Source organism: Pan troglodytes, chromosome 5, assembly GCF_028858775.2.
Source record: "Pan troglodytes isolate AG18354 chromosome 5, NHGRI_mPanTro3-v2.0_pri, whole genome shotgun sequence".
Lineage (NCBI taxonomy): Eukaryota > Metazoa > Chordata > Mammalia > Primates > Hominidae > Pan > Pan troglodytes.
Window position 1 is genome coordinate 39,754,350 of NC_072403.2, and position 58,140 is coordinate 39,812,489.

The 58,140-nt window shown below is 51.0% G+C and overlaps 3 long non-coding RNA genes across 3 annotated transcripts; 2 read left to right on the forward strand and 1 right to left on the reverse strand.

Moving 5' to 3' along the window:
• Positions 1–12,569: 12,569 nt before the first annotated feature.
• Positions 12,570–16,092, reverse strand: LOC100615890 (uncharacterized). Its single transcript, XR_680752.4, has 2 exons — positions 15,766–16,092; positions 12,570–15,509 (listed from the first exon to the last, which is right to left on the reverse strand). It is a non-coding gene; the product is annotated as an uncharacterized LOC100615890 (long non-coding RNA).
• Positions 16,093–16,171: 79 nt separating this feature from the next.
• On the forward strand, positions 16,172–41,314 carry LOC134810293 (uncharacterized). Its single transcript, XR_010157981.1, has 3 exons — positions 16,172–16,459; positions 37,193–37,316; positions 37,562–41,314. It is a non-coding gene; the product is annotated as an uncharacterized LOC134810293 (long non-coding RNA).
• Positions 41,315–43,332: 2,018 nt separating this feature from the next.
• On the forward strand, positions 43,333–49,526 carry LOC134810294 (uncharacterized). Its single transcript, XR_010157982.1, has 4 exons — positions 43,333–43,462; positions 44,033–44,121; positions 47,443–47,552; positions 47,663–49,526. It is a non-coding gene; the product is annotated as an uncharacterized LOC134810294 (long non-coding RNA).
• Positions 49,527–58,140: the final 8,614 nt, after the last annotated feature.

The window sequence follows — 58,140 nt, forward strand, 5'->3', positions numbered from 1 at the left end:
CTGAGGACACTCCAACCCAGCAGGACCCTAATGGAGCAACCCACCTGGTCTTTCACCTGTCAGAGGAAAGCACCTCTTCAAGTACGTGGCCAGGGAGGCTGATGGGGCTGGAAAGCAGGAACCACACACCACCTGGGTCTGTGCCTGGGAAGGTGAGCTCTTCCGCTGACCCTATACCTGCTACAGAGACCCAGACAGCAGGGCCCTCTCCTAAGTGACTTTCAGCTGCAGACACGGCTTCCATCATCATGCACCATTCCCTAATCTGTTCCCTCCAGGGGGGAGGAATCCAGACTGCAAGGCTGAAGGCCACCTTCACGGAGCAGCATGGGTGGGCCAGGACAGACCCCCTCCCCAATCCCCTGCTGGCCACAGCTCAGGGACACATTGAGTCATGTAGTACCCTTCCCTCTTCTGTCCAGAGCCATTCCTCAGAACTGCCTTCAGGAGGCCCTGACCGCTGCATGTACACGCATTCAGTGGAAGCTGCAGTAGGGTAGAGGACAGCTAGGAAGGTCAGGATGGGGCAGTCAGTGAAATTTGGGGACTGCTGGAAAAGGCTTGGGACTGTGCCTTCCTTGCAGAAGCAAAGGAGAGAGAGATATGCTCACTTCCAGAGGTGGAATCCAACTACCAGGACCAGGTTAGGGACCTGCCCATGGGGTCCCGGCTGCTCTCCATGCTGGTGATGGTGGTGTTCCCAGAATGACATCACACAAGTGCTGAAAGTGGGGAGTGGTTGGGAGGAGAGTCGCATAACTTGCTTGCTCTCGTGGGTGTTTCTCAGTCCTACTTCCCTGCCCCACACCAGAGGGTTGCTCTTCCAGCCTCCCCAGCCACCCAGCCCCACCACCCCTGCAGAGCCAGCTTGCCCTCTCTAACCCTCCCTTCTCCTGCCTCTCCCCCAGGTCTGCTGCTACCACCTCTTGGGGGTCCCCACCCTGAGCTCACTGGGCCCCCAGCCCACACCACAGGCTGAGGGAGGCTTGGTTGTCATGGTGACGTCCAGGTACCCAGAATAAAGAAGGGGCTGCTGGGGAGTGGCACAGTCATCTGTACATCAAAAACAGTTGCTGGCTCTGCTCCTTTCCAGCTTTGCACTGACCTCTCTATCCAGGCCTCACTTGGGCCAGAGCCCAGCTTCACGAAGCCTTGCCTGGCCTTGTCAGGCACAATCAATTGTTCCCTCATCTGATCAGCCCTTACACCCGTCCATGGCAGGCTGGCCACTGCACTATGCTAACTTGAGCTGCGTCTGTTCCCTGGCCAGGGTGGGGTGCTCCCCTGCGGTCTACTTTAATGAGTCCACCCCCACCACAGCTCTCTGGGAGGGTTCCTAGGCAGACTGCACCTTGGCTGAGCCAATAAGGGGAACCCACCCCTTCCTATCCACTGCTTTGACCCAGATCAAGCATCAGCTCCCGTGAGCTCTTCTCCCAAGAATTTTAGTCCTGTTCATCTCTGTGATGACACCGTTCATGTCCAATAAGCTTCTCTTGCAGTTGATGGGTGTGGGGTGGGGTGAGGGCAAGAGGGCCCAAATGGGCTGCTGAAGCCAGGCCTGGGAAGGAGGGGCTGGGGAGCAGGGGGGATATGGGAAATGAGGGCAGGCCACGGCATAAGGAAGGGGAAGGCTGGCTTCCTGGCCCCTTGCTGGCCAGACACACTGTCCTGGAGCTCTGAGTAGCTTTAAACCATACCCACCAGGAATTAAGTGTTCAGAGAAAATGAGCCTGCAGGTGCTGGGGTTTGGAACAATGCCATGTGAAGAGGCCTCCTTTCAAGGCTGCTGGATCAGGTGACCTTGAGGACATCTCACACTGAGAGGGTGGGGTACAGCGTGTAAAGGTGTGACCAATGGATGCCAGTGTGTGGAGGAGGGCCCACTCCATCCCAGGAGGCAGATGTTGGTCAGGAGCGTGAATGGGGGACTTAGCTTCTGGTCATAGATATGTGCAGGCGTCAGCTGTAGGACTCTGGTGAACAGGAGAGGCAGGTCCAGGTGTATTTACATTTCTTTCTGACTCTGCCTAATTATTTCTCCCAATTGCTCCCACTTTGAGCCCAGCCCAAGATTGTCCTTTGATCAACACTGCCATGCCTCCCAACGCTAATCTGCCAACCATAAGCGTCCCGAGCTTCTCTCGCCCGGACATTAACCATGAGTCCTCTGGGCTGGCATGTGCAATGGGCCGAGCGGGAGTGGGCCCTGCTGGTTTCCCCTGCTGGGAAACCTGCTCAGGGGGCGAGCTGAGCCTCCTGGGATAATTCTGACTAAATGATTCTTCACGGAGTTGACTTGAAATGTGATGAATGGGTCCCCAGTGCTCTTAAAGCCTCCGACGTCAGAGCCACAGAAAAGACTCTGGGAGTGGCCTTGAGTCCAGCTCTGGAGAAAACCAAAGGTTGGAGTCATGAAGTAACTGCTTATCCACTCAGTGACGGCAGAGTTGAAACTAGGACCCAGGCCTTGCCTCCTTCTTCTTCTCATGCCACAAAGATAAGAACATGCATTTCCTGACATGCAATTTGCTAACCTCTTCCCAGGTTATGTGTGTGAAAGTACCAGGCTACCAGATGGCGTTGAGTCCGAATTAAGGTGGTGTCTCATTGCATTTCACATCATGACCAAGCAATGTCTTACCACCCCACAAAAAGCCAACTGAGGCTTCCTTGGGTGGAAAGACCACAGTGTTGAGGGCAGGGGCTCTGTGAGCAGGTACCTGGAGCTAGAAGTCAAAACAAGGAAATGTTTCGAGGGAGGAAGGCAAGTTAAATGTCAGGCCTCTGAGCCCAAGTTAAGCCATCATCATATGCCCTGTGATTTGCACGTATACATCCAGATGGCCTGAAGCAACTGAAGATCCACAAAAGAAGTGAAAATAGCCTGTTACTGCCTTAACTGATGACATTCCACCACTGTGATTTGTTCCTGCCCCACCCTAACTGATCAATTGACTTTGTGACAATACACCCTCCCCACCCTTGAGAAGGTACTTTGTAATATACTCCCCGACCCTTAGGAAGGTACTTGGTAATATTCTCCCTCACCCTTAAGAAGGTACTTTGTAATATTCTCCCCACCCTTGAGAATGTACTTTGTAAGATCCACCCCCTGCCCACAAAAAATTGCTCCTAACTCCACCACCTATTCCAAACCTAGAAGAACTAATGATAATCCCATCATCCTTTGCTGACTCTTTTCGGACTCAGCCCGCCTGCACCCAGGTGATTAAAAAGCTTTATTGCTCACACAAAGCCTGTTTGGTGGTCTCTTCACAGGGAGGCGCATGACATTAAAGACAAGGAAGCTGCCCTCTTTTGTGTGCCCCTACCCTCTCCTACCCTCTCCCCTACCCTCTCTCCCCTACCCTCTCCCCTACCCTCACTCTCCCCTACCCTCAGCCTGAATCTGCCTTTGGTTAAATGCCTGATGGAATTTTGCAAAAATGAGAGATTTGCTGGGATCACCCCAAATTCCACTGGGTGGAGGATGGGCGGGAGCTCCAGCAGTGAGAGCGTGGCAATGGAACTGCTCTGTCGAGCTGAGACAAGCATGTCTCTTCTGGACAGCAGATGGGCCCTCTTTGTGAGCCTGTCGCTGCCGACCTGTCTGGGTCCCTGTAAAAAGTAAAGTAAAGGTTCCTCTATCAAACACTTTCCTCCCCGTCTAATTAGGAATAAATAGTAACTTCTCTTAGAAGCAAAATTTATTCAAAGACCTGTGCTAACATTCTTAAATATCTGCTAGCCGTAATAAAGAAATCAATATACTTTATGTTCTTAGCTCCCACAATTTAGCCTAAATATTTGTCCTGGGTTGCTTATACTGGTCCAAGCAAGCGTTAGGTCATAGCCTGTTCCTCTTCCTTATTTGAAGGTGTTTTTACCTTTCTCAGCATTACACAAGTTACTTCCTCCTTCCTTTATTCTCCTCTACCTTTGCCTCTTTTAAAAAGTTCTCAGTTGCTAGCCAATCAGGACAAATACAGAACGTGAGGTCCCGTTCCAGCCAGTGGAAACCAGATACAGCAGTAGGGTGGACGCGTCAGGTTATGAATGACCCTGTCTCCTTCGTGGCAAAACTGCTGGCGAGTGTACCCTTCCTGCAGGAAGTAAAAATGGCCTCGCTAAATAAATTTATGTTCAAGTGCGATTTCTTTACAGCACCGGAAAACAAGCATTTCAAACAATTCAGCTGCTAAGGGGAGAACTATGCTCTCAAGATCACAGTCGGCTAAAAACCTCACAGGTCCTCAGGTAGTGACAACAAGGCATTCTAGCTCACATTGATTCCTTTGGCAGTTTACAGGTTTTAATACACATTCCCACGTTATTTTGAGTCTCTTAACCATGGACGAAGAGTAAGGAGAAAAAAGCTTCCCTATGCAGGTGGGAAGACTGATCTGCATCCACTCAAAAGTGAAATGGAGTAAAACGATTCCAGGCCAGTCCGTCTCCATGCCACACGTGGCCCCGTGCCCCAGGGCATCCATGGGAGGCCACAGCTGTTGATCATAGTTCTCTCCTTTGCCCACTTTTGTCTTTACAAGTAATCATTTCTCTGTTTCCCATCAACATCTCTGTCCCAGGCACCCTTTCCCACCCTAGGCCAGACTTGAGGCTGCTGTCCCTGGCACCCCCTGCAGAGCCTGCCCCTCTGGCCCCCCCACTGAGCAAGTGAGTGTGTTCAGCAGAAATGTTCCTCAGCTAGCAGAGATCAATACATCAATAGAAACATCAGCCTGAACATAAACAGAGGGAAGTTGAGGGGAACAGGGGCAGGGGATAAATGCATTCTGCAAAGAGAAAAGCCAGACAGCCCCATCGGGATCCGTGCTCCTGGGAGTGTCTCACCTGCATTGTTAAAGAAGGGAGAGAGACTCATTACTTCAGGCCCTGCTAATTAAGAATCACCATCATGGGAGGCTGAGGCAGGAGAATTGCTTGAACCCAGGAGGCAGAGGTTGCAGTGAGCCGAGATAGCACCACTGCACTCCAGCTAGGGTGACAGAGTGAGACTCCGTCTCAAAGAAAAAAAAAGAACTGCCTTCAGATTGGCCTAGGCTGAATTCTGCCTTCGTTCTAGGACTGGCGAGCTGGCTCGCCTGAAGGCAGCCTTTTCTATCTTGGCCTTACAGGAGCATTGTGGGTGGGATTCCTAGCCATTCCTTTCTTGGGGCTCCATAAGTACTGGGAGTGGGAGCCCCCTGAGACAAGCATGGTGCCTTTGAGCCACAAACACCTGGCAAGTGCAGGAGGAACCGCCGTGGCCGGACTCTGAGCAGCCTAGATATGCAGCAGCCAACTAGCGAAGAAGTGGAAGTGTAACTTGGATTCCAGTGAAGAATGAAAGGTCCCTAAGCAAGGGCAGCAGTCCAACTATCCATGTCGACACAAGTGATGGGAACTAACTCTGGCTTCACTCAGCCTCAGTAAACCTCCAAAGGCATCCGTTCTGGAGGGCCATCAGCCTGGCGCCCACAGCCAGCGTGGGGAGCACCTGGATGAGGTCTCCTTTGCAGAACTTTGGGGAGGAGGGTGGAGAAGAATGCTTAGCAGGATGCCAGCACCCTCTGGCAGGGGCTCCAGGATGCTCAGTTCTGGACTCTGGGCCACAGAAACTTCTATCCTTTCCTTTAGCGAATTTGGGAGAATACGCCCAGACCAAGACCAAGAAGCAGTTTGCAGGTTTTGTTTTGTTTAGTTTAGTTTTGTTTTGTTTTGTTTTGTTTTGTTTGACATGGAGTCTCGCTCTGTAGCCCAGGCTGGAGTGCAATGGCTCAATTTCAGCTCACTGCAACCTCTGCCACCTGGGTTCAAGTGATTCTCCTGCCTCAGCCTCCTGAGTAGCTGGGATTATAGGCATGCGCCACCATGCCCGGCTAATTTTTGTATTTTTAGTAGAGACAGGGTTTCACCATGTTGGCCAGGCTGGTCTGTAACTCCTGACCTCAGGTGATCTGCCCGCCTCGGCCTCCCAAAGTGTTAGGATTACAGGCATGAGCCACCGCACCTGGCCAGCAGTTTGCCAGTTTCTATGGCACAGCTACCCTGAAGAGGTGCAGATCATCAAGTCTGGGTGGATTCTCTGTCACACATTCTTTGATAGTGTTTTTAAAAAGGAATTGGGATTTGAATCGGCGGTGGCTTCTAGTTTGCGGTTCAAGTTTGGCCGCTGCCGGCCAGCGTCCTCCGGCCATGGACACCCCGGAAAATGTCCTTCATATGAATATCAACCACTTTTACTTGCTCTGAGTCAAAGAAAACTGAAAATGGTGGAAGTTTTATTAAAGAAAAACGCAAATGTAAATGCAATTGATTATCTTAGCAGATCAGCCCTCATACTTGCTGTTAATCTTGGAGAAAAAGATAGAGTCGTTCTTCTTCTGCAGCACAATACTGATGTGTTTTCTCGAGATGCATATGGAAAGACTGCAGAAGATTATGCAATTGAGGCTAAGAATAAAATTTTCAAGAAATACAGGATCAACTTACAGCAACTATAAGATGTACTATGGAGACGGAAGGCCATGCACAAAAATACAATGTGAAGCAGCACACAAAATAAGGCTTGAGGTAGAAAATGCCGTGATAAGAAAAACTATTAAAAAGCAAGATGACCAAATTGAGCGGCTTGAGAAAATCCTGCAATGTTCAAGTTTGCTGCAGCAGGTATTGCAAGAAAATGGAACTACAGAAGTAGATGAAGCTTCTTCTGAATTTAAATCTGGATCCTTGCAGGGGTCCCCAGCCTGCAAACCATGGACAGGTCCATGACGTATTAGGAACCAGGCTGCACAGCAGGAGGTGAGTGGCAGGCAAGCGAGTGAAGCTTCGTCTGTATTTCCAGCCACTCCCCGTTGCTCACATTATCACCTGAGCTCTGCCTCCTGTCAGATCAGCAAAGGCATTAGATTCTCATAGGAGTGAAAATCCTATTGTGAAATGCACGTTCAAGGGATCTAGGTCACATGCTCCTTATGAGACTCTAATGCCTCATGATATGTCATTGTCTCCTATCTCTTCATGATGGGACCATCTAGTTGCAGAAAAACAGGCTCAGGACTCCCATTCATTCTACATTATGATGAGTTGTGTAATTATTTCATTATGTATTACAATGTAGTAATAATAGAAATAAAGTGCACAATAGATGTAAAAAAAAAAAAAAAGGAATTGGAAGGAGCAGACAGACCTGCTTAGCATTGTTAGGGTTTGTTCATCATGGCAGGTCTTTTCCAAAGAGGCCACCACGTTGCTGATTTTCATTCCTCTGGGAAGTTCTCCAGAGTCCAAATTCTTGCGTCAATTACTTCAAAACTCAATTTTATACCTGTTACTTCACTTATGTCAAACCACTCAAGGAATAGTGGCGTTGTTGGAGCCAGGAGATGTTGCAGAGCAAGAGAGAGGAAGGAGAAGCAGTTTTTGGGGACTGGCTGGGTGGGGTTGGACACCCAAGAGTTCAGAATTTGGGCATTTGGGGAGCAAGGGAAGGCCATCCCCTAAGATCCTGGTGGTGGCATCCATGCCCCTGAAAAATCACTTTTGAAAATCTGTGCTCTAGCTTAACAAAGAATTCTCCTCTCAAGTATCAAGTGACCCAAGGGGTACTCTGGGTTAAATAAAAGGGAACAGCCAGCAGAAACTGTCCTAAGAAGAACCTGGGGTTCTTGGGGCAGATTAGGAAATTAATACCAAAGAGAGGCTTAGGGCAGCTGCTGCCCAGCCTAGTAACCAGAAGTGGTCTTCTGGGTCTTGAGGTCTTCAGACCTACCGGTAAGTCAGCGTCCGGTGAACAGCCTCAATTAGAGACCATAGCTCTCAGGCCTTCTGCTGAGGATGCCTGAGGTCTTTGCTGACACCTGTTCTTGAAAAGCATGGAGATCAGGACAGTTTGAGCTTCAGGTAGATGAGCAGAGAGCAGAACAGGGCTCTGAGCTGGGTGGCCTCCTCCTTCCTCTGAGGAATCATGGGGAGAGGATGAGTAAAAAGAAAGGATGTCTGTGGGGGTAGGGAGTGGGCTTGGGAATATTCGGGATCAGTGACCCTCGGGTCCTCTACCTTGGCTTGATGTGGAGTTGCATTTGCTTTCCCTGAGTTTCAGGCTTGTACACAGGGAGGAGTATGTGAACATGCAAGCCCTGATGTTCTGAGGACACGATGGCGGTAGCAGGCCTGGGGACTCGCCATAAATAGCCCCAAGATGCATCAGGAATGGGATGGGGCTGTTGGTGACCTCCTTGCTCAGCTAATGATAGTTATAGCACCCTACAACTCAGGGGCACTTGATTTATTTACCAGGTCCTTCCATACCCATTAACTCATGGGAGCTTTCCAAGGGTACAAGTAGAGGTGACTGGGTCTCAAGAGAGGTGACTCACATGATGAGTCAGTGGTAGGACCGGCACTGGACTCCACCCCAGAGCTCTCAGCTCTGGCCCTCTTCCCTCCTACTCCACCATACTACAGAGGGACAGTCCCATAGGAAGACCCCCAGGTCAACCCAAGAAACAGCCACACGAATGTGAGGGTGTCCAGAGCCGCTCTGCTTCCAGGCACCTCCCTCCTCATTCAGACACCTTCTAAACCCAGCTTGGAAGGATGCCCTCTCACCAGTTGCTGCATGCCCTCACTTTTGAACTTTGTAGATTGGGAGCTTGAGGGCACACACCACCCCCTCTGCACAGGACGAGAGGTCGAGAGGTACAGGCAGCTAGGAGCAATTCACACCCACCAGTAAGTGGGGAAGAGGCTGGCTTAGCCCTTTGGGATACCTGGCCAGGCCTTGTGGAGACCCAGCTGGGCTCCTCAGAGCAGGGACAGCCCATGGGCTCCATAAACTTCAGTGACTCATGGGTGACCACCCTGATAGGGCCAGGGAGAGGCAGAGAGGTAGCCTGCCCTAATCACTGCCTGAAGGCTCTGACATCAGAGAGGTTTGCTGGCCTCCCTCTCAAGTTGGCTCACTCCACCTTGAGGCTCTTTAGGCTCTCTGTGGGTGCCCTTTGTCCTGGACCTGGGCTCCAGCCTTTGGGGCTTCGTGTATGGGAGGAGTGTAGAAGTAGGGGGACAGCCTACACTTCATATCTTAAATTTCAAAGTCTTCTGCTCCTAGCAATGCTCATGGGGTAGGTTTGAGAAAGACTTTGATCTTGAAATAGGTTGTTGGGTCGTCCTGAGTCCAGGTCTGGGGTTTGTCAGGTCTTGGGTCTTTGATTTGCTGTGAGTGATTTTCAGTACCCTTATATCTTCATAAAAGGCCCCTCCCAAAATTAGCCAGGTGTGGTGGCACACACCTGTAGTCCCAGCTATTCAGGAGGCTGAGGCAGGGGAATTACTTGAACCTGGGAGGCGGAGGTTGCAGTGAGCCAAGATGGTACCACTGCACTCCAGCCTAACGACAGAGCAAGCCTCCGTCTCTTAAAAAAACAAAATCAGGAAGTCCCCTCCCAGAGTTTCTGTAAGGATCAAATGAGATAATGGGTGGGAATGTGCCTCACCATCTATATGGTGTTGCACAATGGAAATGGATTTTATCGTAAGGGTTTTGGGGCCCTGTGGGCAGGTGCTTTTGCAGAGGAGAACCAGTATACCAAGGGCTATCAAGACAGCCTTACTTTCTCACCTTGATATGGGGGACAGAGGGCTTTCCAAATTTTAGGGGCTGCCAGGCTGGACAGGGAAATGCTCAGCATGGTTAAAGATCCACAGAGTAGAGGGAAATGAACCTTCACTAGCTGCTCAGCGTCCCAGGCCTTTTTACTGCTCATCATAAATTACCATCCTGTTTTATTTTCGTTTTATAGCCTCTTCCAGGCTGTTTCTGGTGATTCACTCTCTGCTCTGGGCCAACTATGTTAGAAATGGTTTCCTGGTCTTTCTTTTTCTCTGTCGACACCTCAGATGGCTGGCGACTGACCCAGCAGTTGGGGAGCTTCCATAAGCACCCGTTGTATGAAGCAACATCAGAGCTGACAGCTGAAAGGTGACAGCAAAGAATCGAGATGCGTAGTGTCTGCCCTCTAGCAGCTTCCACCAGTGGAGGGAGGGATCCGGAAACCTCACATTTGCACAGGCTTGCAGACCCAGCTTCTGAAGAGGAGTCACTACTTCCTGGGACCTGCGTCTCCAATTCGGGCAGCTCTCAGGAGGTGACGACAAGTTCTTCAGCGTAGTTGGCTCTCTCTTGATGTGGTTGGTCCAACCTTTCAGTATTTAGAAGTGTTAGGGAGACCTCCAAGATCCTTTCCATTGTCAATATCTTGTGGTTCTGCCATTGTGAGAAGGAAGGGCCCTGCCTGGGGGTTGGGAGGCTCTCGTTCTAGTCCCAGTTCTACTACCAGTGAGTGGCCCTGGGCAAGTCCCTTTCTCTCACCAGGCATCAGTTTCTTCTTCTGTAAAGTCAAAAGGCCAAAGCAGGTCACCCAAATGCCTTCTGGTTTTGCCATTCTACAAGCGGTTACCTCATCTGCACAAAACATGCAAGTATTTGTTTGCACACTGACAGATTCCCACAACAAATTAACATCCTGTCAAGGGTCTTTAATGAAATGCTTGTTTTTCAAATGAAAGCAATGGGTTAGGGAAGATTTGAATGATGTTTGCGAGCCTTTGATATAACATTTTTATTGAGATTTTTTGTGTGTCCCGATTGAGGAGAAAGCAACATAATGGCAAAGTTGTCTCTCCTGTCATTTTTCTAATAGAAGAGAATTTTCGTTCAACACAATTTTTAGCGTGAATTGTCAATTACCGTTCTCCCAGATCCGTTTGGCAGCATGACCTTGGTTGTGGCCTGTTTTGTGGACACGAGGAGGTAAAAGATAAAGTAGCATGTGCTTAGTTTGTGATGAATAGAAGGACACAGGTGGGGACTGGCCTTACAGCACTCACAGTGGCTGAGTTGGGGGTCTGGAGGGAGGGAAAGGGGTCTGCCTTTGCCATGCCAAATATAAGATTGCAGCAGGCCACTTACCCAAAAATATTGTGAAAAGAGTAATGCAGGATGCGGGGCTAGAAGAGAGACAGGGTGGGCATCATTCACGCTGGAAGGTATTGGGGTGAAGGCAGAAGAGGAGGAGAGGGGATGCAGGATGGGGTAAGGGCAATCCCTTTCTGGGCCTCATGCTCCTGATCTGTAAAATAAGGAGTTTGGACTAGACAGGTTCTCTGCTTCACCTGTCTAGCTGGCTCAGAGTGGAGAACAAGGAAGAGGGGCAAGGGAAGAGGAGACCCAGGATGCATCAGAATGGGAGATCCTGGCTTGGCGGCACCCCGGAGAGCTTGGAGAGCACCCCCAACGATAGGGATTGAGGCACAATCTGCTCTCAAACTTGTTGAGAAACTGATTGATACGGAAACACTGCTCTCTGGGGTTTACTTATAAAAAGTAACTCCCCACCCTGCCCCCCGAGAAAGGTGCAACTTCCAGGGTGAGTCACAGAGCCGGTGAGGATCCTCCACACTCCGGGGTGTGACACCGCAGACAAGCAAATGCCAGTATAATTCTTCTCGGGGCAATGTTAAAAGTCTGTTCAACTACATTCAAATTCCCATTTCAAGTGTAGGCTCCAAAATCACATACCAAAGTGTAACCCTTTATGGCTCCATCCCCCGGAAGAAATACACAAAATTCATAATTGTGCATGCGTGTGCATGTTTAACATCAGCGGACACTAAGAAACAATAGGCTTTTCATTATCTTCCTTTTTTGTGTTTGTTTTTGTTCTTATTCTTTAAAAGGATTATATGCCAGAGAGTGCAATGGCAGAAGGCAGAAGAGGAGATACAGAACAAGAAGATGGTGGGAGACATTTTGCAATTTATCAAGATATGAGTACAGTTCCCTCTTTGTAAATGCCCAAAGCGCCCTACATTGAGCTTCTTAAATTAGGAAGTAATGTTCTTAATGGCTACCCTGAGGCAAGGCTATATCTAGAAGAGCAATTTTTAATCATTAATGTAAAATTATCCTGCTCAGATGATTCCAGTGATTCGAGCCGGGAGTTTGAACGGCCCCAGATGTGCAGCTTCTAGACAGTACATCTGAGGTGGGGTGGCGGGGCCGGGAGAAAAATGGGACTTATGTTTCAGAAGAGGCCTGCCTTGGCAAAGCCTTGCCCCGGGAATATGTCTTTACTCAGCCCCAACTTAGGAGGTGGGTCCCCTGTTGCTGTGCCGAGGGCTGGTTGCCTGAGTGTTGTCCATACGCCACTGCAAACTTATGGAAAAGTCTGATTCTGCTATTTAGACTTCCTCCCCTTTCAGCAACCTACCTCGACTTGGCCCTTCTGGGTTTTGGCAGAGAATAATCTATTATAATCAAAAACACTGTATGATGAATAATACCATCTTTCATTTGTGTAGCACCTCATCCATTCCCAAAGTGCATATATATTTTATTAGACACAGTTAATTCTAGATAAAATAAGTAGCTCACTAAGTCAGTAAGTCCCATTTCCTGACAATTCTGGAAGAAAAGTTTGGTTCTCTTAGCTAGTGGAGGGTCTGAGAGAATCCCTTTAAAATGACTAGATAAAAGAATAAACTGAGGTCTGGAAGAATGAACTTGCAAATATACCATTTAATGTAAATGAAATGTTTAAAATAAAATTCAACGTAGTGTGTCAGGCACTGAGCCTGCTATAAGGAATAGAAAATAAAAGAGTCCCAGCTCCTGAGGGGCACATGGTTTAGTTGGGGTAGGGGGGTGGTGGTTGGACTATACTCAAATTCACTCAACACAAATCAGAGATTAAACTAAACCAAGGTTCCACTGGTCCAGATCCACTAATTCTTTCCCTGTACCTCACAGCACCAGACCTCTGTGTGAAACCCCCTGGTTCCTGAGCTTCCCTGTTGCACATGGCTTGCCCCCCATGAAATCCACGGGGCCTTGTACTTAAAGTCCCAGACCACCCTAGTCTCTGCCTACCCTCCTCCAACCCACCACTCCTTTGTACGGCAGGCCTCAAGGATTCAGTCTTTCTCCTTTTCTTTGGGAGAGATCTGGGCTCCCCTCCTGTCCCCTGCTTCCTTGCTGTTTTAAGGCTTTTAACTGCAGAAAAATTAAAGAGTCAACCAAAGTAGAAACATCTAGAAATGACAAGATGCTGTTTTTCATATGAAGAGGATGGCTGGCCAAAAAAGCAAGCCTGCCCCTATGGGGAAGACTTCCTGCCCACCTTCCCTGCAGGAGGCTGGCCCAGGGCTTTGAGGGGAATCATGGTGAACTACAAGTGCTCCCTGCTTTCTGATGCCCTCCTGGTGGGGCCAAGGCCCTCCCTGCTCTTGGGGCCTTGACACCCCTACTCTCCCAAGCCTGGTGATCCAGTACTGATGCTTGGTGAGCCCTCCAACAGCGCTGCTGCCCCTTCCCTTGAGGACTAAGCTCCGATTTTTTATCTTGCCCAGATTCCTATCTAAGGGGTCTGGGGAGTCATGCCCTACCAACCATACATTCTCATCAGACGGGTTTTATCTGACCCTGTATATCATGACTGACTTTCCAATCTGACTGTGGCATAACAAGGAAGAAAATCAAAATGTTTTACCCCAAAATAAATCTCCTTGCCATATCTCGAAATTGTCCTGCAAAGTCTCTTGTGGGAAAAATCCATATTCTATAGGAAATATTTCCTTTCCCCTTTGTTTTCCTTCCTTCCTTCCCAGATCCAGGAGATAATCAACTAAGAGCCAGGTACCCTTTTAGGTCCGATAAGAAACATTTTACAACCTGCTCTCTCTCTCTCTGAAGTCTGCTATCTGAGAGATTCCTCTGCACAATAAAACTTGGTTCCCACAGTTCTGTATCTTAACATGAACCTTCCTTTCCATTAATCCCAGGTCTCCAGATAAACCCAACCAATTGTCAATCAGAAAATGTTTAAATTTACCTGTAGCCTGGAAGCCCCCACTTTGAGTTGTCTCACCTTTCTGAACCAAACCAATGTATTTTTTAAATGTCTTTGATTGGGTCTCATGCCTTCCTAAAACATATAAAACCAAGCTGTACCCCGACCACCTTGAACACATGTTCTCAGGGTCTCCTGAGGGCTGTGTCATGGGCCACGGTCACTTATATTTGGCTCAGAATAAATCTCTTCAAATATTTTACAGAGTTTGACTCTTTTAGTCAGCACCCTTTAATCACCAAGGCTTCCAAGCACACCCCCATTTGGGAACCATGCTGTAATGGGGCCCAGACCCTGTCTTCAGGTGATCTGAATTGGCGCTTCTGAGAAAGCAATTTGGGAGAATGATTTCCCCCCTCGAACCCAAGCCTTCCTTCTCTGGCTCCCTGGCTGAGGCCAAAGTATGGCCCAGACCTGCTTCCAGATCTATCCTCCTCCTGCAGTCACTCCAGCCACTCCACCACTCCGCCAGGGCCAAACTGCACTTCTTCCAGCCTGATACCCTCTTTCCTGCTGGGCTCTACCGGTCTGTCTTCTGCGGTGAGCAACCCTCACCTAACTGTCACAGGCCAAGGGCATAGTTCACCACCTTGTTTTCTCTGTCAACAGCTCTTCCTTCAGACGATCACAATGCACATCTGTGTTTTAAACCTAAGGCCCTCTAATTTTTGCTCTATTTCCAACCACTAATTAAAAATGGACTCCTCCTCTCTTCTTCCCTCTTTCTTAGTATATTCCCTTACAGTTTATCATGACGATCTGTGAGAATAATTGTCATAGAGGGCTTTGGAGGGACCATTTCTGCATGTAGATGGACTGGGGCTGTCAGTGAAACCTGGATGGTTATAAGCTTTCTATTTTAATGAATTTATACAAGTACAAATATATCGCTTCAGAGCCACCTTTTGTTTGCCTCAAGAAATAGCCAATTCATGTTACATTTTTAAAAAGGTCTTCCACTATTAATTAAAAGGAATGATTTGGGGTGGCGGAGGGTGCGAGTGTGGCAGAGATTGGTTGTGACCACCTTCAGCTTATTAACTTCCACTTCCAGCAGGTTCCTAGGGGGGCCACCTGTTAAAGACTGAGAGGACATTGCTTTTCCAAACCTCCTCTCTTTTTACTGCTCTGCTCATCTCCTCAGCTTGGGACCTCAGCGGGCAAGGGCAGAGTAGGAGGGAGGGCCCCGAGGGGTGGCGGACAGGCTGGTAGTCCAAGACGGTCTGGAATGGAATAGAATATGAAGAGAAATGCAGCCCACCCACTCCTTCGGGGAGAGGAGAGTGCTGGTGGAGAAACTCGGGGCCTGAATTTTTCTTGAGGAATCTAAGAAGATCCTTTGGCTTCAAGGCAGATGGAACCTGGATGGTTTAGGGGAGGAATGGGACTTGACAGCGGCGCTCAAAGCTTCTGGGCAGGGCTTTGATCTAATTGACAGAAGTGAAAATAGTGGACCTTGGCTCCTCTCTGCTCCCATCTCTCTCCTGCTCAAAGTCCTTGGTCAGGCACTGTTCGTTCCTTCCAGCCCAAAGACTTGGGAAAGTAATTTCTGCAGGCCCCTCCAGAGCTGTTTCTGACCCCACAGACAATCTGGTGGGTGAAGAAACCTGAATTAGCGGAGACTTTCCACAATAGCCCCCAATCACTTCTCTTCAGCTCAGTTCCAGACCCTTTACAAAGTGCGTGAAGGCACCATTCCCCAAAGCGCAGAAAGAAGGCGCAGCCTGCCAGCAGGACAGGACATGTGAAATCAGGGACGTCTGGGGAAACCCTCTAAGGTGATCCTCGCCCCTGGCCTAGAAGTCTAGGGAGGCGGAGGTCCCCATACACCCACCCCGGGGGGTACCTCAGGAACAGAGTAACCGTCCCGCGGGGCCGGCTGGTGGAGTGGGGCCGTTCCTAACGGCTGCCTCCGTCCTGCCTCGCGGTCTAGGGAAGGGGTCTTGGCCACCTCCTCCCGCAGCCTTCCAAATCAAGATGGACTCGCAGGAGACTACACCCTGCGTCTGCAGAACCTCAGAATACAGAACCACCAGGGGTTCCTGGCCCATGGCCCTGGGAGGATTGCTGTTGGGGAGATGGGAAGGAATCTAGGGAGGCCGAGGCCCGCAACAACCATCCCCGAGGACCTCAGAGCACAGTCTTCCCCCCTCGGGGTTGGCAGGGGCAGCCTGGCGCGGGGTGGGGAGAGGGGCCGGGGCGGGGCCGGGGCGGGGCCGGGGCGAGGGGGCGGGGCCGGGGCGTAGAGGGCCACCAGGTCCCTCCCCACACGCCCGCTGTCCACGCGCTGCGGCCTTGGAGTAACTGCTGTTCTTAAAGGCTGCCTCCGTCCTGCCGCACGGCCTTTAGAGGGTTGGAGCTGGCAGAACCGTAACTCCCTCTCTGAGGGTGAATACGGGCCTTGATTGCCAGAAGGGCCCTCGGACGGGGACGCGGGATGATGCGGGGCCGGGAGATGCTTTCCTGGAGGCTGGGAAACCTGGAGGGAGACCCCCAAAACTTCTCAGTTCGCCGACCCCTTGGTCCCAGAGGGAGAGGAGGTGGGCTGTGCCTCAGCAGGGTCGCAGGCATTGCAGGGGCATCACGTTAGTCAGAGCATGTTGGCATGGAGGCCACTCAGCCCAGGGAGGCAGGACTCACGCCCCAAATGGAAGGCACGCAGTCGTGCCTGCCTAGAGGCGTTAATATTGTGCCACACTTTGGGGGTGAGGATCTGGCAACTTTATACCTTTTTGAGTTGTCTTTTCAAGTCTGTAGGATCAGCCCACAGCTTGGTTCCTGTGAAGTGAGCTTGCTGTGACTGCTTCTTCAGGGACAACTGTGGTCATCTTGGGGAGATGCCTTGGGGTCTGTGGCGAGAGGCAAAAAGGAGAATGTGTGATACTCAGAATGCATTAAAGCGTGCTCTTACAGAGCAGAAGTCAGCGGCTGCTCACCAGAGAGGGGCCTGGGGGTTGAGAAAAGCAAAAAAATGGATGGGCTTCTATCAGATTTCAACACTGATGAACTCCAGTTGGGGGGCAGGTGCCAGCCAGGGCTATTAAATAATAATAGGAGGGGCTGCCATAGGATGACAGGATGGGGGAGGGTGGGGAGGGGAAGAGGAAGGGGACGTGCTCCCAGAAGCCACCCAGCACCAGTGGTCTCATTAGCTTTTTGCTATCAGTCCTCAACTACATTTGGGGGACAGTTCCTGACCAGGCAATCTGTCAGCAAAGGGGTGCTGCAATCTGTCAGCAAAGGGAAGAGGGGAAGTTTGGGGTCTTAACTGGCTCTCTACTAAGATACCCAGAGGAATGCCTTCATTTGCATAACAAACCAGAGGAAAATTTGAGTCTGCCCCTGAGTTCCAAAAGTTCTGGGTACCAGGGCTTGAATCCAGCAGTGTGACTATTCGTGCCTCAGTTTTTTCATCCTGAAATTTGGAAAGTCGTTCTTTCCATTGTGATATTCTCTAGCTAGAACCCAGAGAGGATAAGAAACTGCCTCATGGTAGCCTCCCAGGGGAGAAGGTGCTAGTAGGAGATGGCCTCAGAGCAGGGACTTCCAGCCTCCCATCCTCTGGTGGTCTGGGAGGATCACAGGATGTCAAGGCCTTGCTCCTGTGGCCTTGATTCAGATTAGCTGTGGTTCAAGACTGCCTGTGTGGCACATGTGGATACGTGCAAGGTCGCTGAGGCAGTGCTGTGCCCTTAAAGTTTACCTGCTTTCCCAACCCAAAGGCAGACTCCCTAAAGGGTAGGGAATGCCTCATTACCCACTGGGCCCTCCTGCAGCTCCTGGCATGGAACTGACACATAGTTGGCACTGGCAATGCACATACTTACTAGATGTTAAAGAAGTCCAGAACCAGAACCAGAGGCACATAAATAGGATCTGTATCAGCAGTGGGTTAGAGAAAGGGTGGGAAACTAAGTGAAATCTTAGAATGCATCCAAGGAAGTAGATCAATTTGAGCTTTAACTACTGGAGAATGGCCCCTGAGCAGGCCCCATTTGTTCACACTTATAGCTAATTGTATATACCTTTGAGGAATGCAAGAGCCGGCAGGAAATTCCCCTCCTCCTGAACCACAAAGGATTTCTGGGTGGGCATCGATTGTCTATGGGCCATGGCGTAAGACCCCCACCCCCCGACCCCCCGGCAACAAAAGTATCTTCTTGCTCCCTAAAAAAAAATGTATGGAGACTACATATCCTTGCCTGTCTAGTCAGCCTTGGTTAATTTCATAAAGTAAAGGGGCCCTGAGCCTGCCTGCCCTGCCGAGTTTAGAGTTGAAAGGGAAACGTCTTTGAGGTGGAAACCAATTGCATGGATCAAATGGTCCTGATGGTGCATAGAGCCTTAGGTTTGGAAAGAAGTGAAGGGCCTTGCCGCCTTGCTGGGGACTTGAGCCTCTCAGCCATTGGTGCTCTCTGGAGCTGCCCGCCCACCAGGGGCAATGGCCCTTGTTGGCCTCCAGGCCCCCTCCTTCCCTGGATGCTGTGCTGTTCTCCTCTTGGTCTTGTTTCATTGGCTGTGGCAGAAACTTTGGTCCCAACAAGGCCCAGGAAACAGACCCTAGCAAAGACCTGAGGCAACTGGGTGCCCCAGGACCACAGGAACTCATGTGTGCTGTGAGGGCTTTAAGAGCTTTGAAGTGGGGAGTCTCTGATGTGGATCAGGGCTATGGGTGCTGATGCTGTCAATAAGCCACACGCAAAGGTTGGGTCAATATGACTGCTTCTCAGACCCTTTTCGGAGGCAGACTCTCCCTCACCTGCCTGGCCAAATTCCCTCTGGGCAGAAGGACCCTAGGGAGCTTTTCCTGGCCCATGTGGCAGAGGCCCAGGCTCCCACTCAGACAATGACCCCTTGCTTTGCCCACTGAAAGAAGTCCCCAAAAGATGAGCTCTGTTACAAGCAGAACAGAAAAGAAACAGTGGGATTAGGGCTCCAAAAACCCTCCAGAACTATCAGAGAATTCTGGACAGTGGTCCCTGATGGCATCTGTGTTAGGGGCTGGGAACAAGAACCCCTCTCACAGGCACCTCTGCAGTTGGGGTTAAGACTCTCAAATACTGGCCGAGGCCAAGGGAGACTCTGTCATGTCTGAGGCCATAGGCATGTTTTCTTCTGGACTTCAGCGAGAGGCAGAGCCCCCAGCCCCATGCAGTCACCTCAGCTCTGCCTGGGAAGAAGCGAGGGAAGCCCATTCCTCCCCATCAGTTGGCCTCTGGGGAGGCAAAGTCAAGTATGTGATGGTTCCCTACCTGTGCAGGGAAAATGGAACGTGGGAGTCAGCTGTCTGAAGGCATCACTCCTTGTATGACTCTTGCAAGCCCAAGCTACCTGTTCCTGTACAGAAACCCTCCCTGGCCTCATCCTGTGGGTGGCAAACCCACATATTCAGTTATTGCTGTTTTCTTCCTTCCTTGGATACTTGTCTCCAATAAATATTTACAGTGGGACCCACAGACGAACCTTAGCCCCAAACATAAGATAGCTATGTCAAAGGGGGTCCTGGGACAGTGAAACCCCAGGGGAGTCAGGCAAAAACAGAAGCAAGCCTCTTGGCCACCTCCTCCCTTAGCCTTCTGCGTAAAGATGGACTTGCAGGAGGAGACCACACCCTGCAACTACAGAACCTCATGGTACGGAACCACCAGGGGATCCTCGCCCACGGCCCTGGGTGGAATTGATGTTGGGAAGATAGATTAGTAGTGAGGCGCATCACCCCACTATGACTCACCTTCTTCTGCCCCCACGCCTGTCCTTCAGACCATCTCCCTGCTGTGGCAGAGCCACTGAGTTCAGGGAGCAACTGCGGGCAGATGAAATTGGGCTGTGGTGGGTGTGGGAATCCCTGTGGACTTCCAAAAGCACTTCGGTTTCTGCCCTGCTTGGCGTGGTTCCAGAACCCAGGGTGGTGGCGAGGTGGGAGCTGGCAGAGCGCAGGGAAGAAGTTCCAGGATCAGAGCTCACCTTTCTGTTCTTCACCCTGATCTGTTCTTCCCTGATCAGTCCTCCCAGACTGCACTGGAGAGTGAGGCCTTTGCCTGTTCGGATTTGCTGCCTCGTGTGTTTCAAGCTGCCCACACTTCACAGGCTGCTTCGAAGCCCTCCCTACCCACCCAGTGAGAAACGCCCCTGGGGAGAGGCAGAGATGGGTCTTTTAGTCTTGCAGCCCTTGTTTGTTTAAAATGTCAGGCTGACTTCTTCTCAATCCCAGAAATATTTTACTGGCATGGCTTCAGCAAACATGACTCAAAGCCTAGAAGGACATGGCCAGATCTCACTGAGTGACCATTTAGTCCAACCTGAGGACTGATGTTAGAAGGAAAAATTCTTTCTCCAGGTCAAATTAGACTTCTGCAGATCAAATAGAATACCAAGAGAAGGAGGCACTTTGGCCAGGATGGGGAGGGGCTAAAGAGCAGGAAACAAGCTTGGGGCGAGCTGGAAATATGTGTAACACAGGCTTGTAGGAGCACAGGCTTCCAGTGGCGGGGAAATCTCCAATTGGGTGTGTAGCAAAGACTTAAACCTGTTAAAATAAATTGATTAGCCAAAAATCTCTGCTCAGTGCTCTTTAAACTCTAACATCTGTTCCCAGTAAATAATTCACATAGCAGATATTAACTAGGAGGCTTAAAAGGAGGAGATGGCAGCTTAAAACATGCACTGAGATGCCTCTTTGCCTAAGAAATGCACACCCAAACCCACACCCAGGTGTTAAGGAAAAAGTGCTGATGGTGCTGCTTCCTCCTTCTGTCCCTTGTTCCAGGCTGCACACCTGGTCCTACCCCTGTCCCTAGTAGGCTGGCATCTTCACAGCTCCTTCCTCCCACCCCAGGACAAGTGTCCCTGGAACACTGGCCCGCAGCCACAATAAGGGTGTCCATGGATTCCTAGGACTACAGGTGGTGGAAGGCAGCCCCTTCTCCAACCCTCCCTGTCACACATACACCCTCCCCTGCAGCAGGCAGACAGCTCTTGTTTGCTGAGGCTCTGCTGGAGTCCTCCTTACCTGTCCCTCACCAAGGGACAGATGCACCTCCGATAATGGGCAGAAGTTGGGTGTCAGTGATGGGAAGATTCTAGACCACTCCCTAGGAGATAGCCCCTTCTCTTCCCTTAAGCATCTCCCTCCCGACTTGGTTTTCTGGATATTCCAAGAATATCCTTTTCCTTGCCTCCTTTGCTCAGCAGTTTCCTGTGGAGTTCCAGTGTCTTCAGCAGATCACCATTGCTTTCAACTTTGGAAGGAGCAGGGCTTCTGGGGACACCCAAGATATTCCTGGGCAGAGTAGGTGGCTAGCTTCTCCAGGTAGGGCAGCCCAGCTCCTGTCTGCATGGAGTTGGAGCTGCCACCACCAGGCCTGGTCAGGGGCCCAGGGTAAAGCTAGCTCATACTGTCTTCTCTGGGTGAATAGTTCGAGCTCACTGAGACTACCTGGGAATTGAGAAGATGCACAGGAAAAGTACTTTATACCCTCAGATGTCTACTCTCTATCAAACATTGCAGAGTTTTGTAAGGACAGGGTGGCCTGGCTCCACACTCAATGGCAGGTGCTGCCCTCAAGGGGCTGCTCCTCCTTTCAGGTAGAAGAGGGTTTCTCAGGTTCTGCTGGTGAACCAAGGTCGCTGAGTACCATCTTCATTGGCACTGTAGCCCGTTTGACCCAAGGCTAGAACCCAGCCCAGGCTGGGACAATGCTTTCTGGCTGGCACCCAAAGCAACAGGTGGGAGAGCTCTGGTGGGAGTCATGTGTCTGCCCAGGTGAAAAGATTCCAGAAATTACCCACACATCATTTTCTCCGTGAATTAACTGAGCATTAATTCCTGAAAGCTTTGATCTCCAAAAGGGCCTGGCTTGATTCTTTCAGAATCACTCAGTGCTGTGTTATTGCAATAGCCATTTTCCTTCTGATCAGAGGTCATTGGAATAGAACAGAACTGTATGGAGTTCTCTTGGATTGAGAAGTGGAAGAGTCACTGTGCGCTCTCTTATTCCACACTTTCAGAGCCAAAATCCAGAAAGAAGGGGCAGTAACCCTCATAGGTACTTCACTCCTGGGAAACCCCCTCTTCACTAGAGGTTGAGTCAGAGACCTAGTGAGTTCCTTGGACTCCCGCAGGCAGGGCTTAGTGGTTGGTGATCAGTGCGGATGGGCAGGAGGGTGGACTAAGCAGAGTCACAGTGGGCTTACTAATCTGTGCAGGGCCGCTGTGGCATGGGGGTAGAAGCTTCATTTTTGAGAACTTTTAAGTCCATGAGACTTAAAATGAAGACTTAAAATGAAGCTAGCTGGCTTCATTTTTGAGAATTTTTAAGTCCATGAGACTCTGGCTTTCAACAAGGGTGTAGGATGGCCAGGGAAGTATGCCGGGCCTTGGCATTTCTATGTTAGTTGGAAGGATCAGGCTCGAGGCATCTAAACACCGACTTGGGCAGGTGCTGTGAAGAGAAGGACCATCTAACATTAGAAACTTCAGTGGAGGTGGTGAAGGATATGCAGTCTCCTTGGGGTTAGAGGACAGAACTTCTTTCCTAGGGCGGAAAGGAGGGGGTCCCTTGGCTGGAGGGCAATGTGGCCTCTCTGGGCAGAGTGGGTTGTCCTTGGCTGGAAGGAAGGCTGAGGGGTAGCTGGGATGGGGCTCCAGACTCGGTCACATGTCCTGTCATTTAGAATGGCAGCTGTGGAAACCTCCATCTGACCAGTATTTGGAGAGACTTTAGATGGATGATGGGCTCAGTGGCCGATGGCCAAGTTAAGTGGCTCTCTTATCCACAGGGATCAGCATTTCTTAGCCTCTATTGAGAGGTGCCCTGACTCCAAGAGCAGAACACATGAAGTGAATGAAAAACTAGAACCCTTCCCCATGCATCCAGCAAGAAAGCACTGCCTGGCACACATTCCCGGACATGGTGGGGGCATGCCTCTGGAAGCCAGAGGTAGGCTTAGCTAGGCAAGTGTGGATTGGTCAAAAGCCAAGCTGTCCTGACCCTTGCCTGTCCCCCTTGCTGCGACCCAGAGGCTTACTTTCTCTCTCCAGTTACTGGTAGGAGGCATCTGAGTGTCCAGCTAAGGGTAAGCATGGCATCTGCAAAGGCAGAGTGTAGGGCTATAACCATGTAATCAGTGAGAGAGGGGGTAAAGGCCTCTGCATCCTGCTTCTTCTCCATCAGTGCATGCTGAACCCAAGGTCTCCTGGTCTCAGAGGGGCCAGTGCCGGGAGTGAGTGCTTTCCTGTTGTTATTTCTAGATTGGCCAGAAATGCAGGCAGGGCCAAGAGCACGTGTCTCATAAATACACATTCCTCTCCCCCACCGCCTGCCATCCTACCCCGGGCTTCCCAGGCCTCTTCTCAAGGCCTCTATGAAGTGCCTCACGGCCCTCTGGCCCAGGCCTGCTGTAGCAACATGGAGAGCTCTTCATCCTCTGCTTCATCTGATCAAACCCTGCCCTCTGTTCAGGTCTCAGTTCCAATGCCATTCCCTGGATAACACGTTTCCTTCAGGCAAGGCAGCTGCCAGGGACATGTCTGTGAGCCACTCCCTCATAGCACCCAGCACAATTTGAAACCCAACATTGATTTGTGTGATTATTTGATTAATGTCTCCCTCGCCTCCAAGACAGACCTCACCTAATTGAGCTGAACATCTTTCCCGGCCTCTGGCACTTAATAGGTACTCAATAAATATTTGTAGAATGCATGAATGCCAGGGTCGATGTGAGTTCTCTCCTTTTCCGCACACTCACCTGTGTAGCCCTCGTTCATTGGGCAGTTGGTTTGGATGACTTGGCTGCCCTGTACCACGAGGCGAGGTGGCCCAGGGAGAGAAGAGGGGTGAGGCGCAGAGGGAGTGGGAGGCCCGTCTGACTGTCATGGGCATAAAGGTGACGGGGGAGGAAGCCCAGAGAAACTTACAGAACAACAGTGAAGGGCTGGCAGAGGAAGATGGCCCAGTATCAGGGGGAGGGGGAGTGAGAGGAGGTTCGAGAAGAAGACCAAAGGAGTAACGTAACGAGAAATGTCTGTGCCATTGCTGGGGGCTGGGGGCAGAGTTGGAAGGGGCGGGCAGGGCTGTTGCTGCAGATGCCACGAGGGAAACGTTATTGGGTGCTGGCCCAGGTGTGGGCAGAGGCACCCTCGAGGGCTGAGGTAAAGTGCACACCCAGGATAAAGAAAAGGGAACCGAGGGTTTTAAAGCTGGTGCAGCCTTTCTGGAGGGCCATCTAACAAAAAATATTTAAATAGAAATACAAAGCAGAGCCATTTTTGAGACTCTCTCCAACAGAAATAATACAGAACGCCGTGAGGATAAGCATAAAGGGATAGTTGTGGCAGCCTGGCAGTGTTTAAAAACATGGGGAACAACCTGAGTGCCTGCTAAATGGGGAGCCCTTACACTCATGGCACATCCACAGAATGGGGTGCAGTGCAGTCTCACAGAGTGTGGCTGGGCATGTACACTGATCTGATGTGGAACCATGTTGGTACATGGCTTGAAATGAAGCAAGGTGCAGAATAATATGTGTACTGGGATCTCATATATGTTTTTGAAACCAACTCCTACTTATGTGCATAAAACTACATTATGTTTGCGTGTAGTAAACTCTGGAAGGACACATGCTCCACCTTTAACACCATTCAGGGCAGGGTGAGAGGAACTCACACATTTGACTCTTCAGTGTTCTTGAAATAAACATGGATTTCTTCTGTAATAAAAAGGAAAAGGAAAGGTTGTAGGATGTGGCAACGAAGAGGGGACTGAGTCTCTGGGGGATGAGACCCATGAGCTGGTGGGAGAGGAGGCCAATTATGCCAGATGAAATGGACAGGAAGGGTGGGCGGGCCTTCCATAGATTGGGAAGATCCTCCAGATAATTCTGATAAATGGCAATTTTGAAAGAGGACGCTAGCTTAAGGAAGGGGGATAGTGGAGGGAAGGTTTAAATCTAATGGGAGGTAGGCTGTGGGGGAGGGAGGTGAGGGCAGAAGGAACTTAACATAAATCTGGGGAGAGGGATACTTGGCTGCAGGGCCAGCCTGGGGTGAGCAGAAAGGCTGGCATGTCCCAAAGCCCAGGGAAAGGCATAACCCTACAAAAGGGCAAGGAGCACATTGGAGGTAATGGGAGACATGGACGGATGACGTGAGGCTGGAGGGCTAGTGGGGAGTTCACAATTGATGGCCGAGGTGTTTATCAGTGAACTAAGAGTGGATGTTGTCAACTGATAGGGACGAGAGTTTGAGGGTAATGATAAACTCTGGGAATTGGGGGAAAAGGGCCAGCAGGAATTAGCAAAACTGACTGGTAGGCAGCAGCAGAGGGGGCCCTGCCCTGCTGAGCTGTGAACTATACATTTGTGATGGAAGAAACTGGTAGTTATGCATTTTTCTCTTAGCAGAGCTAAAGTATAAGACTTGAGAAAATCAAAGGTTCCACTGTTCCAAGGCTGGAGACCAGCAAGGCAAGCCCAGCTTAAAGAAAAGGGAACCAAGGGTGTTAAACAGATTGACCATGAGGTAGAGAAAAACATGATATGTAACTGAAGAGCTTCAAGTTGGGATGAGCAGCCATAACGTGTTTCCAGAGAAGGGAGTGGTGGGAAGCCAAGGCGGGGGATCCACAGGTAATGCTGGGTTCAAGGTTTGGCTGTGGGGATGGGTTGCAGAAGTGGAGATGAGCAACAAGTCCCCTTGGGGGTTGATAACAATTGTTTAGGCTGAGCCCTATGGGGCAGAGATAAAACTGGTGAGTCTGAGGCCAGAGCTCTCCATTCATTCATTCAACAAATATTTATTGAGCATCTACTATGTGCTAGGCATTCTTCTAATAAGCTCCTGTGGGGATGTAAATGTGGAAGTACATCGGGTTGTTGATAGATGAAGATGGGAAGGAGATGGTCATGTGGCATGAGAGGGCTCCAAGAGGAAGAGGAAGCATCACCAAGAGGGGTTAGAATGGTCAGGAGCGGGAGGAAAGAAGCCAGTAAGGCACAGTCCTGGAGGCCTTGCCTGAGGGAAGATAGAAAAGAGAAGAGCCTTACTGTAAATTTCAGAAGACTTGGAAGAGGAGCCACCCTCAGGGAAAGACAGATTTTGGATAAGGGGAAGAGACGCCAGGAAGCAAGTGTCTGCGGCTTCCTCATGCAACGTGGCCTGCCTTCCCAATCCCCTCTGGGCTCACAGGCTGCTACCCAGCCAAGGGGAAGGGCAGGGTAAAGAGCAGGGGACATCTGTCCTCAGATATCACAAGGCTCTATCCCCAGGATTATGGCACTCTCCTTTGTGACCAGCTCTGGATTTTGGCCCTCGCCCACTGAATGCAAGTACAGAGAAACAAGAAGGCTAAAGAGGAACGGGTGGAGCAGATACAGTGCCAAGAGACAGGGTTCCGTGAGGAGCCAGACATGGTGAACACAGAGGAGCAGAAGCCCCAGGACATTTCTGAGGGAAGAGGTAGATGAACACAGTGGCAGGGCTGGAAGACAGTCATACCCCGAGGAAAATGTGACCCCCAAAGAAGTCAGGGCTACTGCAAGGCAATCACTAGACACATCTGGTTCCACCAAGTCTTAGGGGATCCCGTTAGACGGCAGCAGTCCCTCTGATGGCTTCTTACTGTCGTTGGGCCACTCTGAAGCATGAGAAAGAAGAGGTCCAGGGGGCAATGGTGGGTCAGTGGTGCAGAAGAGCCTGGGTGGAGGTGGGTGGTGATGGCCTGGGCTCACTCTGTGGCTCTCAGGGAGGCTGCCTTTCCTTCCACCTCGACACACTGGCCCTCTCCCACATTTTACTTTTCAGATTGAGCTCCACTTTTTAGTGTCACCTGCTTTTTCACCAGTCCCATTCCCTCTACCACCAACCTTGTCATTTGACTTGAGTATCCTGGTCTTCGTCATTTGGCTTGACTATTCTGGTCTTCATTCCCTGTCCCTTGAGGTGTGGGTGTGGCAGGTCCCCTATGCACTCATGTCCATCAGCATGACAATTGCAATCAAGTTCTGCTTTTTAGGTTCCAAAGGAAGCTGGAGATGACCTAGAGCCTTTGGCTTGTCCGCCTAACATCCGCTTGGGCAGGTGGGCTGCTCTGAGTCTGGAATGGTCTTTTTGGAATGGCTAGAGGCAGGAGCCATTTGTGGGGGTGTGGAAAGTCACTGGTGGAAATATTTTCCTCCTTTTGTCCTGGAAAGCCTTTGGGATGCCCTCAAGGCTGGGTGAAAGCCAGCCAGAAGGTGATGGGGTGTTGCCCCTTTCTTCTCCCAGCAGGGAAGGGGAGAGAAGGAGAACACGAAGTGAGGCATGGGAGTGAGACAATGGTGGGAAAAGAGGACGCTGGAAGGAAGATCTACTCTTCCAGTCTGCAGGTGGCCCCCGAGGAGCCGCAGTAGGTCATGGTAGGGGAGAATTACAGGCGGGGAAAGTGCAAAGCTGCTTAGAAGAGGGTCCAGGGTGGAAGGGTGGAAAGCAGAAAGTCCTGGAAGTGGATCTGCTTCCAAGGTCGGGAGTGGGAACGTGGACGTGTGCTCACCTCACCTGCAGTTAAACTCCAAGGGGCTCCTTTGAGGGGAAAGAAGGGACACCGTTGCGGAGAATAGGGCTCCTTCCTTTTTCCTCCCCACCTCCCCACTGCACAAATGCTGGAGGTTTGAGCAGTTAGGGTTCTCAGAAGGGCCTCGCAGAGAGCACCAGTGGTTTATTGGGGGTTGGGAGGTGTGTCTTGAGGCTGGGCCATGAACTGGAAGTGTGGAGTGACTTTTTGCCTGGCCACACCCCCCAGCCACCCCTCCCGGGGCTTGGCCTTGGTCACGGCCCATTCTGGAGCCTTGGGCTCAGCTCATGAGTGCACACTGCTTTCTGCTGGGACCAGCAGTCTCACAGTTGCCTGGAAACCATTCTGGTTTTTCACAAACCTTTGCCTGCCTTTCATTCACCACACACAGGAAGAGCCTGCAGCTAGCAATGCTATGCACACTGTGTGGCCTGAACTGTAAGAAAGGCCATAGCTAGAGCTTCTGCCAGGGCAGGGGCACGAAGGACAGACTTGCAGTTCAGCCACAGGACTAGGCCTCTCTGCTGCTGAGCTCCCAGCTGGGTCCCACTGCTCCCTCCATTATCCTTATAGGGCTCTCTCTGAGTGGATCTAAACCCTTCTTCAAATTTATTTTTAGCATAGAATACTCTACAGACAGAAGAGCTTACCTGCTTTATTCAATGGGTTCTTGCAGCCCAAGGGATGCCTTAGCCCTGATATTGTAGTATTCGTAGGCTGATTCATGATCCCTGCCGACATATCCTTAAAAGACTGGATAGATGCTACACACAGCTCAGCCCAGCCCTCTTCTTTCTAGAACACCCCCATCCCCAGCTGCCTGACACCCTTCTCTGGACTAGAAAAAGCCTTGTAACATCTTGCTTCACCGACAACAGAGTGAGTGGGTTTCCTGTGCGGAAGCACCTTGCTTGGGTGAAGGGTCAGATGAGGCTATATTTTGCTTGGTTGTTCGTCCTCCATCATTCTATTGGCCTCCTGTGCTCAGCGGCACCCGGATCCTCCTCCTTATCTCAGGGCCACACCTTACAATTGTCCACTCGGAATCTTCCCTGCGCCCTGGGCTGGTCCTTCTGCAGCTTCTCTCCCTGTGGTTGAAAATCTAACCACCCACTGTTGTCATTTCTCTTTTGTGTATTCCATTTCCCCATTGAAAATAGCATTCAATAAGACAGGTTCCAGCATGCCTCCTCTGACCACCCCACTGGTAACAGTTCTGCACTCAGAAACACACATGCTCAGCCCTGCTTTGGGGTTTTGCTTTTGGTAAACCATTTCTCTTACCCTTACAAATTTTTGAAACATCATCTTTCTGTCTCAGATTTCTTCCTCCTTAAAAACCCAGCCCCCAGGGACCTGCCTGTTTCATCTTTACCCCATGCCTCTAGTGGCTTTCTTGCTTAGCCAGGTGACACTTTTCAGACAGTTTAGGGATGGCATTGAGGTGGGAGGAAGGCAGGCTCTCTGGATCCTGCCCACCCCTGCCTTTCCCTTAGCCTTCCCTGCAGTGGTACAAACACACAGACCCTTTCAAGTGAGGGCTTCATTGGCAATTCGTCCAGACAATACAAAAGGAGGGTCAATAAGGGGAAGGGACGAAGGCTCCAGGAAGGTCACTGGGTCCTTCTAGTTTACTTCCTGGTCCCTACTGCAGTGTCCATGACGATCCTCAGTCTGTCTTGGGTGTCTTGAATGGTGCTGATGTAGTCCCCCTGTTTCTGCTCTTTCTCACATTCTTCTCCAGGGCCTGTTCCCAGCAAGATCCCTGTGCCCAATATCTTGCATTTGCATTGGAGAGGCACTGGCTGCGCCAGGAGAATGAAGTCGGAGAGATATCTCTCCAGGCATCTCCCTGCTGGCTGGCGTGGGCTGCCTGCATCCCTCAGGGGAAGGCATGGCTCTGGCCTGGCTGCCCTCTCTGAGTCTGTTCATTGTATATGGAACCTTCTTTACCCACCTTGCACACCCTTGCTCTTTCAGGTTGTCTTCTACTCAAGGCAGCAGGTCCAAACTTTTGTCATGATAAAGAGTCAGATCACTGAGCTCTGCCAAAAATACCTGGTTTGGTAGGGTCTCGGCTCCTGCTGGCTCCCTGGCGGATACAGTCCTTCTCTCCAGTGTCGTTTCTCAACCTCTTAATTCCAGGTTTCCTCTCCGTAAATGGAAAAACCTCATGCTCTGCCAGCAATTCTAATGCACCTTTCAGGCACTTTGGGAAGCGCACCTCACCTAGGATGACTCGCGCCCTGGAGGCTCGGGAAGGACAGGCTGTTTGCTCTGCAGCCCATCCGCCAAGGTTTTGCCGAGCTCTACATTGGGTAGCTTGTATTGCGAAAACACTTGTTGGCTTATTTCCTAAATGCAAAATTCTAATATGCTTTGATTCAAAAGGAAACTCCCTGAGATTCTGAGGCCCTTCTGAGACCTCTAGGTAGAACGGCTGGATAGGAGGCCTGAATTCTGGGAGAAGGGTGGGACCAGGGATGGGAGAGGTGTGAGAGTTTCCCACATTCTGTCTTAAGAGAGAAGCCCCACAAGGAAAGAGATTAACCCAGAATTTTGGAGAAAGTTGTCATTAAGAGGCAGGTGGAGGGACTCGTTAAAAAAGGGTGAAAAAATGGTGGGGTCGGGTGTAGAAAGAGAGCAATTAGGAAAAGTGGCACTCCAGGAAGTTAAGGGACAAGTCTCAACAGAGAGCATGGGTGACAATGTCAAATGCCACCTAAATATTATGTGCTGGAGGCCTGAGCAGTGTCCTGTGGATTTAGCAAGGCTGATGGTGAGCTCAGCACAAGCTGCTGCTGTGGGGTGAGTGGAGGGCGCATTGGTGCCCCCAGGAGGGAAGGAAGGAGTGGCCCACTAGCAGCCTTAGTGGAAGATGCCCTAGAGAGGAGAGGGGTTGAGGATTTCTGGATCGAGGGAGAAGACTGCAGGACTCAAATCCTGGAGAGGCTGGGGAGAAGGGTCCAGGGCCAGACCTTGGGAGAGAGGAGGCCCTGTCAACTGGCACATGGGAAGGTCAGGAGGCAGGCGAAGGCCGCTGGGCTCTGGGCCCTACTTTCCTCAGTGAAATAGCTGCTGAGGATATTTTCTGAGTGTCTGGCTAGTGGTTGCAAAAAGCCCAGAGGAGGTTGCAAGAGGTGAGGCAGCTGATCAAAGCAAGTGGAAGGGTAGGCCCCGAGGCCCAGCTGGAGAGGGAGGCAGAGGTTCCTGGCGCTGTGGCTGTGCAGAAGCAGCTTTCCTGCAGCCTGAGTGCCTGTGGAGCTGGGGTGGGAAGGCAGAGCGGACACTAGCCTGGGTTGGGGATTGTAAGGAGGCTGAGCTGAGCTGTAGGGACAAAGGCCCAGCGATGTGGATGCTGGTGAGAGTAGCTCCAAGAAGTGAAAGAAGGAAGGGAAGCCTGGATGTTGAGAACCCAGAGAGACCCTGGAGCCCTCCATGAGGTTGGAAAACGGGAACTTTTTTCTTTTTTTTTTTTTACAATGACTATTTGATTATCTTTGTAATCAGAAAAAAAAGGTTGAAAAGTCAAACTGCCTGAATGCCCGTTAACAGTATAATGGATAAATAAATTGTGTATATCTACAATGGAATACAACTGCATGATACAGCTTCCAAACCTAACTGTCCCACATAAAAGGGCTAAATATTATTAGCAATCATTTGTGTAAGGTTCAAAAAACAGGCAAACGTAATCTGTGGGGTTAGATTCCAGGTTAATGATTATGTTTGGGGAGGGAGGTCACAGGAAAGTCCAGGGAGGGAGGCTGGTACTATTCTGATTGCTGACCTAGATGCTAGTCACGTGGGTCTAGTCAGTCGTTGAAATGCACTGGCCTGGAAATTTATGACACGTGTGTGCATTTTTCTGTGTGTTTGTTCTACTTGCATCAAAAATTGACTTAAAACCAAAAAGACTAACATGAAGCAATTCCACTGGGGTTCGAGGCCAGTCACTTCTGCAGTCACCTGTAATAGATGTTGGTCCACCCTGTGGTCAGCCAGAAACGGCAACTGTCAAAGTGGTGGTGATCCTTCCTGTCCCCTGCTCAGGGGAAAGAGCCTCCGCCTCTGTCCTGGTCCCCTGCCCTCCATCCAGATGGTCAACCACACCGTAAACATGAAAGGCCATTTCCCCTCCGGAAGCCTCTGCTCTCCACCCATGGCTCTGCAAGTTGCACCCTGCACTGGGGGGCTCATCTGTGGGGCAGAGACCCAGCCCCAAGCAGCAGGCTGAGCAGGGTGCCAGCTGCCCTGGATCCACCCAGAGGGGGATACCTTTTTGTAATATACCCAAAGATGTGCAGTGGATTCAAAACAGCCCTGCTGCGGGTTTTGGGGGCAAATGTTCCTGAGGCCTTGCAATGTCTGGACCAGAAAAAGGATTCTGAGGCTTCCACAATAGTGTTAAATTAACAATAGTCACAGTGCCTATGGTGGGTAAAGAGGGTTCTAGCGCTCAAAGTTCTTGGGTGTACATCATCTGTGACCAGGGCTTTGCCCAAGTTCTGGCAAGAAGGGTAGAGGCATCACTCCTGGCTAAAGTGTCTAAGGTTTCTGGAAGACAACCCAGGGTGGCCAGGCTCTGGATGTGAGAGGGCCGATTTGGACAGGGTGCTCCATGTTGCTTCTCCCTCACCTCTGTGTGTCATCGGCAGACTGGATGGACGTCTGTCATTCATTTGCAAAATGTATGTGTCTGGGGTTCTGTGTGTCCCGCTCTCATTCTAGGCTGATGGAACCCTTCTGTAGCCCTGAACATTCTTTAATTCCTGCTTCTGAGGTCTGTGAGGAGCCCCTCAGGTGTGGGTAGGGAATGAGGCCCCCTCTCCAGCCCTCTTTCCCAGCAGGCTCCCTGCTCCCAGTGGCCTCTAAGGCTCTGCATTTAGCTGCCTGTGACATCCAGTTATGGGCCTAGTCTTTTTGTTCTGCAGGACACTTTTTGTTTTGTTTTGCTTTGTTTTGTTTTTTTCATTTTCAAGTATTCTCCAAGGCTTCCTGTGGAGTTTTTGCTCTTCAAACAGTTCCTTTTGATATTTTTCCTTACCAATGACCACATTTCATCATCATTCCTCTTCCTGAAATGAGGTATTTTAGGGGTATATTTGGGGCCCACTCTGCCACCACAGCATTAAATATTATTATGTGGGCATCGGGAGCCTCAATGCCCCGTCACAGAGCCCTCCTACTCCAGGGTCTGTCACTTTGGAGAATGAGCCCAGTTCCTTTCCTCTCTCTGTGGATTTGAAAACTCTATATTTGAGGACGCTGCTAGGTGTCTTAACAAAGAGCCGCACCTCGGCGTCTCATCCAGATGAGAGAGATGGCAGTCGGAGCCAAGAGAAGGACATTTCATCCCGAGGGTGGGTGGGAGTGGCCATGCTCAGGGACGACGCATTGAACTAATCACCCAGAAAAGTGATGCCCCTGGAAGGGCAGCCTTCTAGGAAGCTTTGGGGACATTTCAGGGCAATTAATAAGATGGGATATCGTGATTAAGGAAGACACAGCTTTGCTGCAGCTGTTTGCTTATCTATGTACAGTAGAACTGTGTGTTTAACCGACCTGTGGGCACCTCCTAGTCTCTTATCTTGCTGCAGAGTTTTTACTCTGTTGTGGCCACTCACCACTGACCAAGGCCAACGCCTGAGTTCTTCCACTCGCCTTCATCGATACTCCACGCCAACCACTCCGTGTCAACACTTGCTTTTCTAGTCTGGTGGCACTTGTGGAGAGATTATTACATACTTGCCTTTTCTGCTACGTCCCAGGCCTGTCAGTTGTCAGATTAGGCAGATCAATTTTGTTGTTGCTTCCCTCTTTTTGAATGCCTTTCTATGTCTTCCTGAACACTGATTGTCGCAGGGTTGGTGGCCATCAGAATCTCATGCAGTTTGATGCTGATTTGTATTTTTTTCCTATTTTGGTTGAAAAACTGCCCTGATTCACGCTTCACTCCCAGCAGCTTAGAGCCATTCGTCCAGCCTTTGCGTTTGGTCTCAGAGCCCCACTGTGTCTTGCAGCTTGCAATGGAACTGAGGATGTACAGGAGAGTAGGATGAAAACACTGGGGCTGAAATGCACATCTCCAGGCATGGGGTGGGAGGGATAGAATGGAACTGCTGTGTGACCAGAAACAGCCTCAGGCCTGTGGAGAGGGCGGCAGTGGACGCTTGCTAAGTGTGGATTGATCTGGAGCTGGAGATCCTGGAATCCAGGAGCAAGTGAATGAAGGGGCTAAGGAGATAGCGAGGGGGAGGCCGAGAGAAGCAGCCTGAGAAGATGCAGACCTCCATGGCGGTTCAGGCCAGCTCAGGGAGGCTGAGGGACGGGCATTGGGCCTGGGGGGCAGGGGGGAAGGATGCCTGGGAGATGAGGCCACACTTTTGGACCACATGTGACCAAAGGTTCAGCAATCCAGTAGAAACCTGTCTTCTGCAGCCACTCTTTTGTAGCTCTGCAGGCTGCCTACTCTGGGGGCCTTGTCTCTGGCTGTGGCTCCAACTCCTGCCCTCCCCTCCCTACCTGCTGCCTGCCTGCCTGCACCAACCACAGTCCATGTCAGCCCATTCCCAGGCAGGCGGTAAGCACCTCTTCCCTGGAAACTAAGGTGGACACACACTGCCTGTCTCCCTCTGCCTGTCCCCAAATCCAGTGACCTGAGCTCCTGCAGCCAGAGCCTCTCCCGACCTGTTCCTTATCCCAGCAGCTCTCAGCTGGTGTGGACTCACAGGCCAACCACCACAGGCTTTGGAGGCACACAGAGGACCACAGAGGCAAAGCCTCATTTCCCGCAGGATCGTCCTCTGCCCGGTGCTGGGATTCCATGGTGTCATTCAAGAGTGCTGCGACATTTTTTATTCTTTGGTATCTAGGAATCTGCGACTTCCCACTTTTCTTTCTCATTCTCTGTCCACTCTTTAAGGCCTGGCTGGAGCCCTTCCCCTTCACGAAACCCCTTTTGTCCACTCCAGCCCGCACAGTCTCCCCAGTCCACTTTTTTTGCAGCCCAGATTCATTTAGCCTTTATTATGCTCTGTTTAGGCGTCACTCTGTTTTACTCTCTAAGAGTTCCCTAGGCATTGTTTTTCTTTCTAGCAAGATGATAAACTTCTTGAGGACAAGGCCTTCTGCCCCACCACCCCGCTCCTGACCTGGGGGGATAAATGAAGGGTTTTGGTAGCAATCAGGGAAGCTGGCCTACATGCTACTTGCCTGCGTATGTAATGGTGGCTGATGGTTCAATATTAATGGATACTGAATAAGCCTGGCACCTGCTGGAGGCAGCGATGACATTTGCTCTCACAGCAGATGACAGGGTGATTGATGGCAGGCATCTCTGGGTGGAAGCGATGAGTTCTCCAGGGGTGATGAAGGGGTTAGACTGGGTGCTTAGGGCCCTCAAGGGACCTCAAGGGAATGTAGAGAAGCCTCAGGCAACCCAGGGTCAGGGGTGAGGGGACCAGCAAGAGAAAGTCCTCTCAGGAAGGGTGTAGGCTCGGACACTGTAGGAGACAGATCCAAGAGGCTTCCTAAGTCAGACCTCTTGTCTAAATTGGATGGGCTGAGAGCTTTGGAGTCACTGCTTTGCATACAAGACCATGGGGACATAGAATCCGTCATTATCCCTGCCAGCTCAGCTCAGAGGTCAGAACTGAGGAGGGAAGTGGTCAGGTTTAGGGTACAGGGAGAGAAGGTAGGACGTCCCCTCCAGGGCCTAGAGCTGGGGACCACAGCCAGGCTCTGGCATGCCTGAAAACAGGGCACATCCCAGGTGGTCGGTAAAGACACGTGGGATTGAACCGAACAATGAGGGATTAATAGATTATTCTTAAAATTGTCTTATGGTTTAAGGAGGGAACAGAACAGAGTAGGAAGTAGGGGACAGGAACTCAGATGTGATTTTAGCCAGGGCTTGGTTTAAGCTGTTGTGCTTCTTCTCTTGTGATACTAGTTTGAGCCAAGGGCAGCAGGGGCTGCTCCTGGTGAGAGGACGTGGGCAGGGATCCCATCAGAGACAAGCCAGGCAGACACTGTCCAGAGAGGCCTCTCAGGAGGCCAGGACAGCCAGCTGCTTCTCCTTAAGGAGGAGGCCTCTGCTCCACCCTCCATTCCTCCTCCCCCGGGCCTCTCTCCCTTTCTCCCTGTGAGATCTTCTGCTACTCCAGCCACAGGAGGTATAGATCCATTCCCAGAACAAAAACTGTCTGGCTGCTCCTGAAACACTTTTTCTCCTATGCACTACTGGCTCATCCTCATGCCTCCAGCTCAGCTTAGACATCCCCCTTGAAAAGGTCTTCTCTGAGTTCCTGTGGCTCCTGGGCCCATGCCCAAGGCTGCCCCGTCACACTGGTCCCCGTATTTTCTTCACAGCACTTATCATTGTCTGAATTTATCTCATCCACCTCTTCTCTTTGTTGGGTATCTCTCTTGCTTCCTTAGAAGGGAAGCTCCATGCAGGGTTGTGGTCATTCTCGACCATGTTGTGCCCCAGCTTCTAGAACAGGCCCACATAGACAGTGGCCAGTGAGTATTTGTTGAATGGATGAGTGGGTGGATGACAGCACTTGGGAAGGCACCAAGTCTCAAGTGGGGTGGGATTGGGGTGGGGTCCTAGCAAACCTCCTTGTCTCTCATCCAGGACAGAATAGAGCTGTCCTGTGGGGGAGCTGCTCACTGGGGAGAGGGCCTGTTGGGCCCTGGTAGAAAATCCATTCTGGGCCTGGGCCGGCCACTGCTTGCCCCCTGACAGATGGTATGCTAAGCAATCTGTGAAATGGGATGCAACACAAGTTTCATTTGAGCCTGAACCCCCAGAGGCAGGGAGAAGAAGAACCAAAAATGTGTAGTCCTGCTCCCCTACCCAGGCACAGGCCTGCTGCCCTCGAGGGCCAGACAGTGCAGAGGGGACTCTGGGGGTGGGGGAGAGAGAGGCGTGGTCCCCGGCCTCTGATGGAGTGGGAAGTGTGGTGCTGTGCACAGTGAACCTATGGGGTTTACTAGACAGTGGCCAGTCTAGCAATGGGCAGCAGGGAGAGAGCAGGGTTTCCAGACAGGCCTTTAGTTAGGTGCCCAGGCACAGGCAGGGCTGTCACACCTGTCTGCCCTGGCCCCCGAGCATTTTGGGGATTTTGGATGGCGGCTCACCCTGACCTCTTTCCAGCTTTAGCACGAGAGTCCCAGCCCCATTTTCTTTCCTAGCTAACTGCACCATCACTGCCACATCAGGGCCCCCAATACAATAAGGAGTTAAAGGAAAAGAGGCTACCTTGAGATCCCCCTCTACCCGCCAGCCCACAGGGTTCCCCCACCTCAGAGTTCAGGAAGTATTGGTAAATGGAGGCAGGAGTGGGGCAGGGATCCTCGGGGGAAGATCTTAAGAACTTCACCATGGAATTAGCTGATGACACTGGTGTCTTTCTTCTAAAGGGTGCCTATCCTTTTTCTATGCTTGCTAGGGAGCTTGAATCTTTTCTTTTTAAGAGAGAAAATTTCTGGGCTTGGGAAAGAGGAGCCTCAAGCTGACACTGGTCTGAGTGGGAAAATTTGGGGCTGAAGTCCTTCCCTTGAAAATGTGTCTGCTGGGCAATGCTGAGCAAAATTCCACAAAGGAGAGAAAGGGTGGAGGAGGGCAGATTGCCCTTCACCTACCTCTGCGTCTTCTTTGCCTGCCCAGCCTTAGCTGGGCCCCACACCACTAATGGAATTTCCATCCTCATCCCATAGCATCCCCAAAGAACATTCAAGTCTGAGCCTCAAGGAGCCTCTGCGACTCGGTGTCTAGATCCAGGAAATGGAGAATGAGCCGTGACTTTGGATGCTTCACTCTTGCCCATCAGGCTCGGAATTGGTGAGCATCTCCCACATTACCGTCTCCAATGGAACAAGGTGCCCCATTGGACATTTCCTCTGCATGGACCAGCCATTCTCCAAATCTGCCCCCATGTCACCCCAGCTCCCCATCGCAGTCACTTCTCACTCCTTGTCCCCTGTCCCCCTGAGTGACAGGACTCTTGCCAGTTAGGTCCTGTCCCTGTTTCTGATCTTGGGTCCATTCCCCATGGTCCCTTTCTTGCTTGTGCCTTGGGATCTCAGGCCTGTTGAAGTAGGAGGCAGGACTCAACTTCAGACCAGATTGAAGACTGGCTGACACAGAAGAGGCACCAAAAGCACCTCTCTCTCCATAAGACATGCCCACCAGTGCCATGACAGTTTACCGTTGCTATGGCAATGCCCAGAAGTTCTCACCCCTTTTCCAGACATTTCTGCATAATCTACCCCTCAATTGGCATGTGATCAAAAGTGGGTGTCAAAATGACTGTGGAACTGTCCCTGAGCTGCTACTCTTGACATGCTGGTTACAGGGTAGCCCGGCTCTGCAGGGACAGTCACGGAGCTGAAAAACTGCTGCCTAATGAAGCTGTTTTCTTCTACCACCGGCTCACCCTCAAATTATTTCCTGAGCGAACTCAAGAACCTTCCTGGGCTAAGCCCCAATTTTGGGGCTCGCCTGCCCCTGCATCACAGCTTCCTCTTCTGTTCACAGCTGCAACCGCCTACTCAACCTTCTGCGGTTCCTCTCCCTGCCCCTCCACAGTGGCTGCTGATGGGAGCTCTGGCTCCCTGCGTTTTCACTATCTCGCAGTCAAGTGCAGAGTCCCTGTGCAATTTAAATGCTTCTCAGCTAAGAACAGAGAAGGGGATAGCATAAGGATATTCAAAAGATTCAAGAAATCTCAAAAGTGATCACAAAACATTTGTCTCTGACCAACCAGAAACATCCATGGGTGAGAAGGGCATTTCCTCTAGCTGAATTCTTCATGGGTCTTCAGGCTCTGTTTTCACTTTGGATTTTCTGGAGTCTCCTGAAGGTTACCTGAAATCTTGTTGGTCCTGAATATTGTATGTGGAGTCACAAGCTGCAAGAAGTCAGTGGGGCTGGACGGGAGCCAAAATCAGAGACTCAAGCAGCACAGCTGGGCCCCATTGAAAGTGAGGCCAGCTGTCCCAGTTGGAAGCTGGGGTATAGAGCTGGGGATGGGTGGAGGCAGTGACAGGGTCCATGTATTGGTCATTCAGACTCCCCAGCAGCCTCAGGACTCGACTCCCACAGGTCAGAGAAGACCTGGTGGAGGGCCTTATGTAAACCTCAGTGGGTGATGCAGGAGGGAGTTTTCTGAGCAGGAATGCCAACAAAAAAGGCCTTCAAAGGAAGGCCCTGCTTGGGACAATCCTGCCTCTTTATGGTCTGGTTCACAGGTTCCCCTGGGTGGGGTAATGGAATCCAAGCTAAGGTGTCTGACTTCAAAATTTTTCAGAAATGCCACTTTTGTAAGGATCAGGGATTGGGTTTTCTGAGATGCAAAACATCCTTGTTAAGGGGTTAAAGCATCCTTAAGCTGTTTAGGTTTCTGGGGATACATAGACTTAGGAAGTTAGAGCAGGTGAAGTTGAGGGGGATGGGAACTAAGAATTAGCTCAAAATAGTCACCAATGCAGAAACCCAGGCACTTGGGACCCTGACAGTGGGGAAGGCAGAGGAGTAACTGTGGGGACTTGGGCACCCTATTAGCAGAATGGGGTAACAGAGAGGGCAAGAATTGCTTCCCAGGAGACTGGGCTGGGAACAGGAAGGGGACTAAAATGCTGTCCCTGGCTGAAGAGTGTGGAGGTATAGAGGAGCTGGTAGCAGGGCTCTGAATCCATACACAAGAGCAAGGACCAGTGGTTTCAGGGCGGGATAGGGCTTTGATGTCTTCATGGACTTAGGGTAATATTCACCACCATGGTGAATTCCACAAAGGAGAATTCACACAAAGGTCTCGGACCAGCCAGTTTCCATGTGAAAAAGCCATCTGGGAGCAAGGGAACAAACCCAGGAATACAACTGTATTGGGGGAAATTCAGCCAGACATAGGGCAAAATTCACCCCCAATATTTCACGTAGGTTCTTTTCTATTTTCCGTAAGTGTCGGCCGGTCTGAGAAATAAAGGGACAGAGTACAAAAGAGAGAAATTTTAAAGCTGGGTGTCTGGGGGAGACATCACATGTCGGCAGGTACCGTGATGCCCCCCGAGCCGTAAAACCAGCAAGTTTTTATTAGTGATTTTCAAAAGGGGAGGGGGAGTGTATGAATAGGGTGTGGGTCACAGAGATCACATGCTTCACAAGATAATAAGATATCACAAGGCAAATGGAGGCAGGGCGAGATCACAGGACCACAGGACGGAGCGAAATTAAAATTGCTAATGAAGTTTCGGGCATGCATTTTCATTGATAACATCTTATCAGGAGACAGGGTCTGAGAGCAGACAACCGGTCTGACCAAAATTTATTAGGTGGGAATTTCCTCGTCCTAATAAGCCTGGGAGCACTATGGGAGACTGGGGCTTATTTCATCCCTACAGCTTTGACCATAAAAGACGGCCGCCCCCCGAAGCAGCCATTTCGGAGGCCTACCCTCAGGGACACATTCTCTTTCTCAGGGATGTTCCTTGCTGAGAAAAAAAATTTAGCAATATTTCTCCCATTTGCTTTTGAAAGAAGAAAAATATGGCTCTGTTCTGCCTGGCTCACCAGCGGTCAGAGTTTAAGGTTATCTCTCTTGCTCCCTGAACATTGCTGTTATCCTGTTCTTTTTTCAAGGTGCCCAGATTTCATATTGTTCAAACACACATGCTCTACAAACAATTTGTGCAGTTAACGCAATCATCACAGGGTCCTGAGGTGACATACATCCTCCTCAGCTTACAAAAATGATGGGATTAAGAGATTAAAGTAAAGACAGGCATAGGAAATCACAAGGGTATTGATTGGGGAAGTGATAAGTGTCCATGAAATCTTCACAATTTATGTTCAGAGATTGCAGTAAAGACAGGCGTAAGAAATTATAAAAGTATTAATTTGGGGAACTAATAAATGTCCATGAAATCTTCACAATCCACAATTATTCTGCTATGGCTTCAGCCGGTCCCTCCATTTGGGGTTCCTGACTTCCCGCAACACAAGTGGAGAGAGTGGTGGCCTGACATTATGGCTAAGTTGATATGGAAGCATTCTGGTTTGTTCTAGAAAAAATGAAAGAGGTGGTGCAGGTAATCATCAGCTCCTGGTTCTGTAGCAAGGCTTTTGCTGCAATCCCAGGAGGTAGCAACCTAGGCTTTGGTTCTGAAAGAAGAGGGTCTACCTTCCTGAATCATTTTTAGGAGTCTGCTGATGGCCAGGCTTGGTGAGTTGGACTCTGTAAGGAATTTTTATTTAAGTGAGGTCTGGGTAGGAAAAGAGAAGGGAAAAACTTGACCCTGCCTGCACCAAAGGATTCTGGGAAGGAGAATAAAGAGAAAAACCCTTCTTCATGTTTCTGCTTCGGAGCAGGAGAACCATCACAAGCTAAGTAAAGTCAATGAAGGGCGAGTGGCCCTATGGCCACCTGGGCACACACCTGCCCCTTGGCCACCTTGCATAGGCAGGCTGAGGAGGTCACTAAGGCTTGGTTTTCCTGACCTGCCCTGATTCCACATGCTGTAAGGAGGACCCAGAAGGCTGTGTGGCTACAGAGGTGCCCAGCATGGTGGGGGTCACTTCAGTGTGGACACTAGACTGGACCGCGTGGAACCTACAACCAGCTCAGAGCGCCAGCCAGAGTGCTGTTCTGGCCAGAAGGAGGAGCCACGACCCACACCCAGGAGGACAATGAGCCCCTCTCTGCAGACAGGAGCCAGCCACACCTGGGGTCTGGGGAGACTCTTCCTGATTCCAAATGGGACTGAACTTTAAACCAGACTGGGCATTTGAGCAATTTTTTAAAAGCTGTCAACCAAATAAAGGAATGCCATTTTGTTTACCCAGTCATTGTGTTGGTTAAAGGTTGCAGACCTGGCTGCCCAGTGCCTACCATCATTATCAGGGGACATAGCTCTTCAAGCTCCAAGAGGCTTCCTTAGCTGCCAGCATCCCCTGGTCTTTTCCAAGGTGTTGACAGGGTCTTTAGTGTTGAGAAACAGGGAGCAAAGTGCTGACATTGAAAAACGGGGCCCAGCCCCAGCCAGGCCTTGGGCTGTAAGTCCCGTGTCCTGCCAGACGGTCTAGGACCCAACAGTCTGGTGGATCAGCCAAATGCGCACCTCTGGGCTTGGACTTCAGAGGCTGAGCCTGGCTCACGACCACCAGCTCACACCCCCCAGCTCACGGCCCCCAACTCCGGGTCCAGATGACCTCAGGAGGCTGGGTCAGGGGACTGCCTCCTCAGGGTCAGGGGACAAGCCTTGTGGTCAGTGGGTTTCCATGGCAGCCCACAACCAAGGGGAGTAGGGCCAGACAAGAGTCAGCGATCACACACTAACCCCTCCTCCAGGGCTGGGGAGAACTAAGGGAGCCTCAACCCAGACTGAAGGTTACACCATAAAATAACAGACACTCATAGAGCCTGGGGACCTCCTGACTGTGCTCCCGGCCTAGGACTGTGCCTGGAGTGGGGTCTCCAGAGCAGGGATGATGGCACAGGTTGGGGGGGTGGGCAGTGGGGAGGAGATGCCTCATGTCCACAGTGAGGAGCCACGACATCCCAGGAGAGTGGAAAATCTCCCCCGGGACTTGCTCCATGGGCCAGGCACAGCAGCCATGCCCACTGCTATGTGGAGGTAGGCAGTCCAGGGCTGGGGCCCAGGCCATCGGGACCCCATCCATTTTTCTGCTATCCTTAGTGTGTCACCTCCATCTTCGTGGTCACAAGTGCTGATGTTCCTCAAGGCCCCATGCCCAGAGGAAAGAGATAGAGGCCAACAGGCAGGCTGGGCCTGTTTAGGCCTCACACCTTCTGCTCACATCTCCTCCAGCAGTGCCACCTTGGACATTCCCTGAGCGCAGTCACTACTGATGGCCAGGGAGGAGGGGTCCTGGGCACAGCATCCTGACCATGTCTTGACATAGCTGCCTCTGCCATCAGCTTTTCCCCAGGCCTCCTTGTCCCCTCCTCCCTCCCTGGAAAGGCCCCTCATGTTGAGAGCAGAGTTGTGGCTTCACCAACCTTCCTGCCGATTGGGCTGTTACTGCAGAGTCGGTGGAGGGTAAGAAGGACGGTCCCTGCCATTACGAGAGGGCCCTGCAGTGCAGTGTTTCAGGATGGGGCCACACAGCGCATTGGAAAGCACAAAGGAGAGGAGCAAATCCCAGCCTAGAGGGGGCAACAGGCAGAGGGAGCTTCCAGGAGGTAGAGATGTCTAAACTAAGACCTCAAGGGTGGACAGGAGCAAGCCAAGTGAAAGGATCTGGGAGGGCAGCGGATGACATTAGGAGCTGGGAGGAACTAGCTGGGGTGTTGCCTGAAGAAGTTGGGGGCAGGCAGGCCAGTGTACACAGGGCTCTGTGGGCCCAGCAAAGAGGAGTGACCAGAGGCAGGATCTGGTGTGGGCTGGAGAAAGGCCTTGGCCTGCAGGTGGCACAGGCCAGGCTGGAGGCAGAGGGCTGTTTAGGAGACCATCTCGGTTATAAAGCAGGGATGACAGAAGCTGGGCTCGGGAAACTGATGGAGACAGAGACTTGGAAGACACAAGGCTTAAAGACTGATGAAGGGGTAGAGGTGGCTAGTGAGAGAGAGAGAGACAGACAGACATAGGGAGAGAGATGGACAGAGACAGAGAAAATGCGAGCCTGGGGAAACCAGGTGCACAGTGGTAGCTTGTGCAGAGGGAGAGGATGGACGAAGGGGGCAAATTATAGGCAGAAGAGGCCATGTCCATTTGCAAAGGTTGCGTGCAAGACCCTGGAGGCCCCTGAGGAAGAGAGATGGAAGATGTGGGTATCTGGCCCAAAAGCATGGAAGGGTCCCAGAAGATCCAGCCACCGCCTAGTTATGCTGTTTGTACAGGGGCCATTGCAAGGGAGGAAACCATCCTGCCACCGGGAACCAGGAAGACGGGTGAAAGGCAAGGAATATGCAAAATGAGTCTCAGCTCTCCTTTGAGACACCTTCCGGCCCTGGCAGAGTCCAGTGGCAGGTGGGTGTCTGGAGCCCTTCCCTAGGAACTGCCTCCTTGGCCCCATCCCATCTCCTTGACCCCCTGCACCTTCCTGACTCCCAGCCCATCCTGGCTTCATTGTGAGCAGACTCTGGTTGGGAGGTTTTGAGGCTAGTGGGGAAGGAGGTGATGGAATCTTGGAGCCTTTCAGGCTCTCCTCAATAATGAGCTTGGGGCAGTGCCCTGACCCATCACAGACACATCCCCCTCTAGGGATCATTTCCAACATGAGTTCAGCCACCCCCAGGGCTAACCCAGAAAACTCTCTCACTGGGCTCCTGCAGAACGGGGTGGAGGAATCAGAAAATGCAGGACCTTTGAATCATTGAGAGGCGGCCATTAAGAGTTTTAGGAGTTCAGCCTGGGTTGTCCCAGGTACCAAGAGAGGAGAGGGGCAGGGTTAAGCCCTGCTTCTGGGTGGGTGCAGCACATGGCTTGTCCTGAGACACCTCACAAGCCCATTTGAGACACCCCTGGCCTGTTCCTGAAGGCAGGTGAGCTACTGGGGTTTGTTTTAATAAATCCCCTTTTCTCTTTCACCAACTCAAGGAGCTTTGGTATGAACCATGCCCGGTAACAGGGACTGTGCAGAGGAAGAATCCCAGCTAGCCTATGGATGAAGAGCTCAGTGAAAGGAGGTAAGCCCAGTGCGGGCAGGGCTTCCCAGGGCTGGAGTGCAGACAGAGGCAGGAGAGCAGCCCAGGATGGAAGAAGGGTGTGCCAGGTAGAAGCAGGAAGGCTTGAGTGGCCAGGGAGGGGCTGTTTTAGTTTCCTTACCTATAGAATCAGAATAATGATCATTCACTTATTCATGCATTCATTCATGGAGTAAGTCTTTTGTGATGCACAATCACGCACCCAAGGCCTTGGGAATACATCTGTGTACAAGACAGACAGGCACTCGCCTTCCTGGACCTGATGTTCTGCTGAAAGGGTGAGACACAAAACAAACGCACGACAAGTTAATATTATGCCCAAGAGCTGCAGGTGCAGCAAAGGAAATTAAACCAGAGGAAAATTGGACAGAGCTGCGCTGGACCATGAGGAAGAGGGAGCCGTGTGGGTACGAAGAGGGGAAATCCCAGCAGAGCAGAGGCACGGCCAGCCAAGGCCTCGCTGCCTCGGTCGCAAGGGCCCTGAGGAGGCGGGGGAGATGGCAGAATTAGATTTCAGTACGGCCCTGACGTCTAGGCCCTGTGAGGGCTGGGAGAGGTGCTCCCATTTGGAAGGGAGGCCTCAGGTGTTTAAACGCTGGTGGGAACGGCAGGTGGGGGAGAGGAAGAGGGGCAATAATGGGAGGGAGGTCAGGGTTCCTCTCCTGTAGCTTCTCTTTCTCTGTGAAATAGGAGGTGTGGTTTCTGCCAAGAGGCAGAGGGCTCTGAGGATGAGATGGGGCTAACTAGACGCCAGCTAGGTGCCCATAGGCCTGCTCCAGGTAGGATATGTTATGTGCCCAGCAGCTCTGGGAACGGGCCATGGAGGCAGCTCACTGGGTAGCCGGACTATGGATGTGATGGGTGTGGGGCTATGGCCAAGCGGGGTGGAGGTGAGGCAGGCCCAGCAGCCCGAAGCACAGAGGACCAGAGCGAGGTCAGGAGCCCCAGTCAAGAGAAAGAGGAAGGACCCAGGAGGAAGGGTGGATGTGGGTCGCTTTCTGGTGGGACAGAATCAGGGAGTGGAAGAGCCCCAGGGAGTGGCCTCAGCAGTGGGGGTTGACATGGAGGCCAGCCCAAGAAGAGATGAAGCACATCACTGCACCAGCTACCCTTACTGCTATAGCTGGAATGTTTATCACCGCCGAAACTCCTGTTGAAACTGAATCCCCAGTGCTGCAGTATTGGGAGGTGGGCTTTTAAGAGGTGATTGGGTCATGAGGTCTCTGCCCTTATGAAAGGATCGATCCACTCATGTATTAACAGATTAATGGGTTAGTAGATGAATGGGTTTTCACCGGAGTGGGATTGGTGGCTTTATAATAAAAGGGAGAGAGACCTGAGCCGGCCTGCCTGGGAACTCTGCAGAGGCCCTGCCCCACAAAGGCCCTCAGCAGATGTGGCCCCTCGACCTGGGACTTCCCAGCTGCCATAACTGTAAGAAATACATTCTTTATCTTTATAAATTACCCAGTTTCAGGTATTGTATTATAAGCAACACAAAATACACTAAGACAATTACCAAAACCCCAGGCATCCGGCTTTGTAGCGTCGTGGCCACCGAGACCCTTTCTTTCAGCGGCATAACCGTGTATATAAACACAGCCCCAACTAGCACATGAAAAGGAAACTGGGTGATGGGGTAGTTACATTTTTAAGTTGTTTAAACACTTATAAAGTGAGAGCTATTTAAGATTTTTATGAGCAACCGGAAATTTTCACGAAGCACTTCATGTTATGCAGGGGAAGAGAAAGCTGGGAAGAATAGCATTTATTTAATGCCTACTATGTGCCTTCTCCAACCAGTGGGAAGTGACAGCCTGTCTCCTCCTTGCCAGTTCTCAGCCTCTCTGAATGAGACAGCTTGGTGGGCCCATGGGGACAGCCACTGGGGAAGCTCTCTGCCCAGAGACACAACCCCCACTGGGCCCGGGGTGGAGGCGCAGTCCTGGTGGCATCCCTCCTTGAACTGCCTACTGAGCCCCCGTAGAGCCGAGCCTGGGGAGTGGAGGTGGAGGAAGCAAAAAAGCAGCAGGAGGCCAGGGAGCCTATGTGAGCCCACCTGGGGTCCCAGAGACATGTTCCCGCTGCTGCCCTCATTCCTAATCCGCAGAGGCCCCTGACACCAGCCCTGATGGCTGGCAAGGGCTACTTGGGAGGGAAGAGAAAGGGTAGCTGGGGGAGGTAGAAATGGGGCCTGAAGAAGAGTCTCGGCTGGGCGCGGTGGCTCATGCCTGTAATCCCAGCACTTCGGGAGGCCCAGGTGGGCGGATCATTTGAGGTCAGGAGTTTGAGACCAGCTTGACCTACATAGTGAAACCCCACCTCTACCAAAATACAAAAATTAGCTGGGCCTGGTGGCGGGCGCCTGTTATCCCAGCTACTTGTGAGGCTGAAGCAGGAGAATTGCTTGAACCCAGGAGGCAGACGTTGCAGTGAGCCGAGATTGCTCCACTTTACTCCAGCCTGGGTTACAGAGCAAGACTCCCTCTCTCAAAAAAAAAAAAAAAAAAAAAGAGTCACACGAGAGGCCGAGCCACTGGGAGGGCTAACCCTGGGTGGGCCGGCTCCTGAGTGGATGCTCCCGGGATCTGCAGAGCTGGGGAGAACCATGCTGAGTCCCAGCCCTGGAAGGTGGGGGAGTCTTGTTGGCCTTGTAAGGAGGTCACCATCTGCCCTGCCTCCCTGGGTGCCTGGCTCCTGAAACTCTTCTAATCACCTCCCCAGTTCCTCAGGTTTTAGCCCAGCAAACACTCAGAGAGTTTCCTGGAGGAAATTAGAAAGAAGAAAGCAAAGAAGTAGAGATGGTTTACCAGGCACAATCTGGCTGACTGCTAAGGGCACAAGACCCAGCCCACGGGATGGTGGGCACTGTGTCCTGCTCCCTCCACACCCCCAGCCCTGGGCAGCCTGCACATGTGAAAGTCCCCCCCATGGAGAGGTGGGCTCCATGGCAATTCCAGCATCTGGTGTGCTCCTCGGGGCCTGGCATCCTGCCACAGAGGCTGTGGTCACATGGGAGTGCTTCCTGGGCCACAGGCAGGAAGGTGAGCCCACAGCCGTGTACCCCTGGCACCTGGACAAGGCTTGCTGGGGTCCCCTGCCGGTGGAGTGCTGCCTTCTTGGGACAAAGGCTGGACCTGGTGGCAAAGGAAGTTCCTCTCTGAGTGCAGGGGGGCCACAGCTCAGGTACAAGAACATGAGAGCCAGAATAGTTGCCACCTGTGGATTTCAGGAAGTGCCTCAAAGGGACCAGCATGCTCCTCTTCTTGCCCTTTCCTCCTTCGCTTTGCTGGCCGGAGGCAGACAGGACTGATGGCTGCCACCTTGGACCATGATGTGGGAGCCACGTTATGAGAATGGCAGAGCAACCAGATAGCGATGGCACCACCAATCCCAGCCCTGGACTTCCCATGGTAAGGAGAGAGAGAAACGTCTTATGGGAGCCACCATCATTCTCGTGCAGCAAACCTGATCCTAACACACAGCACCGCGACCCTGCCTCCTCCTCTCCCTTCCCTCCCAGTGCCGACGAAGACCTACTATGCAGAGAGGATAGAGGAGGGACACAGAGGCCGCTGGAGGTGATTTGAAAAGGATGAGGACACCCGGGAACAAGGCAATGAAGGTGGCTAGGACAGAGGCATGAGGACAGAGCCTGGGGAGGACTCATTAGTGCAGGGCTGACAGGCAGAGCCTTCCCAGGAGCTCGGCCAGCAGAACCTGACAGCCATGATTTGGGCCTGCCCACTACCCTAGGGGCCCCCCAACCCAGTCCTCCCCAGAGGGCTGAGGGCCCTCCCTCCCCATACTCAGCAATACTCCAGAGCCTACTTCCCCATGGAGGCCCAATCCCCTTCCTGGACGAGGCAGCTGGTGGTGTGTGGGTGTCGGTCTGGTAAGAGAGGGACTCCTTGGAGACTGAGGCCATGGGGGAGGGAGTGTCTGTCCATACCTGCAGGTTTGTCCCAAATTTAGACCCCAGGTCTGGAGGTGAACACAGCCCCACCTGATTCCTGGGAAGCCACGCTATCTCTGCAGCTCGCTTCTTAGAAGTGGGCTTCCTCTCCATCCCCATCGAACCCAGTGCAGTCAATGCCTACTGAGCTCCTACTGAGTACACTACATGGATGTGGGTTCAGGTGCTAAGGAAATAAACCAGGCCCCACACTGCAGTCCCCAGAGCGCAGTGCCCTGACAGGTTGCCCCAAGACTGTGGTGTGCTGGGAAATGTTGAACACCCAGCTCTCTGAAGGAGAACACCTGGTTTGTGGCAGTTGCAGGTTTGTAGTGTTTTGTGATCTAAATCATCCACCCTGGCCAATTCCAAGTTGTAAACACGGAGTCCTTGAAGTCAGGAAGGCCCTGGCCCGGCTCCCAGGCCCAGCTCCAGCACCCCACTGCCAGGGGCTGCTCACCTCCTGTCCCAGGTCCTCACCCCACCACCAGCAGGTCTCGGCCCTGTGCCTCATAGGTTCCCAGCCTTCCCCTGCTTGGGCCTTGGGTTTGGCTCTGGAGCTGACAGCCCGTGCCTTGACTGTGGCAGGTGGGCTGTGGCTGCCAGGTCAGGAAGAATCAGTGGACAGTTGGTCACAAGCACCCTGGTCCCAAATCTTGAAATGCTCACGTTCTCCAACTTCTTCAACTACTACCCCACCCCTCCAGGCCCTTTCCTCTCTCTGACGGCTTCACTTCACCCCAGGGTCTCCTCCTCCTCCTCAGAAGTGGCCATTCCCCAGCATTTGGAGCCCAGGACCCCTCCCAGCCCTGAAGCATTTGCCTCCCAGCCTCCCCCAAACCTTGCTCCCCTACTGCCACCCCCTGTCTGTCCCGGAGGAGGCCTCATAGACACTTGCTGCGTGCCACTCCAAGGAGGCTGTGGTGCTCCTGCCAACTCTCCAGTGGCTGCCACAACTGCTGTCTTCAGGAGGAGGAGGGATGGCCCCCTCAGCCTCCCTGCCTCTGCTATCTCAGCCCCAGCGTCCTGGCATCATCTGCTCCACCTCCAGGCAAGTCAGAGCCAGGCTTGCCATCTGCCTGGCAGCCTGGAGCACTGTGCCTTTATGGCTCCCGGGTAGGACGTGGACCTGGGCCCCAGCCCCTGGGCGCCAAGGTGCCAACCCTGCAGGGGAGTTGCTTAATGACCTTCGTGAGCAGTAATTACACCCCAGGGCCCTCTCTTAATAACCACGTATTCTCCCTGTCAATGTGCCTTAATTGAAAATGAGTAGGCGATACAAGTTGCTGTGAAGTTGGCTGGCAAGCCCTTAACGTGATATTAATTGTAGTAATTAGTAGTCACTTTGTGTTGGAGTCATCTATAAATAGGGGGTCCATTAGTTTAGCAAAAGAGCATGATTTAAAATGCAAATAAAAGCCCAATTAGACAGATAAATCGCTTGTCTTTTCCAGCAAATTATCATCTTCCAGAAGGACAGCAGCCACTTTGGGGCTGCATTGCTCAGCTCAGGGGCTCTGAACGCTTTATACCACCGGAGTGGCCCTTTTGATACACTGTCCCTTTAAACAGGTTTGCACCAAGCTTCCTCAGGAGGCTGTCACTCTTAGAGCAGTCCCTATAGACTCTTATTTTATTGGCACAACTGGTGGTCAGGGCCCCAAGTAGCTCCTCCCCCTGTATGCTGATTGGTCCCCTTTGGTGACACAGAAGCACATTTTAAGGGAATAGTAGCACAGTGCATAAGGCACTGGGAGAATGGGTGGGGGGTAGGAGGGGTCTACTCTTTGAATTTGGCTCTGCACGGTCCAGACAGAGTGAACCACCAATGCTATGTGTTGTCCTGTGACCCAAAAAAGTTAAAAATAAACTCACACCATTGTTGTGGGGCTGGACAACTTACTTTCCGCTTCTTTCTCTCTTCTACAAAAACTACTTACTGTGGTTGCAGAGATTTCTCTCTCTCTCTCTCTCTCTCACACACACACACACACACACACACACACACAGTATTTCTCATAGGCTTTGGGCAAACATTTCAGGTGCAAACAACTGGAAGTAGAATGTGGCAGCTAGGGAGGTGTTAAGAGGGTGCAGCTTCAAGGCCAGAGGGGAGATTTCTAGTTCAACCTTCCTTTGACTAGAGCCTCACCAGTTACCCAACACTTTCTCCCAGGCCTGTGTTTCAAACTTCTCAATTAAAGAGGCTGTTGAGATGTGCGTGGGGACATGGGTGTGAGTTCTTCCCTCTCTGGCTTGTTGAGCTTCTGGAGACCTGGTGTCCTGGGCTCAGCTCGGAGCCCTTCCTGTCCCCTCCTTCGGCCTGCCACACCCCCTCCCCACGAGCCCTTCACTCCTTTGTGGCCAACTGAGGCTACCCCTCAGACAGCATTTGCATTTTAATAAGACCCAAAGTCAAAAGATAAAACAGTTATTCCCAAACACAGGGAACACTAACAATTGTCTATTCCAGCAGGAGTTTCACCCTTGTCCAAAAAATGAGGAACACAGGAAATTTGAAAGTATTATCCTTGATTATATTATCCTTTTATGATTCAATGTTTGCGGCAGGTGGTAGTACTTGCTATTTTTAATGTCCTATTTGACAAAATAAAATATTGGCAACCCTGTGTTGGTCCCAAAAATATTTTTTGGAAATTTTGCCAGGGTATGAAATTCAAATGTCTGGAGCTGCTGAGCTATAAGACTGAATCAGGGACTTGAAGTGGGTGAGTCACAGCTGCCTGTGTGTGCAGGAGTGTGTGTGAGTGCACACACGTGGTATTGGCCAGTGAAATAAGGACACTCATCGTGGGAGATTTCCCTGTCTTTGAAATAGCACAAGAAGACAGTTAGATCACAGAGGAAGAACTGGAAGGAGGCTGGGGTACTGTCCCCTCCAATCTTCCTATATTCCAGATGAGGAAACAGGCCCAGGCCACATGGTGAGTTAGTGGTCTAGGCACAGGCCATCACACACTGAGGGCACCTCCTGCTATCCCCAGCTGACCCTGGCTGATGTGTTTGTCCCTAAAGCAAGCATTGGATTAGATGTCACAGGATGGGTGGAGGCTGCCTTGGCCTACTGAATCTCTAGTTGTTCCACAGCAGAGGCCATCTGTTTACTCCCAGAATGTGGAAAACAGCCTTGCTAACAATCAGACCAAAGAAACAAAAGACAGTGCTCAAGACAGCACATTAGAGAAGACTGCTCCACGGTCACAAAAATGACTGACCAGCCTCTTTGAGTGACCAGTCCTTCTCCACTAGTGACAGTCTGGCCCTCTTTTAATCCTCCTACCTCCTATGTAAAAATTAAGTTCCCTATCACCAAATTGGCCCACTTCTTGGAAGCACCCAACCCCAGACTGGCCTCTGCTTCCCCACCCTCTCCCTAAAGTCACCCAGCACCAACCCCAACCCTGGAAGAGGTCCCTTTCATAACTCTCCTTTTGAGATGTTTGGGAAGTTCTCCAGGGTGCATTCTCCCTTGCTACAGCAAGCTAAATAAATCCTATGGTTGTGTTCCTGGTGGTTTTTGGTTATTGGGCTTTGAACAGTCAACAAATATTTGAACCACAGTGTTCCATGCAATGTGGTCATGAAGAAAAGCAACAGTGATCAAAACAATGTGGTCTGGATCAATGGATAGACACAGAGATCAATGGACTAGAACTGAGAGTATAGAAATAAAACCATGTGTCTGCTGTCAACTGATTTTCAACAAGGGTGCTAAGACCATTCAGTGGAGAATAGACTTTAACAAATGGTGCTGGGACATCTGGTTAGCTACAAGCAAAAGAATGAAGTTGGACCCTTACCTCACACCATATACAAAAGTTTACTCAAAATGAATCAAAGCCCTAAATGTAAGAACCAAGACTATAAAACTTAAAAGAAAACATAGGGAGAATTTTCATGACCTCAGATTTGGCAATAGATCCATAGATATGACACCAAAATAATGAGGAACAAAAGAAAAAATAAATTTGAATTTATAAAAATTAAAAACTTGTGTATTTCAAAGACATTATCAAGAAAGGAAAAATACAACCCACAGAATGGGAGAAAATAGGCCAGGTGTGGTGGCTCATGCCTGTAACCCCAGCGCTTTGGGAGGCCGAAGCAGGTGGATCACTTGAGGTCAGGAGTTCGAGACCAGCCTGGCCAACATGGTGAAATCCTTTCTTTACTAAAAATACAAAAATTAGCTGGGTGTGGTGGCACACACCTGTAATCCCAGCTATTCAGGAGGCTGAGGCAGGAGAATTGTTTGAACTCAGGAGGTGGTTCAAATAATTGCAATACATTGCAGTGAGTTGAGATTGTGCCACTGTACTCCAGCCTGGGCAACAGAGCAAGAATCGTCTCAAAAAAAAAAAAAGAAGAAGAAATATTTGCAAATTATATATCTGATAAGAGACTTGTATCTAAAGAACTCTCACAAAGCAATAATAAAAAGGCAAAAAAAATGGGCAAAAAGTCTGATTAGACATTTCTCTGATGAAAATATACAAATGGCCAATAAGCACATGAAAAGGTGTTTGACATTATTAGTCATCAGGGAAATGCAAATCCAAACAAGGAGACACCACTTTACACCTGCTAGGAAGGCTGGTATCAAAAAGTCATATAACAAGTGTTGGTGAGGATGTGGAAGGATCCGAATCCCCCCACACTGCCGCCTTGGAAAGTAGTCACAGTTCCTCACATGATTAAAGATTAGAGTTACCATATGACCCAGCAGTTCCACTCATAGGTATATACCAAGGAGAAATGAAACATGTGCCTACACAGAAACTTGTACGTGAATGTTTATAGCAACTTCAGTCATAATAGCCAAAAGGTGGAAACAACCCCAATGTGTAACTGACGAATGGATAAAGAAAACGTGGTCATCCACACAATGGAACATCACACACAAGTCTCGTGTGGATGTGTGTTTTCATTTGCCTTGGATAAATTGCTAGGAGTGGAATTGCTGGGTCATATGGTGAATTTATGTTTAACTTTGTAAAAATGACTGTGCCACTCTCCGAAGTCTCACTGTTTTATATTCCCTGGGGAAGTGACATTTGAGCTGAGACCTAACAGATGAGGAGGAGCCAGTCATGCAATGAATGGGGGAGAATTTCCCGGGGCAGACAGGGAGCAACAGCTGGTGTGAAGACCTGACGCCAGGAAAGGGGGAAAGCTTTGTTGGCTAGAGGAGCTGACTCTGTTTGAAGAAATTGGTAAGATTTTTTTTTTTTTTTTGAGACAGAGTTTCATTCTTGTGCCCAAGCTGGAGTACAGTGGTGAGATCTTGGCTCATTACAACCTCCACTTCCTGGGTTCAAGTGATTCTCTTTCCTCAGCCTCCCGAGTAGCTGGGATTATAGGCACCTGCCACCATGCCCAGCTAATTTTTTGTATTTTTAGTAGAGACAGGGTTTCACCATGTAGGCCAGGCTGGTCTTGAACTCCTGACCTCAAGTGATCCACCTGCCTCAGCCTCCCAAAGTGCTGGGATTACAGGCATGAGTCACCATGCCCTGCCCTATAAGATTTTTTATATTGAGCCACCTGCAAGAATATGAAAATGAGTCTGTGGAAGAGAATGAGGTCCCCAGGGAAGGGCAGTCTGAGCACTGGGCTGTGTGCTGATGAACATGAGAGACTAGGAATGCGTGTGACCTGGAGGGTGGTTGACCACACTGGGCACAGCTGGAGGAGACAGCACCGACTTCCCAGTGAGGCTGCTCTGCGCTTGAATTCCAGCTCAGCCTCTGGGATGCTGGGCAAGATTCTTAACCTCCCTGAGCCTCAGTCTCCTCAGATGTAAAATGGGAACCAATTTCACCCTGTCATGAGACGGTGAAGAACTGAGGACTCGCAATATGTATGTCATATCAAGACTCTGGCCTGAAGGGGCCAGATGCCACAGTCCAGGGCAGCTGGTGTGGGGAGTGAAGGGCAGGTATGAGCTGGTGTGAGGAGGGCAGCAGGCAGCTCATGGGGGCTGCAACTTTACCTTGGAGGCAGTGAGAAGCGGCTGGAGGACTCTTGAGCTAGCCAGGGCTATGGTCAAGGATGGAAGTTACAACTGGGTATCAGGTCGCTGATCATACAGCATTCTCCAGGTGGGTAGAGCAGGGGAGACCAGAGGAGGAGACCAGTCATCTGCCTGATTGCAGTAATCCAGGTAAGGTTACAGGGGCCAGGGAAGCAGAGGGAGAGGGCAGAGCACAGGGAGGAGTGCTAAGGGGTGGAGGGGCCGGCTTGAGGGCTGGAGGGTAGCGGGTGAGAGATGGAGTGTAGTGTTTCTCCAGGTGTCTGCCTGGGGCTGAAGAGTGGCTGGCCACACCAGAGAGGTTGAGGACTGGGGACAGCAGGTTTGGAGTGGGGAGAAGCAGGGAAGGAGGTGAGTGCTCTATTTGGATATGCTGGGTCTGAGGCATCTGTGGAGAAACCCCATTAGCCCCATGGCAGATTGTGAGAAGAAAGGCCCTGTCTCTGGGAAGCCCCAGGGTGCTAGACTCAGCTGTCCTCAGGAACAGCTCCCTGGGGCTTCTTGCCACCACTGACCTTAGGAGGGGCCCCTCTCTTTTCTCATCTGTTTGTCCTGAGCATGGGACAGACCCTTCCGTGATGCCCCACCTCCCTGTATGGTCTTAGGTGTGACTTTAACAGGACTTGAAGGTTTAGGAATGATACTATACTGTGATCATCCCAAAGGGTCTCTTCTGAGACCAGCTCCCAACATCACCCCCAGTCTTGCCCTCTGCGTCTTTCCACATGGCTGTGGGCCTCTGACCCCCACCTCTCTCTACTGTGGTTTCTGGGGCTGATCCCTGAACCTGGAAAGTACGGGTTCCTCTTCCCACAGACTCTTCTGGTGTCCCCCAGTATCCACTCTCCTCTATGAACTCCTGATTTGAAGCTGGGCAGGTACCCATTCAGAAGAACAAATTTCCCAACCTTGCTTGCAGTTGGATGTGGTCATGTGACCAGTGAGGTATACATGGAAGTGTCATTTCCAACAATTGTCTTTAAAAGAATGAGGGGTGGCCTTCATCATTCTTCCCTCTTGACCGAAAGCAGATGGAATGGCTGGAGCTCCAGCAGTCACCTTGGATCATGGAGTAGGGGTGTGCCCTTGGAATGGAAGCCATGTACAATGGCGCAACAAGATAGAAGACAGAAGCCTGGTGGTGCCCTTTGCTGCCCACCTCCAGGGGGCACCCTTCACATGGCATTCTGTGGTGTGTCCCAGAAGGTGCCAGTCACAGAATACCATGCGAAGGGCACCCCTGAAGCTTGCAAAACGTCAGCCTCCGCTGCCTGCCTCTGAACATCATGCAACTGAGAGAGAATCATACTTTGTTATGAGCAACTGCTCTCTGAGGATTTTCTGTCCTATATATTTGCAGCTCAATCTAACCCCAGCACCCCTGGTCTAACACCTGGTCCCGAGTCCTCCTTTCCTTTGTCCAGATCTGTCTGTACCCAGGATGAGTGAATGTTGACTAACTTCAGGAAAAACCCATCCTATCCCTGGCAGTGGCCCCACAAGACAACACATAAAAGTCACAGCCAGGATTCTCCAAAGTCCAAGCTGTTCTTAAGTCTCACCTGGGCTCTCCTTATAGTTGATGATCTACTGTGAACCACCCCAAAACTGAGTGGCTTCACACAATTTTGCATGGGTTTTCTGGGCTTCCCCAGGCATTTCTAATCTAGGGTCTCCCCAGCCTCCAAAGTCACACAGCATCACTTCTAACACATGGCTCGCCTGATCCAGGTTCAAAAGTAGGGAACCACACAGGGCATGGATACCAGGAGGCATGGCTCACTGGATACCCCGCCATCACAAAGATAGGAGGCCACTGTAGCTTGGAGGGCAGCTGGACCAGAGACACAAATTTTGAGCTTTGACTGTTTTTACTCACAATACTTCTGACATCAAATGCGTGGGTTTTTCTTCCACTCAACGGCCAGTTCTCTTACTCTCCAGCCACCCAACCAGATGTTTGTAAACGAAAAATCCTAAGCTCCACACCAACTGAATGGACCCCCTCTTGGCCAAGGGGACCCCAGAGAAACCTTAAAAAATGGAGTTCCCGGTCATGATGGGAAGGGCAGTTGGACACGCCTCAGTATTTCCCCTCCCTTTCAGAGTTTAGGCGGAACTGACCAGCATTGATGTTAAGATAGAGATCACGAGACTGACAAAACAGACTCTTTGTGGCAGTAAGATACAAGATTATAAACAGGACCTAAGGCCATGCCAGGCAAGGGTTATGTCACACCCACAGGCCATCAATCTTACTACATGGCATCCTTAAATGAAAACATTCCTTTCTGGCCAGGCACTTTGGGAGGACGAGGCAGGCAGATTGCTTGAACTCAGGAGTTGGAGACAAGCCTGGGCAACATAAGGAGACCCTGTCTCTACAAAAGATACAAACATTAGCCAGGCATGGTGGTGCACACCTGTGGTCCCAGCTACAGGCTGAGGTGAGAGGATCGCTTGAGCCTGGGAGGTGGAGGCTTCAGTGAGCTGAGATGGCACCGCTGCACTCCACCCTGGGCGACACAGGGAGACTATCTCAAACAAACAAAAGAAAAAACATTCCTTTCTGCTTACTCCAAGTTTAGATCGACAGAGCCTTACACCTTAAACCAATTGTATATTAAGGAATCTCCGAATCTACCTGTAACCTATCAGGCCTGCATCAAGATAGCCAGACTTTTCGGGCTGAACCAATGTGTACCTCCCATGTAGTGATTTATGTCTTTGCCTCCCTAACAGGTATGGAACGAATCTGTGCCCTGACCGCCCCGGTGCACTTTTTCAGGACCCCTTGTGACTGTGTCCTCTGGGTTTCTGTCACTCGTATTGGCTCAGAATACACCACTTTAAAATATTTTACAGTTTGATTTTTCCGGTAACATGTCCTTCAACTCAGTTCAATTCTGACACGAACTCCCTGGAGTTAGTGCAGATCCCACGGGAAGAGCTCAGTCCTGCAAGACTTCTCCCACTTCAGTTGTCAGAGTTGGGGGTCGGGGGGGCCTCATCTGCAAGTCGCAGGTCACCACCTGTACTTCTGACCAACCGGCTCTAAATCAGGGGTTCCCATAACCCCTTCCTCCCTGTGATAATTTGCTGTAATGGCTCACAGAACTCAGGAAAGCGCTTTTACTTACTGTACTGGTTTATTATACAGGATATAACACAGGAACAGCTACACAGAAGAGATGCACAGGCAAGGTATAGGGGAGATGTGCGAGCTTCCACGCCCTCTCTGGCTGTGTCCCCTCCCAGCACCTCCCTTTGTGTGGCAACCCAGAAGTTCCCCAAGTCCCATCACTTAGGAGTCTTTCTGGAGGTTTCATCCTGTAGGCATGATTGTTTAAATCATTGGCCACTGGTGACTGAACTCAACCTCCAGCCCTCTCCTCTCCCCAGAGGTACTGGGTGGGGCTGAAAGTCCCAACCCTCTAATCATGCCTTGGTCTTTGGTGACCAGCTCCATCCTGAAGCTACCTAGGGCCACCACTCATCTCATTAGCATACAAAAGACACTTCCCACTTTGGAGGTTCCAAGAGTTTTAGGATCTGTGCGCCAGCACACAGGGACAAAGACCAAATATTTAGTTTTTATTATCACAAGTAAGTGCTGATCAAAACTCCAAGAATGGATGAGTTTGGTGCACACTTGTGTGCCCTTGAATGTGTGTGGTATGTGCAGGTGTGTGTATACATGGGTGGCATGTGTGTGTGGTACATGCAGTGTGCCTGAAGTGGTAAGGTGGCTGCACATGGGAGGGAGCTGGAGCTTGTCAGAGAAGTGGGATTCAGGGCGGCTGTGTCTTTAAATTAGAATCCTCGAGGCCTGGATTCCCTTCTTTGCTGCCTCCCACTTTTCCTCCTTCAGCAGCTCGGCCACCTTCAAATCCCAGCCAGACACTATCAAGCAGGAAAAGAGCTACCAGAGACCACCTCTGAGGAGGAGTCAAGCTCAGCATCCAGGGGCAGCCCCGTCCCGCTCCCCACTCCC